The 51,048-nt window shown below is 44.4% G+C and overlaps 1 protein-coding gene across 1 annotated transcript; it reads right to left on the bottom strand.

Annotated features, from left to right (window-relative positions):
• Positions 1-17,259: 17,259 nt before the first annotated feature.
• Positions 17,260-50,843, bottom strand: kctd10 (potassium channel tetramerization domain containing 10). Its single transcript, XM_043715485.2, has 7 exons — positions 50,815-50,843; positions 38,640-38,853; positions 35,395-35,564; positions 32,417-32,503; positions 31,140-31,192; positions 27,412-27,607; positions 17,260-23,152 (listed from the first exon to the last, which is right to left on the bottom strand). The coding sequence occupies exons 1-7, from the start codon at positions 50,815-50,817 to the stop codon at positions 22,934-22,936; spliced, it is 942 nt and encodes a 313-aa protein (XP_043571420.1). The 5' UTR covers positions 50,818-50,843; the 3' UTR covers positions 17,260-22,933.
• Positions 50,844-51,048: the final 205 nt, after the last annotated feature.

Raw genomic sequence — 51,048 nt, 5'->3', positions numbered from 1 at the left:
AGAATATTGGAGAAACTTAGTAGATCTGGCAGCATCTGTGGAGAGAGAAACATTGAACAGTATAGCGGAGGAACAGGCCCTTTGGCCCATCATGTCTGTGCTGGCCATGATGCCATTCTAAACTAACCCTATATACCTGCACATGGTCCGTATCCCTCTATTCTCTGCCGGTACATGTGTCTGTCTAAATATCTCATAACATTTGCTATCCTATGTAGCTCTACTACCTCCTCTGTCAGCGCACTCCCAGCACCTAGCACCTTCTGTGTAAAAAACGTACCTTGCACATTTCTTTTAAACATTTCCCTCTCACCTATACCCCCTGGTATTTGACATGTCTGCCCTGGCAAGAAAACTCCACCTATCCAACCTACCCAAGCCTCTCATTTTCATCCAAATCATTTACATATTTTCCAAATAATAGAGGTCCCAGCACTGTTCCTTGAAGAAAGCCACTGATCCAAGACCAGTCAGAAAGCCACTGATCCAAGACACTTCCACAACTACTCTCTGTCTTCCATGACCAAGCCAATTTTATATCCAACTTGAAATGGCAGATGGAGTTTAATCTGGACAAGTGTGAAGTTATGTATCTAGAGTCATAGAGTCATAGCGATGGAAACAGCATGAAACCCGTCCATGCCGACCAGATATCCCAACCCAATCTAGTCCCATCTGCCAGCTCTCGGCCCATATCCCTCCAAACCCTTCCTATTCATATATCCATCCAAATGCCTCCTAAATGTTGCAATTGTACCAGCCTCCACCACTTCCTCTGGCATCTCATTCCATACACGTACCACACTCTGTGTGAAAAAAGTTGCCCCTTAGGTTTCTTTTATATCTTTCCCCTCTCACCCTCAACCTATTCCCTCTAGTTCTGGACTCCCCCACCGCAGGGAAAAGACTTTGTCTATTTATCCTAAACATATCCCTCATGATTTTGTAAACCTCTATAAGGTCACCCCTCAGCCTCCGATGCTTCAGGGAAAACAGCTCCAGCCTGTTCAGCCTCTCCCTATAGCTCAAATCTTCCAACCCTGGCAACATTCTTGTAAATCTTTTCTGAACCCTTTCAAGTTTCACAACATCTTTTCGATAGAAAGGAGACCAGAATTGCACGCAATATTCCAACAGTGGCCTAACCAATGTCCTGTACAGCCGCAACATGACCTCCCAACCCCTGTACTCAATACTCTGATCAATAAAGGAAAGCATACCAAACGTCTTCTTCACTGTCCTATCTACCTGCGACTCCACTTTCAAGGAGCTATGAACCTGCACTCCAAGATCTCTTTGTTCATCAACACTCCCTAGGACCTTACCATTAAGTGTATAAGTCCTGCTAAGATTTGCTTTCCCAAAATGCAGCACTTCGCATTTATCGGAATTAAACTCCACCTGCCACTTCTCAGCCCATTGGCCCATCTGGTCCAGATCCTGGTGTAATCTGAGGTAACACTCTTCACTGTCCACTACACCTCCAATTTTGGTGTCATCTAACTGTATCTCTTATGCTTGCATCCAAATCATTTATGTAAATGACAAAAAGTGGAGGACCCAGCACCAATCCTTGTTGCACTCGACTGGTCACAGGCCTCCAGTCTAATAACAACCCTCCATCACCACCCTCTGTCTTCTACCTTTGAGCCAGTTGTGTATCCAAATGGCTAGTTCTCCCTGTATTCGGTGAGATCTAACCTTGCTAATCAGCCTCCCATGGGGAATCTTGTCGAACGCCTTACTGATGTCCAAATAGATCACATCTACTGCTCTGCCCTCATCAATCCTCTTTGTTACTTCCTCAAAAAACACAATCAAGTTTGTGAGACATGATTTCCCATGCACAAAGCCATTTTGACTATCCCTAATCAGTCCTTGCCTGTCCAAGGATTCCCTCCAACAACGTGCTCACCACTGACATCAGGCTCACTGGTCTATAGTTCCCTGGCTTGTTCTTACCACCCTTCTTAAACAGTGATACCACATTAGCCAATCTCCAGTCCCTGGATACTGAAGGAGGCCTGGGAGGATATTGTTGGGATCTTGACAGAGATCTTTGTATCCTAACATTTCAAGTGTGGTGTGGGTTTTAAGGAGAGTCACTTCAGACTTGAAAGATCAACTCTGTTTTTTCTCCACAGATGCTATCATACCTGCTGGGTTTTTCTGGTGTGCTGGTTTCAGAGTTTCAGCATCGTGTAGCATTTTGCCCTTATTCTCAATTTCTAATATCCTTTGTTTGAAAAAGCTCTTCTGTATTTTATTTCTAAAGAGTCTGAGTTTAACCTGAATCCTGTCCTCCATCATCTGGACTCCAAAGGAAATAACTCCTTTCTATGTACTCCTATATACTACTTTTTTTGAAACACAAAAAAGGAGTGGCACATTGATTCAGTGGTTAGCACTGCTGCCTCACAGCAATAGGGTCCCAGGTTCGATTCCAACCTCAGGCAACTGCCTGTGTGGAGTTTGCATGTTCTCCCTGTGACTGCGTGGGTTTCCTCCCACAGTCCAAAGATGAGCGAGTCAGGTGAATTGGCCATGCTAAATTGCCCATAGCGTTAGGTGCATTGGGAAGAGGATTGGTGTGGACTGGTTGGGCCGAAGGGCCTGTTTCCACACTGTAAGGAATGTAATCTAATCAAAATTACATCACCTCTATTTGATCATTAGTGGATATAGTAAAGTTTATATAACAATATAAGACCTGTAAGCTTCTAATTTTTTTAGGGTAAAATAGACTGTATGCTGTTTTCGATGAGGAATAGTAATTCAGGAGCAGGATCAGGATAGTTGAGACTTGAGCTACCTTCAAAATAAAATGTTGGAAAGGCACATGGAAGTTAGTATAATGAAGGGTATGTGGGTTAGTCTGATCTTAGAGTTGGATAAAAGGCCAGCACAACATCGAGGGCTGAAGGGCCGGTGCTGTGCTGTATGGTTCTATGTCCCAAGTTCTTTGTCATTCTGGTGAAACTCTCCAAGGCCAACACCATCATTTGAGGTTGGTGCACAAAACTCCTGGTGTCCTGAGTGGAGGATCTGACATGTTGTACACCCAGACCAGGGTGGAACTGAGTTGTGTAATCCCCCCACCATAGTCATCATCTACTTGAGCGCCATCATTTCCGTTGTCCGAGATGGGCTGCCATCTATTGTCCACAGCCAACATCACCGAGATGGGAACCTGTTCCATGCGGGACACTCCCAGGCAAAAACAAACCTTATCACCGTAGACACCCACCACCTTCGGTTTGTAGTCGACTGCTGCACCATGGACATTCAAAGGAAGCCTAACCATGTCAGCACCTTGATTGCGATTCTTGATCTGTCCTCAAATGTCACGAAGATCAGGGGGTCCCTCCCTGTGCACCCCCGATACCCCCATACCATTCAGAGAGATGGAGAGGCCCTGGACTTGGTGTAACAGTTCCCATGTCTCAGCAGCCACCTCTTGCAAGGAGCTACCATCAATGAAGAAGTCCAGCACCGAGTCCTGCTGCACCAGCATTGCCTTTTACAACCTGTGGTAATGTGTCTTTGATGACAGCAATCTTTGGAAGTTAGCAAATCTCCAGCTGTGATCCTCAAAGCTCTTCTTGACTGGAGTGAAGCCTGGACCATCTACTGAAGTCACATTCCCACCTCTGGGTAGCTTCCACCGGAGATCACTGAATCATAGAATCATACAGTACAGAAGGAACCCTTCAGCCCCTCAAATGTATACTGTCAAGTATACACTAGGCTAGTCCTGCACTGGGCACACAGCCTTGAATGCTGTGACATTTCAATTGCTCATCCATGTAGTTTATTTTTTAAAGGTTGTGAGGTTTCCTGCCTCAACTACCTTCCCAGGTGCCAGAACCCTATCACCCTCTGGGTGAAAACCCTTTCCTCAAATCCCCTCCAAACCTTCTGTTTTTCGCTTTAAAATGATGACCCCTTATTAATGATGTTTGGACTAAGGGGAACAGCTGCTTTCTATTCACTCTGTCCGTACCCCTCATAATCTCATATCAGTGGAAATGTTCTATCCAAGACAACACCCTGGTGAATCTCCTTTGCACCCCCTCTGATGCCTACATTTAATCCTGGAGTACAAATGGGAAGACCACTGGACCAACAAGATCATCCTCCTTGAAGCTATCTCTCTCCCAGTATTGAAGTGCTGCTCCTGAGTAACTACCTCAGATGCTTGGGCCATTATGTTTGGATCTCCGAAAGCCATCACGCTTCTCCTCTCCCAGCTCTCCATTGACTAACGCTCAAACGGTAGCGAAAGGTAAAGGTATAAGCACGTGATCAAAGTCACCCAGAAGCACAGGGGTGTTGACTGTGAGGTGAAAGTTGCTGAACCTTTCTCACGACATCTCCTAATCCAACAAATGTGCAGCAGGCTTCGGGGTTCAGTGTCTCGACCGTGAAGCAGTGGTAAAGGACAGTGACGGAACCCACCCCAAGGCTGCGAATTCATTCCCACACCATAACATGGCTCCACGACAGAAAACCCATAGATTTAAAATTGGGTTCCTCCATCATCTGAAACATCATCTAGTCATCAACACCACTACTGATTTCATGATAAACCAGAAACCAAAACCAATATTGTGCAGGTAGATCCCAAGCGGGAGCTTTCGGTTTTGAGATTGATCAAAAAATCAACAGAATGCGGTCTATACAAAGCAAGGTTCAGTTTAATAAAGCAAGGTAGCCTGACGCAATTCTGTTCAGCAACACAGAGCTTCTGTGCTCCATGATGAAATTACAATTGAACAATAAGCATTTTTATATGTTTTTTGAGAGACAGCACAACCTTAATTACAACAAAAGACCAATCAACTGTAATATGGTGAGATGATTGACAACAGGTTAATCCAATGATATTTCCTAGGAAAGGGTTCTTGTTTTACATAAATCATCATCTTATGCTAGGAGTTCAAGGTTAGTTCAAATGGTCAATTAATGTGTCAGTATTCATTTTATGAAAACTCCATTGTATGCCTTATCTTCTATTTCAGCTAATTCAGCAAGGCAGCAATACAGGTTCACAAAGTCAAATCATAATTTGCATCCATTTTGTTGTGTTATTTTAAATTTAAAGCCATTTTGTTCTTAATAAAAAGCCTATATATATATTTGTTGCTTCTGACAACAGCTAGGATTAGGAATTTGAATCCTCATCTCCCCCTTTGGTCATTCTATGACCACATCATAAATGTGAAGGCATGGATTGAATTAATCCGAAAAACTGCCATACCTCCTCTTCTTCCGAAGAGGGACCAAGGGCAGGCAAACGTGCTTCCTCATCTTCATCTAAGTGGAGAAGAAGCATTTTCTGGGTAGAATCAACGTTGTCAATGGAACCTAATATCTTAGCAATAACACATTTACCAATAGCAATACTAACAAAAAGACCAACTAAAATAATTGCAGCATATATAGCCATAGTGATAGGGATGGGGAAAGGCTTACCAGAGCACAACTGGGATCAAACTGGCACACAACACCTTTACAGGGTAAAGACCATACCATTTAGACTTGTTCTGTAATTGAACTGTTCAATCTTGTTGATGTAGTTGACTATTATGACAATCATCTTGGGTAATATTCCACACATTGAAGGAATCAGTATCTTGGCATACAAGAACACCATCATGGCATAGGTGGTATACAGTCTCTTGTTGCTCAGGATCACACAGATAGATGGCCCCCTCTTGTGTACTAATGCTGGCCAAGGCGAGTCCACATATTAGAATGAAAGTGGTTCTGATCCTGGTAGTCATTTCTGTAGCAAGGGTTAGGATATCTAAAACAGAAAGAAAATTATTCAAAAGATAAACGTCATAACGCATTTGGTGGGCTGCAGTCAAATGCTGCGTTTGCAAATTCCCTGAAAGGGCAATTACTGTAGATGACAATGTCTTGTTGTAGTGTAAAATTTTCTGCAGATTGCAAACTGAGATAAATAGCAGTTAAAATCCGAGTGCAGTGGGGATGTCCCAAAGCAACAGGGTCAAGCTTAATAGAAAAATAGGCAACTGGGCGATGTCTATCTCTATGAAGTTTAGTAAGTACTGAGGAGGCACAGTCATCCAAAATGTACAGTATAATTGAAAAGGTCTGTCATAAAGAGGTCTTCCCAGAGCTGGAGTTTGTGATAAAGCTTGCTTTAGTTCATCAAAGGCTTGTTTTGCTTCTGAGGAAAGGGTAAAGGTACCCTTGTAGGAGGAATATGGAGCCAACTTCATAATGAGGAGAGCTGCGTTGGGAATCCACTGTCTGCAGAAGTTGACCATGCCCAGTCATTGGCGCATTTGCCTCATGGTAGTTGGAGCTGGGAAGTTAAAAATAGGAGTGATGTGGCTCTGTTCCAAAGAGTGTGAGTCAGCAGATATAGTAAAGCCCAGGAATTTGACTTGACGTAGTGCAATGGAGACCTTCTGTTAAGAGACTACATATCCTAAGTGCTTCAACTAATTCAGGAGAAGGACAACATCAGAGTGATTTGATTCTTCATCAGTGCTGGCTACAAGGAGATCGTCCACATATTGAACTAACGTAGATCCACTTGTTAAGGTTAAACACTTCAATTGTTTCTGTAAGATCTGAGACAGAAGTGTTGGAAAGTGAATGAAGCCCTGGGGTAGTCGAGTCCATGTTAGTTGCTGTCCATTAAAGGTGAAAACAAATAGGTACTGGCTGTTCTCATGAAGAAGCAGTGAGAAAAAGGCATGCTGAAGATTAACAACAGCAAAAGACTTAGCATCCGATGGTATTGTTGATAAAATCTGAACTGGGTTTGGAACCAAGGCATGAAGTAGCTGGACAATGGTATTAATAGCTCTTAAATTTTGCACCATCCTATATGGGTTTTATATAAGGTCAACAGCTCCTCCTTGCTGTTGTGCTGTGTGCCCTATTCATAGACCCTTGGGTTCTGTATACAGTTGATTCTGCAATAACGTATGTTCCTTCAATGCAAATTGGCTTTAATACGATTGAAGAATTTAGACAGTTATTTGTAGAACACAAACTTTCCTTACCTGTATTGGCTATAACGTGATTTCAGTTCCATTGGTTTAAATGGTGCTGCTATGATACAATTTTCTTATAATGTCGGATCGCATGGGAACAGAACTATTGTGTCATATCAAAATAGACTGTACCTTATTAACTGCACTCTCAATCTGTTTCCTTCAATGACTAATGTACATATACACACAAATCATTCTGCTCCTGTCTGCCTTTTACAGTTGTACTGTTTAGAAGACATAGAAACCTGTAAAATGGGAGCAGGAGTAGGCCATTCAGTCCAGCAAGTCTGCTTTGCTGATCAATGTGATTGTGGCTGATCCTCTATCTCAATATTAATTATCATGTCCCTGCCCACTATCCACCCCCCTCCACCAAACCCCACACCCCCCGGCACTCTCCTTGGCACCATTTGCCTCTAGAAATCTATCCCTTTCTTAAATATATTCAGTGACTTCACCTCCAGCCTACTATGGTGTAATGTTTCACAGATTACCACCCAATTCCGCTACATGTCATTCAGAAATGGTCCCTAGACCTTGTCCTGGAACCCTAATCGGGGAAATGTCAGCCCTGTGTCCAATTTGTCCAGCCCAGTCAGACGCTATCAGTTTCACTGTAATTCCCACTCACTCTCTCTTAAACTGCAATGAACACAGGCACTGTCGATCAAGGAGCATCTTTCACTGAGTTGATGGTCCTCCAGGCTCAGTCTCAGTGTGCATCCTGAGGAACAGTCTGAAGAGCATAAAGTCCTGCAGCACAGAGCTTCTCAGGACAAAGTCCCATGCCACCACAGAATTAGTCCGAGCTCAAAATTAGGAGACCAGTGATATTACCACTACACCATCAGCACTCCTACTGAAGGGAATCACTTCACGTTTCTCTGTGTCAAATATTATCTGCCACTTGTCCACTCATTTCATCTGACTGCATCTTTTGAAATGTCCTCCTTGCAGCTCACAATGCTTCCAAGTTTCATATGATCCGCAAGTGTTAAATTTATGTCCTTTGCACCAGGGTCTAGCTCATTTATATTTACATCAGGACAAGCACTGGCCCCAACAGTGATCCCTGGGGAACTCCACCATAAATTGACCTCCAGTCTGGCAAACACATTGTTAGTGTCTCTGTCGTACTGCAAGATGATGAAAGGGCAGTTTGTATCTCACTGGGAGCAGGCAGGTAGGGGAGAAGAGGGTGAAAATTAATTTCGGGAAGGAACTAGATGTTGTCAGCAGCGTCAGTTGCGATTATAATGCAGTATGACCCCTGTTCCAGGTAATCTCACTGCAAAGGCCATGTTCATTCTGTTAACAGCAGATGGACTCAGAGGGAGGGAGGGTGGTGTGAGGGTTATTTGTAGCTGGAGAAACTGAGGATAGCAGCAAGCTCCACACCAAATAAACGAACCAGCAGAAAGGTCAATCGAAGGTCTCTCAGAGTGCTGCTGTCTTCTGTTCAAGCAGGAGGCAATATAACGTCCCAACTAATCAGTTCAGAGACTTGTAAAGCAATTAGAATCATTCCAAACATGAACAGTCCACAAACAAGAGAGGTGGCCTGATGAAATTACTGTTCAAATGGTTTATATATGCCAATGAGTTTGATATGGGTTTTAATCACTCCGGCATTGGAGGCCATGCCCTCAGAATGCAAACCCGTTATCTCTGGAATCCTCCACTCCCCCCTCTCCCTTCCTTCAAACTCCTGTCCTCCAAACCCCTCTCCTCCACTCCCCTCCTTGTCCACTTTCCTCTCATCCACTCCCCCTCCTCCACTCTCCCTGTCCCTCAACCCTGTCTCCTCCACGCCCACTCTCCAACATTCTCCTTCTCCCCTCCTCTCCACCCCCCTCTCCTCCCCTTCTCCACTCTCCTCTCATCCACTCCCCCTCCACCGCTCTATCTCTCCCTCACTCCCCTCTTCACCACTTCCCTCTCCATCACTCTCCCTCTCCTCCACTCCCCTATCCTCCATTCTCCGCCACTCCCACTCCCCCTCCTCTACTCCCCTCTCCCTCACTCTGGTTCTCCACCACTCACTCTGTCATCCACTCTCCCTCTCCCTCACCCCCCCCATCTCCACTCACTCTCCTCAATGCCCCCTCCCCAATTCTCTTCTCTATCACTCCTCCCTCCCCCTCTCTCCACCCCTCCTCCATCACTCACCTCCTCATCCACTACCCCTTTCCATCACTCCTCTCCACTTCCCCTCCCCAATCTCTTCTCTATTACTCCCCCTTTTTCCACTCCCCCTCTGAGAAATTAAACAAAACTGTAGTTATCACAGTAGCATTCTAAAAGTGATCTCATGAGGAGAATATCCACCTCACAAGTGGATATTAAGGAGGATGTCGGTTTTAGGCAAAGATATTACACAGTCTTTTCGCACGTCTTCCTCATTTTCACTATCTGCTCTTTCCTCACCTATTGAAACATTAATTGTTAAGCCAAGCCATCATCTCAAACCGAACAGCTTTCTGTCCCTGGAGAAGGTGACAAGCCCAAAGTTGGTGAAGGTCACCCTCTAGAGGCTGTGGCTTCCCTAACAGTGAGGGGAGAAGACACTAAAGGAATGAACATGAGAGATTCAGCAAGATTCAGGTTGTGGTTCCAATATAACCTTCCTCAGAATAGCAAATACAGAGTCCCAATCAATATTGTGTTGAAAAATAAGGTGAATGCCTATGAAAATATATAACTATAGCAGTGCTGGAGTAAGTGCTGGTGAATAGTGAAAAATTGAGCTTTAAAGCAGGATAATGTTGCAGGATAATCTAGTTTTGATCCTTTGTTGATGCTGAGTTTCATGAGCAAAACTTGACCAAAAGCAAGAATATCGCTGCTAACCTAGATGTTCCTGAACTGGGAGAGAAACAAAGACCAAGTTCTGTTCCTAATGCTGACTACCGCTAGCCACAGGTAAGTCTCAGAATAAAGGGGCATCAGTTTAGGACTGGGTTAAGGAGGAATTTCTTCTCTCAGAGGGTTGTCAGCCTTTGGAACTCCTTGCCACAGAGAGCTGTGGGGGCAGAGACCTTCTGTATATTTAAGGCTGAGATAGAGAGTTTCTTGTTTGGTCAGGGAAGCAAGGTTTACAGGAAAAAGGGGGGAATGTGGATGTGAGGAATGTTGGATCAACCATGATCCTAATGAATAGTGGAACAGGCTCGAGGGTCTGAACAGTCTACACATGTTCCTATTTCTTATGGCCTTAGGGTTAAGGCTTTTACCAAAACCATTATAAAAACAAAGAAATGTGGATGCTGGCGATCTGAAATGAAAGCAGGTTGTGCTGTAGAAACTCAGCAGATCTGGCAGCATCTGTGGAGAGAGAAACAGTTTTTTTTTATTCATTCACAGGATGAGGGTGTCGCTGGCTACGCCAACATTTATTGCCCAGAGGGCAGTTAAGAGTCAACCACATTGCTATGGATATGGAGTCACATGTAGGCAAGACCAGGTAAGGATGGCAGCTTCCCTCCCTAAAGGAGATTAGTGAATCAGATGGGTTTTTCCGACAGTCATCAATGGATTCACAGTCATCATTAGACTTCCAACTCCAGAGTTTTTGTCATTAAATTCAAATTCCACCATCTGCCGTGGCAGGATTTGAACCCAGAACATTACCTGGGTCTTTGAACTGACAGGGAGAAAGTGAAGACTGCAGATGCTGGAGATCAGAGCTGAAAATGTGGTGCTGGAAAAGCGCAGCAGGTCAGGTAGCATCCAAGGAGCAGGAGAATCGACATTTCGGGTATAAGCCCTTCTTCATTTCTTGGAACTGACAGTCCATTGATAATATCATTAGGCCATCACCTCCTCATGTAATCCTGGACCTTGGAATGTGCCAGTCTGCAACACGTAGTCATGGTCAACTCTTGACACTGGGAAGCCAGCACGTTTCAGGTAGGCCAAGTAGTTGGGTCACTCTGGTTAAAGTAGACATACCTCACCTGTGAACACAGACTGTGCAGGTCATCATATAATTCCATCAGAGGCTAGTGTCATTGCAACTTCAGTTTGCTCCTTATCCAATTCCATATGGGGGCTGGGGTTGCTAGGTAGCAAGCTGCAGTAAGAACCATGGATAAATTATTCTCTCCTTTCCTAAAGTCAGTGCTAAAACAGGTTTCAATGATGATTTCACCCAGCTTAGCATTGGCAGAATCATACAACACAAAAAGAGACCATTCTTCCATCATATCTGTGCTAGCTTTTTGAAAGAGCAGTAAACAGTTCCACCATCTGCTCTTTCCTCTTGGCCATGCAATCTTTTCTTTCTGGGCTATGTACCTATTGATCCCATCACCACCTTAAACAATCACACTCTCTACCATCGGTTCACTGAGACTGTGCTCCACCTCATATACAAGGTGGACTTGCCAAAGTTTCTTCAACAGCAGAACCCAAATTGACATCATGAAGGACAGGAGAAGTATACACATGGAGAGAGAACCACCCCCAAGCCAGCCACCATCCTGACTTGGAAGTATATCGCCATTCCTCAGTGAGGTTGGTTTGGAGTTCTGGAACTCAGTAACAGCACCTATATTGCAAGGACTGCAGTATTCCAAGAAGGCAGCTCATCACCATCATTTCTAGAGCAATTAAGGGTAGCTAATAAACACTGGCACAGCCAGTGCAGTGCAGTTATAAAAAAAGTTGGGTAGGAAGAGGAAAATCCAAGAACTATATCTCAGCAATTATTTCATTTTGGGGAGTGAGCAGCACTAGAAAGGCACGCTTACTCCCACTGCTTGTTGCCCTAACAATCAGTTTCAGATGGGAGGGTGGAGGAGTGCTGGAATCATATCTACAGGGAGACAGGAACCAGCTCCTATTGCTCACGTTGGTGAATGAGTTGGGTTTTTGAGGACAATCTGGGATTTTCTGATGCTAATTATACAAATTAGTCAAATGCACATTTACAGATAGCCATAGAGGGATTGGAATTTACAAACGCTGCTCTACCTGTCCTGTTTCACTCAGGTTTAAAGGAGCTAAGGAGCAGAAACATCATGGGAGTATAAAACTGAACAACTCTACGTGGTATTGGTGAGACCGCACCTGGAGTACTGTGCACTGTTTTGGTCTCCTTATTTGAGGAAAGATGTAGTGTCATTGGAGACAATTCACAAGAGGTTCACTAGATTGATCCCAGAGATGAGGGGTTTGTTGTATGAAGAGAGATTAAATAGTTTAGGCTTATATGCTCTGGAATTTAGAAGAATGAGGGGAAATCAAATTGAGTTATTCAAGATGATAAAAGGTGTGGATAAGATAGACATGGAGCGGATGCTTCCTCTTCTGAGGCATTCTAGGACGAGAGGTCATAGACTTAGGGTAAGGGGAAGCAAATTTCAAACAGAGCTGAAGAGAAGCTACTTCTCCCAAAGGATTGTGTCTCAGTGGAATTCCCTACCACAAAGTGCAGTGGATGCTGGGACAGTGAGTAAATTTAAGGAGGAGTTAGATAGATTTTTATTTGATGATGGGTTGAAGGGATTAAAGAGAGAAGGCAGGGAAATGGGGTTGAGGAGCATATCAGCCATGATCGAATGGCAGAGCCGATTGGCCCAATTCTGCTCCTATGTCTCATGGACCTATGAAGAGTTAGTAAAATATTTCTGCAGCATTCAAACTCCCTCAGCACATTTCTTTTACCTGAAAAAAGTAATATTAGCTTTTCGATTTAATCAAAAAAAAAGATTTCCCAGGAAACAATTGGATATATAAAAGTTAGGCGTGCATGAGTCAGACATTAATGGTCAGCCAGTTATTAAACTCTGCGATTAAGATGCATTGGTTAAAAGAAAAGTCTGATTTGAACACCTCACTGTTTAAAATACATTCTCCTGTGACTATGACCTTACTCATCCTGTTACTCATTCCACTAATTGCCTGTGAAAACTGTTAATGCTCTGGATATCTGCAAGAAATGCCCCTACACACTCCCAACTCTCTGCTTAATCTGCTTTGGTTTAGCTGCTCCTGTGTTTTGTTAGATAATAAGAATGGATTCTCACCCAGGAACACAATAATGAACCTGTTTTCTGTTGTGCAATCATTCACACTTGATACTTGCAGTAACTTGAATGATAGTATTGCTAATTTATTGTGATTGTGCAAATATCAAATTTATCCTCTAGCTCAGTCACAGCTCCTTCCGATATTAATATCAATTACAACAGACATGGTAAAATGCATCCTCAGCTTCTCTGGTTTTATTAATTTAGCAAATTATGGAATAACGATTATTTTCTCTTCCACTTTTTCTTTTCCGGCCAAATTTCTCTTCTCTGTTTCTGTACCCAATGGTTGAGTTTGGTTCTTATGGGGATGCTGGCTATTTTTTGGTCCTTTGCCCAAGTGGTATTTCAAGGGATAGAAACCTTGGCACACAAAGTTCACCAGGTGCATTTGGGCATAGTACCAGCAAAATCCAATCTTGACCCTTCCTTTCGTCACTGGATGCCCACTTGTCTATGATTCCAGCAGGAATTACAGAAACATTGATTCTGAAAGGGTCAATGTTGAAGACTGCAATAAGCTTCACCCAATCTGATGATATCATAAAGACTTGGGCAGAGAAATGTTCATTAGGGAAGGAAATCTGCCATCCTCACCTGGTCTGGCCTACATGTGTCTCCAAACCCACAGCAATATGGTGGACGCTCAACTACCCAATTAGGGATAACCAATGACACCTTATCTCATGAGTGAATTTTTAAAAATGGAAAGACAGAACACCTTAGGATCTTGTAGATCAATCCTTGGTCTCCCAATAGTCTTTCTTCAGGAAGAAGAAGGGCTTATGCCTGAAACGTCGATTCTCCTGTTCCCTGGATGCTGCCTGACCTGCTGCGCTTTTCCAGCAACACATTTTCAGCTCTGATCTCCAGCATCTGCAGACCTCACTTTCTCCTCCCAATAGTCTTACCAACAATGTCTAACTTACTAATGCAACTTCTACCGGATTGCTATCAAGCAATAAACTACATCTCGTTTAAGACGAGAGCCTTTCTATGTTAAGACTTAGTCTTATTTTCACTCCAGCACCATGTCACCCAGTTGACCTCAGTTAAGGATGGAGGCAGCAATTATGTAAGCCACAAGCTGATGGCGGTTGGCATCACAGCAAATACAATCGATAACCAGTGGAATGATCCCCTTGCTTAATGAAATTCAATGTAAGGTTGAGGAACAGTCTCGTCCTTTGAGTAAGGCACTTCACCGCTTCTGGAGACAACATTGGGTTCAGCAAATACAGATCTCAGCCCTTGTCTCCACTTGATATCCTTCTGCTTTTATGTTCATTCTCCTTTTGCTTTCGTTGTTGGACAGCAGCTGCTTATCATTCTGCCTTTCACACCTTCTCTGAACACATAGAAACATAGAATCCCTACAGTGCAGAAAAAGGCTATTCGGCCCATCGAGTCTGCACCCACCCTCTGAATAGCATTCCCACCCAGGACAACTCCTCTATCCTATCCCCGTGACCCTGTACCTAACCAAGGCAACCCACCTAAGCTGCAGCTGCCCGGACACTATGGGTAATTTAACCTGCACACCTTTAGACTGTGGAACATTTTCCTATTTCTTATTTGTTTCACGCTAATTGGTCCTGTAGTACCAACCTGTGTGCCACTCCCCTTTCCCATCCAAAGACAGATCTTCCCCTTTCTTCTTTTCCTCCCCCTCCCCCGTCCATTTCTTTAAAACCTATTACATTTTGAACTTTTTCCAGTTCTCACAAAAGGTCATGGGCCTGAACTGTAAACACTTCCTCTCACCGTAGATGCTGCCTGAGCTGTTGAGTAGTTCCAGCATTTTCTGAGCTTTTTTTAAAAAAAACCCAGCAGATTGTTTGCCAGATCCACAAGCTCCTGCTTTTCAATGATGCCTTTCTCAGCCAAAGGTGTTCAGTTTGATTGCAGTCCTCCTGTTAGGGAGTTCCTTCTCTCAGAAGGTAGATAATCTGTGAATCTCTTTACAGCAGACAGCAGTCGAAGTTGTAAGTATATTCAAGGCTGAGTTAGATGTCTAATCAGTAAGGGAATACAGGGTTATGAAAAGTGCAAGTTAAAGATCAAATCAGCCATGATCTCAGGTGAATGCCCAGCAGACTCAATGGGCCAAATGGCCCACCTCAGCTCCTACACTGTACTCAGCAGCAACTCACCAACATACGTTTGACAGTATCATTCAAATCTGCAACCTCTAATCCTTGGAAAGATACTTGAGAACAGTTCAGTGTGCAAATCCCTTTCAAGCAACACACCATCTTGACTTGGAACTATTTTGTCGCTGGGTCAAAGCCCTGGAAATTCTTTCTTGACAGCACTGTGCTGTACCTGCCCCCAATGGACCAAAGCAATCAAAAAACACAGCATCTTGTGAGGGCAGAGAGATGGGAGATAAATGTTAGCCTAGCCAGAGACATCGATGACTGTATCGGCGCCGCCTCGTGCTCCCACGAGGAGGTTGAACAGTTCATCCACTTCACCAACACCTTCCACCCCGACCTCAAATTCACCTGGACAGTCTCAGATTCCTCCCTCCCATTCCTCGACCTTTCTATTTCTATCTCAGGCGACAGAATCAACACGGACATCTACTACAAACCGACCGACTCCCACAGCTACCTGGACTACACCTCCTCCCATCCTGCCCCCTGTAAAAATGCCATCCCATGCTCCCAATTCCTTCGACTCCGCCGCATCTGCTCCCAGGAGGACCAGTTCCAAAAACGCACAACCCAGATGGCCTCCTCCTTCAAGGACCGCAATTTCCCCCCCGACGTGGTTGACGATGCCCTCCACCGCATCTCTTCCACTTCCCGCTCCTCCGCCCTTGAACCCCGCCCCTCCAACCGCCACCAGGACAGAACCCCACTGGTCCTCACCTACCACCCCACCAATCTCCATATACAGCGCATCATCCGCCGTCATTTCCGCTACCTCCAAACGGACCCCACCACCAAGGATATATTTCCCTCCCCTCCCCTATCAGCATTCCGTAAAGACCACTCCCTCCGTGACTCCCTCGTCAGATCCACACCCCCCACCAACCCAACCTCCACTCCCGGCACCTTCCCCTGCAACCGCAGGAGGTGCAAGACTTGCGCCCACACCTCCCTCCAAGGCCCCAAAGGAAACTTCCATATCCGCCACAGATTCACCTGCACCTCCACACATATCATCTATTGCATCCTCTGCACCCGATGTGGCCTCCTCTATATTGGGGAGACAGGCCGGCTACTTGCGGAGCGTTTCAGAGAACACCTCTGGGACACCCAGACCAACCAACCCAACCACCCTGTAGCTCAACATTTCAATTCCCCCTCCCACTCCACCAAGGATATGCAGGTCTTTGGACTCCTCCATCGTCAGACCACAACAAAACGACGGTTGGAGGAAGAACGCCTCATCTTCCGGCTAGGAACGCTCCAACCACAAGGGATGAACTCGGATTTCACCAGTTTCCTCATTTCCCCTCCCCCCACCCTGTCTCAGTCAAATCCATCAAATTCAGCACCGCCTTCCTAACCTGCAATCTTCTTCCCGACCTCTTCGCCCCCACCCCAGTCTGACCTATCACCCTCACCTTAACCTCTTTCCACCTATCACATTTCCGACGCCCCTCCCCCAAGTCCCTCCTCCCTACCTTTTATCTTAGCCTGCTGGACAAACTTTCCTCATTCCTGAAGAAGGGCTTATGCCCGAAACGTCGATTCTCCTGTTCCCTGGATGCTGCCTGACCTGCTGCGCTTTTCCAGCAACACATTTCCAGCTAGCCAGAGACGGACATCCCATGAAAGAATACAGTTGAAATTAATGCAGGAAGGTTCAGGGACCATAAAAAGTAGCAAATGCCTAGATGAATTCAGCCAGGATGGAGGTGGATAATATTCAGCCATGGAAATCATGCCATTTTGTTGTTGATCTTGACTTGAGGGCAGATGTCAGTCTCAAGGCTGAAAGGGATACCATGATTTTGAAGAGATTTTCCATACAATACACTGGACAGCAATAAAGAATACTGCTGCTTCCACCTCCAAAAACGGAAGCACAAGAAAACCGTTCCCATCGTGCAGTAAGTACAGAATCTATTTTAATTGATTGGGAAGTGATATCAGAGAAAGTAGAACGTGTCAAACCAACATGCAAGCAGAGTAAACAGAAAACGTACACATCCTCATTTATAGACAGGCAAGAGATTTTTATAAATATAGTTTAAGCTTTATTTACCTTTTATTTAGCTAAATAAAGTGGCAGAGTTTTACAACTGTACAAAATACAGACTTTTTTCAACAATGCACTGATATTATAAAAATAAAGATGGATTACAACAGTATATGCTTTCATGACATTGATTCAAAGGCAGTTCAAATATGTGAATGTAACTCAAATTAAATAGGTACTCATTTTAAACAAAAAGAAAAAAAAACAGACAATTAATCGAACACAGTTGAAAACTGATTTAAAATTCTTTACAGATAGCTGTGCTGGTGAGACTGGGCTTACAAATGCAATTCTACCCTCAGATTGCTGTGATACTGCCTTGAAATCAGTTGTGTTCAAGTGATTCTTAACACACGTTTTGGTCATGACAAGGAGAGATATTAGTATTTGGGAATAAAGCATACTCCAAATGGTTCCAGATCAGATACACCACAGTTAGATGTAGAACAAAGCTCTATCAAGCTTCGAGACTTACGTCAATAGGAGTCCTGCAATATTGCGTAATGTACAGTGAAGCTCTCTTTGATCATCAGCAACGTACTGAGGTATATCTATTCACTACCCAAGGCAGTCACTCAGTAGTCTGAGTACAACCACCTATTAAAGACACATGGATCTTCCCAAACCCATTACATTTAGTACCCTGCACCCAAGACTAATTTCACAATGTTTGCTAAAATTAAACCATTAACCAAAATGATACCACTGGAACCGGAGTGAAGAATGGAATCCAGGGGGCAGGCAAAGAATGTGCTCAGAAATTCTGCATAAGCATGATTGATATCCTTCAAAATACTGCATCGTGGCAACATCTGCAGAAGATTCTTGTCTTTAGCTTTTGAAAATCTCTCAAGCATCTCTGATGAACCACTTTCCTTAGAACTTCTTCAGGGATAGATGACATTGGTACCAGGGTTATACATTGCACAGCACCCTGAACAAAGGCAGGGTCAGTGTGATAGTCACTGATAGTTTGTGACATGATGATGGCAACTCAGTCATAGATGTCAAACTGAGGAAATGAGGGTGTCCCAATGTGGAACAGAAACAAGAAATGGGTGACTTGTCATGATCACTAATGTTCAGTCTATAGGACTGGCTGCTGCCAATAATCTCAACGCAGCCCCTCACTCTTGTTTTAGGAGACTGCGTCCCTTTAGGGATTGCTGGTTAGGCCACATCTTTCCCTGAAAGTAACTGACGCCCTGGACTTGACGCCTGTATCAAAATGTCCAGCACTTCACTCCCAGTGTTTAATGTCTGTCTATATCCCCTCTCTGATACTCAGTGGCCCACTGTGTCATCATATTTTTAAGCTACTGCAACTATTTTTCCGAATAACTTGCACTGCTTGTTTTCTTCGAAACATTGCATGGCAGTGACCAAAATTTGACATTATTAATTATTTACAAACGTCAGTAGGATTGTGGTGGTTGATAATGTAGGGTCTTCTTAATCAACAGACTTTGCAAATTAAAAAATCAGATGTTACGCATAGTTACAGCTTCGCAGTAATGCTCAAACTGAGAGTCATCAGGAGCAAACTGCAAGAGCTGAAGTGAAACCTGTGCCAGAACAAACCTGACAGAGTTAAAGGATGCACTGGCTGGTCACTGGCAGCGAAATCAATTACAATCCCTCGAATATGGATGCGATATTTCAGAACATTGCACTGGCAACTAACAGCAGAGGTTTATGCAGATAGAAATAAAGAGAAGCTTCAACAAATTGATCCATATGACCTTCATCTAAGTTCTCAGATTGCAGTTTGAATTTATTTCTAAAGGCTTGGTTTAGTCCAAATCAAGATGCAAAGAGCTGCCGCAGTGGGGTTTAATAACAGAAAGGTACAGCGTTACCTGCTGAGTTGAAGCATTTCAGATGAGAATCAGACAGAAAGCTATGCTGCAATCTCTCCCCACTCCCAGAGATTTAGCTTTTAGAGCTGCCCAATTCAGTCCTTCTGAAGCAACATATTTAATTAAACACAGTAAGGATTCAGGCAGCAAAGCACCAGTGACCTACACAAGTCCTCCCACAACCCTAACATTTAAATGGTAAAGAAAAGTAGTTATCTGACAATCTGGAAATATTTTCCAATTTTCTTTTAGTAATGGGCAGTAAAATTATTTTGTCATTTTAGGTATGGGTGTTCTGACTATAGTTTTAAACTCACAAGTAAAAGCCATGGTGCAATATTTATACGACACTTCCGTTAATTTGATCATATTTACTAAGCCGACTGGCATTCCATTCCAGTTTCTAATGGCCCCGAAACAGAAAGGGAACGCAGTACACTACCTCAGGCCAACACTGAAGTGTCAACCTGGGCATGTGGTCATGGTTGACATTCATAGCATTCCCCGCGCAGATAATCCTGCACAAAAAAAGCAATTACAAGGAGTTGCGTTTAAATCTTAAAATCACTGGCAGCCAGAAGTCGATTAAGTCCACAGAAAGCACTATTATCAGGTCAGATAAAAACTGGGCATGAGGTCTGTTTTTCGTTCAATGAGAAGTCCCAATTAAGCTAACATATGGGTGCTACTTTCACTGATTAGGAACGTAATGCTCGAGGACTCAAGGAGGAGTGGGCTAGGATTGAAGCAACTGGGAAAAATCTCCTGGCTTTTTTTTAAGAAAGACACAAACACAGTGGCTATACAAACAATGAAGGATGGATGGATTGATTAACAGTCCCACATAGGTAGCTAAACTTGCTGTATTTTTAGCAATTTGTTGCCAAAGAGTTGCGTTCTGCATCTTAGGAGAAGTGAGCTAAAATGCTGGTGTTCAAGTAACAGTAAATCCCTGGCCCCAGTGATTGAGGAGAATAGGTATTATTGTTGGTAAGTACTTCCATTTTACAAACTAAACTCTATTTCATATCAAAATACTGAATCAGTGAATATGTGTAAAATCATCACTGAGTTAACTGCTTTCATTAAAAAGTATAACTTATAATACACTGCTGGATAACAATACAAGCCATTATCCCTTTGTAACTAACTACAGAGCTCATGTGAATTTAAACTCCTTTGTCCCCTCACAATGATGTTCAACAAACAGTGCAACAGATAGAAACCAGATCAGACAGTAAACCTGAAGGTTGTTCAGTTGGATTTGACAGAGTTGCACTGTGGACCAAGTTTATTCTAAAAGTCAATGTTCTTAAAAGAGGAGGTAAATTCATACTAACGTGCACATATCTCTGCCCTGATATCGCACTTTGTACAAATAAGGGTTGTGAGAGCTCTGAAGAGGAGGCATATTGGCCTAGAGATGTTAACTGTTTCTCTCTGCAGAGATGCTGCCAGACTGCCACGTTTTTCCAGCACTTTGTTTCGATTTCAGATTTCCAGCATCAGTGGGAATGTACTTTTATTTTTAATGCTCCTGAGAAACTTTGGATTCATCACCTTAAAGGACCATCAATGAGTGAACGAATGGGCATAACCTCACTGTACCTAACTCAAAAGGCTCTTTACAACAGAATCCAGGTTTGGTAATCTACAACCTATTGTTTTTCTGGGTAATTTCTTCTTGCCCCATGGTCCAAATGGTCAAAGTGTAAAACTCCACTGCTCTTTAAAAAGCCAACATGACAAGTCTGAAACCGATTTCCTTTTGCTGGTTAATTATGGTACGTGGGCAGCAGTAACAAAACAAAAGCTTTAACATTTTACAAACTGAGCTGTGGGAGCAGTGATGTGGTATGGATTCAAGAAAGGAACTTGCACACCTCAATAGTTCGCCCTCAGGTAACATTGCTGTCTTATTCATCATCTCCGGGATGAGTTCCTCTGGCCGATTCAATAGAATGCCTCTGACATGAGTAGGCACAGCATCACCCACACTAATGCATCAGCACAATGTGGGCAATACCCTCACAGCACATGACCCAACTTCAAAACTCCACACCAATAGCATCCAAATTGCAGGATGTGCTCTATATGAAAGCAGCATCACTAGCTTTAAGCAAATAACCAGATTTAAGGGTCTGGGGGAATGTGTGGTGAGGTGGGGTAGGGAGCAGCAGGGTGCTGTGAGGGAAGGGAATATTTAATCTAAGGGTCTGGGGAAGTGTGGTGAGGTGGGGTAGGGAGCAGCAGGGTGCTGTGAGGGAAGGGAATATTTAATGTAAGGGTCTGGGGAAGTGTGGTGAGGTGGGGTAGAGAGCAGCAGGGTGCAGTGAGGGAAGGGAATATTTAATGTAAGGGTCTGGGGAAGTGTGGTGAGGTGGGGTAGGGAGCAGCAGGGTGCAGTGAGGGAAGGGAATATTTAATATAAGTGCCAATGCCATAAACAACTGTTGAACTTTGGGCCAAAATATATAATCATTTAAAGAGTTACATTGTTCTGTAATCTGCTTTGATCAGGAAGAGAAACTTACTGTGTGCTTGTCAGAAATCTAACACACATTTGAAAGTAGAAATGATGTAGATAGCTGCTGTTCCACCTGATATCAGTATACAGTGAATGATGGTCACATGTTCTTCATGTCAAGACAAATCCAGACAGTCCAAGAGATTATACTGTAGAGCACAAGTACATTCTGAGCTCATGTGCGTTCTGCACATGTGATAATAATCAGCTCTTCCATCAATCACTGCTATTTAAAAACACCTCAATAAATACCTGCCTAATAATGACCAAGTGGCAGCTCAGGAGTCAAACTGACATAACACATGACAACAATCTGAAACTGGAACATGCCAGAGAGAAACAGTGGGAAGGGAGTTGAGTGCTACAAGTCAATTGAGAGTGGGCTTTGGGGAGAATATTTTTTAAAAAGTCCTCTTCGTTGATCTTCAATGAACTGAGAAAATCAATTATAGTTTCATCTATACCTTAGCAAGAAGAGCAACTGATTACAGCTCTCTGGGTTGCAAGGAAATGCAAGAACTGGGAGAAGAACCTCCCTCCTCATTAAAAATTACCATGTCAGTGTATAAAACACAAAAGGCAAGTCTACTCCATGAAAAAAATCCTCATTCTGCTTTGATAGGACGGAAGGAAATTAAACATTGCTTAGTGATATCTGTAATTTATCAACAAAAAAGAAAAGCTATTTTTATGAAGGAACAGTGCCCAAAGGTGGAAACACACAACAGGACCAGCATCTTTCTGAAGGACAGGTATCAGGATACTGTTCAGCACACAGCGAACAGTACTCCTTCCTTTCTGATGAACCTGCTGTGCCTCTCCACAATTTTCAGTCAATTGTGATCTCTGCTCCACAAGATTGGAAGAGTTACTTTTGGAAAAACAATGAAAATAAATTAACTGTTCAGTTATATTTTCTGTGAAGAGTAATAGTTGAACACATTCTGTACAATTTAAGAAGTGCATTGCCTCTTCAATAATTACAGCGCTGTGTAAGGCTAGAGTCTAACCGTGTAATCGGGATACCCAGACATTGTGCAGCGTGTCCATTCTTTAGCACTCCACGTACTGCACATCATGAGTTCTTCAGCATGGCTGAGTTTTACCAATTGACGTTAATCTATTCACTATTCTAAAACATTATAGGAACCTCATTTTGTGATAAAGTTGTCTCTTCTCTATCACTTTCTCCGGGGAAAGTAAGGAGAAAAGGGTTCGAGAGTAGGACCTATGGACAGACAGACAGACGCCGAGCAGTTCCTCTCACTGATGGAGGTGTGATCGGTCATCTGGCCGCTTGATGTGAATCCTTCGAACCCGTTCAATCCTATCCCGCTCCTCCTCTTCCTCGAGGTGATGAGATCGACCTGCCGCTCCTCCAGTCGCTTCTAACAGTGCGTTATCCGGCCCACGCCCATCCTGAGTCTCGTACAGTAAAATATTCAGGGTCTCTTCATAGATTCGAGCTTCGGGGAACTCAACCTGTGGAAGGGACAGGTCGTCAATCCACACACACACACACACCTCACAACGTTGCACATCAAAAGCAGCAAATTCTGGCAACCCAACAGTAGTGTCTCAATTCATTTTCTTCACCCAATAACAAGCAAGCATTCCTTCACTATCAGGGTGATGCCCGTCTTAGTGAAATCCCGTGCATGAATCTTCTATTCTTTTAATCAACCTGTGCAGACATGTTATGACACAGCTCTGGAACAGCTGAGATGTGAACCCAGGTTTTCTGGTTCAGAGGTAGGGACATTAACACTGCGCCTCAGCAGACCCCAAATGAATCTTCTATTGCTTAGCTCATAAGGAGCACTGTGGTATACACCGTGTAGGTCCTGATAACTGGGACCTTAAAATGAATAACAAACAAACATTAGACTTTATATTTATACAGAGCTTGGCATGAATTCCTCATGTCCCAAGATGTTTCACAGCAAATCGAGTTACTATGTAGCGTGGTCACTGCTGTAATGTAGTAATCACCAATGTGCACACGATAACGTCAGCTCTGAGATAATGGCCAGATAATCTGTTTGCAAATCTGGATGAGGGACAAACATTAACCAGGGGCACTCTCCAGCTTTTCTGCTAACAGCCCCATAGGATTTCCTCTGAACATGTCGACAGTTTCATATCACTTTCATACTTACCGCACTTCAATATAAAAAAGGACAAATGCAGTACGGTAAATGTGAAATAGAATAGAAAACATGGAGGTCAAATGGGAAGGCGAGCTGATGTCTTGGTCAGACATTTCCCTGGGAACTCTGAAGGGCCATCTCTGAGCTTCTGCCTTCAGGTGTTAATCGAGTTGCTGTGCAGTTCCAGCACTTTCTGGCTACATCACTTTTCCAGTGCAGCACAACTACAGTGAACTGAGCTTCCTGTACAATACGAGGGTGCAGTCAAACGTAAACTGTTTACTTCAAGGGATCTTGCTACCTACCCCAGTTCATGAGCTGTCTGGATCTCTCACTTACTGAATGGGTCACTGATTAATGGGACGTGTTATCATGCTGAACAGGATTTTACAATGAAACAACTTAAAAGGTATTGATTGTACAAGAATTGGTCACCTGCCAATAGAACTCCCAATAACGTTTCAGACTACAGAGCTTTAATAATGAATTAGTATAATGTAATTGTGAAGTAGCAGTCAATTGAAGGTACAAGAGAGTGTAACACCGTGATAGGTCAGGAACTCTCACGGAATTTCCTTTGTAGCTCAGCCCCTTTGTACAGCACCTGGAGGAACCCTCCTCAGATGCACGTCCCAGCAACTCATTCCCACAAAGCACAGGCAGAAGCTGAGGGGCTAAGATTATGAACCAGCCTCGATCATGGGTCACATTAGTTACACAGAATTGAAGGTTAGTATATTGTAGGAGTGGCAGGGAGAAAAGGAGGAACAAGTAGTAAATTACATTAGCAGATTTAAAAAAAATTCATCATGGGATGCAGTGTCGCTGGCTGGAGCAGTAATTATTAGACAACCCTAACTGGCCTGCCTACTGGAATTACTACTGTCCACAGGGTGTATGGATACCATTCCAATGCTCACTAAATATGTCAAATTCCCTCCTTCTACATCATCACAATTCTGTGATTCATGCTTAGTGCATGCATGTATGGAACGAGCTGCCAGAGGAAGTGGTGGACGCTAGTACAATTACAACATTTAAAAGGCATCTGGATGGGTATACGAATAGGAAGGGTTTAGAGGATTATGGGTCAAGTGCTAGCAAATGGGACTAGATTAGGTTACGATATTTGGTCAGTATGGACTAGTTAGGCTAAAGAGTCCATTTCCATGCAATATATCTCTATGACTCTTCCATGTTACATAGTATCATACTGTATTACAATGATTCACAATGGACATTGAACAGGAAGTGGAGAACTTTAAGAAGGTTACTGAGGTGGTGATGATGGTGGAACAGGTAGCAAACCACAGAGCTTGTAGAGATTTTTCAGTGTGGGACACAGTTCTGGTAGCAGCAGTGGTGGTGTGGATGGAGGTGCAGCAGACCACAGAAGAAAGAGTGAAGCTTTCATCCTCAGAGAAGACTGCAGAGGGAGGCGAGAGAAGGCCTGTGTGTGAGAGCTAATCAAGACCAGCAAGGACAGTGAGAGTGTGACAGGGAGTTTCAAATAGGAACATGGGTACCGAACATGCTGGGGAGATGAGAGATACCTTCATCTTTTAGGCATGGAACGTACAAATCAATGAATTCTGCCTGTCCACCTGAAACTGTGTTGCCCCCCTCCCCCCCCCCACTCCCAATTCATCCTGAGGTAACTATATTTAAACAGTGGTTAAAAAAATCAGCAAGCATTTTTAACAACAGCAGCCATTAACAATATACAGAGATATTATTTTCTATTGAAGATTTAAACATAGACTTAATGAAATCCTTCAGTTCAGTTGCTATCATGAGACAATGACACACCTGAGTAATTGGAAGATATTCTGGAATCTCAAGTGTTCAGATGATAGATCCATTCAAGGTTTATTGCTGCACTTTGTGTGACCCCACGTTTAATGAGATCGGTTCCTTGTAACTATACCACTACTCTCTATTTCACAAAATATCCAAAGTCATAATGACTATTTAATGACATCCTGCTTTAAGAACACAAAAAGCTAGTCTCATTCCATTGCTGACAAAGTGGGTGATAACAATGAACAACAGTCTGTGCGGACCGTGGCTGTGCCTTAGTCAGAAGCAGCACTAGCCAGCTCGGCTATGGCCGTGGATGGGAGCCCCATCGGAGTACCTCAATCTCAGCTCACTCCTCCTCAAAGCCAAACTGCCAAGTGCTGCACTGTCAGAAATTTTGACGGAGACAAAAGTCAACATCCTACTTTCCCCCTCAACTGGATTAAAAATCACCCTGTATAACTGGTGGAAGAAAAGGGGATGTTTCTCCTGTTTCAGACCAATGGTTGTCCCATCAATATCACTGAACGTGGAGCTGGCCAAGCTTGCTGCTTTACTCTCTCTGAACCTGTACAACAGAAACTGCACTGCAGAAAGGGCTGCAGCCACTGAGAAGTGCTCTGCAGTTCTGATAGACAGTACTAGCAATACAAATTCTTATTTATTCCTGGCCATTACACCATACTGTTTACCACTGAGAACAGCAATGACCTTGTTCACCCTGAATGGTTGATGGAATATTGCTCTTCAACATTCTGGAATTACTCAAATTAAAATAGAGAAAAACAATAATATAGTTTCATGATAGATCAGTTAACCAAGAGCAGTATAGGTCCATTGTTTACAGTTCTGGAAAAGTGTCATACAGCACGGAAACAGACCCTTCGTTCCAACCAGTCCATGCTGACCATAACCCAAACTAAACTATTCCCACCGGCCTGCTCCTGGCCCATATCGCTCCAAACTGTCCCTATTCATGTTCTAAATGTTGTAACTGTACTGGTATCCACCACTTCAGGAAATTCATTTCATATGCAAACCACCCTCTGTGCGAAAAACTTGTTCTCAAATCACACTGGAACTCAAAACATTAACCCTGCTGCTGACTCTCTCCACAGATGCCGTGGTTTAAGAAGGGAGCTTACCCCCCCACCTTCTCTAGGGTAGGTAGGGATGAGCAACAAATGCTGATCCAGCCAGCAAACCTATATCCAATGCATGAATTAAAAATGAGATGCTTCTAGACCTATGTTTCACCTGCACTTGCTGACTTTATTCTATTTATTTAATGCCAGTTGGGACTCAGCATAGTTATTGGAGTCAGAAGGTTAGGTGATCAAGGCCCGTTCCAGGAATACAGCAGCAAAATCAATTTTTGGGGGGGGGGGGCGGCGGCGGTGCTACATTTGTGAAGATGCCATCTTTAAGATAAAGTTTGAATGAACTATATGCCCGCTTAGGTGGATTTGAGACATCCCATGGCATGATTTCAAGTAAAAGTTGGCAAGGTATTTTGGGTGTTCTGGCCAAGGTTTATCCATTAATTAACATTGCAAATAAGTCTGGTCATTATCACACCGCTGCAAGCAGAAGCCTACTATGTGTAAGTTGGTTGCTATGGTTCCAACATTATACCGGTGTTGATTGTTGTAAGGGACTGCACTGTCTGTAAAACACCTGGAGAGGTCTGTAAAAGATGTGGTTTTAATGCCAGTTTCATAAGAACATGCACCCTGGTCACAAATATGGTGCGGCTCTATAAGATGGATCACCCTGCAAGTTAAAACCCACCTTGGTCTGTTTCTTCTCTGTTGCGTACACAATGGAGGTGCAGCAGACCTCAGCGATCTTCCGGCCCTGCCCATAGAAGGACCAGCAGCAGATTTCATCGCCAAGGACATCTTTTATGAAGAGCACTCTCCCATTAAAACGCAGCGACAACTTGTCAAACAGCTCAATGTTCTTCAGCATATTGTCATCCGAGTTGCTGAAAGTGTAAGAGACAACTTCAACTGAATGCACGGTAATTTGAAACAGATTGGTCAGTCTATCTGAATCCTGGCTTTCACCAATTGATATAAAGGTCCCAGCCCCAATAACAACGCCTCAATTCCTACAAATATTAAATCGCATCTGAATTTCAAGCCTTTGGGACAGTCACAGCTTATGAAAGGTATTAGATAAATGCTTACAGGTTAAGATTCCAAATTCGCCAATTAGTTTCTCAAATCTCTCTGCCTCCATTTCCAACTTCAGGAGGCTCCCTAAAACCTTTTGATTTTTTATTTTTGACAATGTGTCCTAATAACTTGTGTCACTTGGTGTTAAATTTTGTTTGATAAATGTTATTGTGAAATGCTGAGGCCATTGAATTATACCAAGGATGTTACTTCAATGAATTGTAGCTCATTACTGAAGCTGAGATAGAAGAATTCTGTCTCCTGCGATCTAATAGCAAGGGAGTACATGATGAACAGTAGGACCCTGGGAAGCACAGAGGATCAGGGGAATCTTGGTGTGCTTAAGGTATCAGGACAGGTGGATACATTGGTTACAAAGATACATGGCATACTGCCCTTACTGGGCAATCATAGTTTAAGAGCAGGAGGATAATGCTGGAATTGTACCATTGTTGGTTAGAATTCTGTGTGCAGTTCTAGAATCCACATTATAGGAGGGAAGTAATGGCACTGGAGAGGGTGCAGAGGAGATTTACCAGGGTGTTGCCTGGGCTAGAGAGTTTCAGTTATAAAGAGAGATTGGACTGATTGTAATTATTTTCCTTAAAGGAGATGGGGGGAGGAACACGATGGAGATGTATAACATTACTAGGGGCATGGACAGGGCTAGACAGGAAGGAACTTTTTCCCTTGGTGGAGAAATCAATGACAAGGCATGGCAGGTGGGACATGGATTTAAGGGAAGGGGTGAGAGGTTTAGAGTCCTAGAGATGTACAGCATGGAAACAGACCCTCTGGTACAATCCATCCATGCAGACCAGGTATCCCAACCCAATCTAATCCCACCTGCCAGCACCCGGCCCATATCTCTCCAAACCCTTCCTATCCATATACTTATCCAGATACCTTTTAAATGTTGTAGTTGTATCAGCCTCCACCACTTCCTCTGCTAGTTCATTCCATACACGTATCACCCTCTGCGTGAAAAAGTTGCCCCATAGGTCTCTTTTACATGTTTCGCCTCTCACCCTAAACCCATGCCCTCTTGTTCTGAACTCCCCCACCCCAGGGAAAAGACTTTGTCTATTTACCTTATTCATGCCCCTCCATGCCATGAACCAGAGTGCACGTTCTTATGAGGTTTTGTGAACCTGTATAAGGTTTAGCCTCTGATGCTCCAGGGAAAACAGCCCCAGCCTATTCAACCTCCCACTATAGCTCAAACCCTCTAACTCTGGCAACATCCTTGTAAATCTTTTCTGAAACCTTTCAAGTTTCACAACATCTTTCCGATAGGAAGGAGACCAGAATTGCACATAATATTCCAACAGTGGCCTAACCAATGTCCTGTACAGCCGCAACATGACATCCTAACTCCTGTACTCAATACTCTGACCAATAAAGGAAAGCATACCAAACACCTTCTTCACTATCCTATCTACCTGCAACTGGAAGAGCAATGAACCTGCACTCCAAGGTCTCTTTGTTCAGCAACACTCCCTAGGACCTTACCATTAAGTGGATAAGTCCTGCTAAGATTTGCGTTCCCAAAATGACAAAAAGTAGAGGACTCCGCATCGAGCCTTGTGGTACTCCACTGGTCACAGGCCTCCAGTCTAAAAACAACCCTCCACCACCACCCTCTGTCTTCTACCTTTGAGCCAGTTCTGTATCCAAATGGCTAGTTCTCCCTGAATTCCATGAGGTCTAACCTTGCTAATCGGTCTTCCATGGGGAACCTTGTCGAACGCCTTACTGAAGTACATATAGATCACATCTACCTCTCTGCCATCATCTATCCTCTTTGTTACTTCCTCAAAAAACTCAATCAAGTTTGAGAGACATGATTTTCCACGCACAAAGCCCAGGTGCATTATCCCTAATCAGTCCTTGCCTTTCCAAATACATGCAGATCCGGTCCCTCAGGATTCCCTCCAACAACTTGCCCACCACCGACGTCAGGCTCACTAGTCTATAGTTCCTTGGCTTGTCCTTACCACCTTTCTTAAACAGTGGCATCACTTTAGCCAACCTCCAGTCTTCCAGCACTTCATCTATGACTATCGATGATACAAATATCTCAGCAAGAGGCCCAGCAATCACTTCCCTAGCTTCCCACAGAGTTCTAAGGTACACCTGATCAGATCCTGGGGATTTATTTACCTTTAAGCATTTCCAGACATTCAGCACTTCCTCCTCTAATATTTACAGGAAATGTTAGAAAAAAATCTTTTCATAGGGGCGGTGGAAATCTGGAACTCACTGTCTGTAATGGTAGGAGAGGCAGAAACCCTCATAACATTGAAGGAGTATTTAAATGTATGTTTGGAATGCTAACGCATACAAAGCTATGGGCCAAGTGTTGGAAAATGCCATTAAAATTCATAGGCAGTTGTTTATGACTGCTATGGATACAATGGGCTAAAGGGCCTTTCTTGTGCTGTAGGTCTCTATTGCTATTTACATCACAGTAGATGTTTGCATTATTTTTGTATGGACTCTGTTCCTGCCTACAGAATATATACTTCCCAGCTAAATGACTTGTTCTCACTGAGCTGGTTCACTGAAGGTGTGTGAAGGAGTAACTGATTCTCCAGTACTCCCTCATTCTGTTCAGGAAACAGTGTCCAGGATTAGCAGAAAAACTGTAAGTGCAGACCAGCATCACAATGCACTCCACTGGGTACTGCTCCTGTTCTCAAAAAGGCATCGATTCCTGCTGAGACACTGCTTTAGACTTGGTCGATGATCACTGAGGGACAAGCCCTCTGGAACCCTCATCCTTCAGAGCAGGTCCCAATGGTGTCAGCCCTGCATCCCCACTTCTCTAATTCTAATCTGATGCACACCTTGTTTTCCAGGGCTGTATCACTGGCAATCCACACCCCCTCCTGCCTATGAGCCATGACCTTGAAACTGCTGGCTCTAAACGTCTGCATTTCTCTACCTCACACTCCTCCAATGAAGATGCTTCTCAAAGTCCCACCTCTTTGACCAGGCTTTCAGTCACCTGCTCCAATGCTGCCTTAGCTGGTCTGATATCAGATTTTGAAGCCTTTGGATATTTTACTTTATAGGTTCTTCATAAATTCTGCACCCCTGCCCTGTTCAGTGACTGGATAATAATCCAGGAAGATGAGCCAAGGCTGACAGTTCGCGCTCCTTATTTACAGGTTATTAAAACCAAGTACATCACCCACACTAATGCGAGACACACACACACACAGCACTGGGATCTTTTAATCTACAGCTTCATGTACCAGCCATTTGGCTGTCATAAGAGTTTTGTATTTAAAATTCTGTTAGTAATGTGGCACTGATCAGATGGTCTTTGCTTACCTGGTGTATGAGTATTTGTTGTTGCTTCTGTTGTACAACAGCTTAACTGCAGGCTACAAACAGAAAAGAATATTTGTAGTAGATATGACTTCAAGACATGAATGACAACTAGTCAATAAGAACATAGCCTTGTTCATCTGCTACACGGTTTCACACTAGTCACACTGATTAGATCAAAACAATCTCTCCCTGGTGGCGGAATGGAGTCAACAGGAAATAAACATGCGCAGTCTGAATTTAAGTCAAGGAAGTTTTTTTTTATTTGTTAATGGAATATAGGGTTGCTGCCTACAGTATTTATTGTCCTCTCCTAACTGCCTTCAAGTTAATGATGGAGGGCTACATTCCTGAGCTGCTGTCCTTGGGGTGGAGGGGCTCCCAGTGTTATGTGAGGGAGTTCCAGGATTTTCACCCAGCCACATTGAAGGAACAAGTTCCCTTTCCAAGTGAATGGCTGGAAAGGGAACTTGTAGATATTTTCTGTCCATGGCATTCCAAGTGGTAGAGGGTGTGGGTTCAGAAAGTGGTGTCACAGGAGCCTTAGGGGGTTACTGCAGTGCATGGTACAGTGCTACTCAGTGTCGATTTTAAAGGGAACAAATGGATTGCCATTAGGTGGGCTACTTTGTCCATGAAGCTGTTGAGTTTCTGAGTGCGGTTGAAACTGAATCCATTCAGACAAGTGATGTATTTCATCCCACCCCAGAAAGTGTGGGGGAATACCACACAGTATGCCAGTGACTGGCTCATATTAGCAATTCCATTCCTGTGATCGGAGTGGAAGGGGAAGCATCTTACATAGGGTTAAAGTACAAGTTTGGCTTTAGCACATCGGCAATCCAGTCTGCATAGAATTGAGCTTTGTCGTCTCATTGTCCAGGCATGACTTAAGTTGAAACTTTATTGCTGGAACAGCACAGCAGGTCAGGCAGCATCCAGGGAACAGGAGATTCGACGTTTCGGGCACAGGCCCTTCTTCAGGAATCAATCCCTGGATGCTGCCTGACCTGCTGTGCTGTTCCAGCAATAAAGTTTCAACTTTGATCTCCAGCATCTGCACCCTGGATGCTGCCTGACCTGCTGTGCTGTTCCAGCAATAAAGTTTCAACTTTGATCTCCAGCATCTGCAGACCTCACTTTCTCCAGGCATGACTTAATACCAGCATTGGATAAAGAGAACAGAAAAACAGGCCTTACATGCCTAACCTTGACCTTTCAAAGAGAAGAAGCATTTTCAGTGATAAGCTCCCAATGGCAAGCTTGCCGATTGCTCTAACCTTGTTAGAAGTTGCTATCAATCGCTGCTCCTCTTTGTTGGATGTGATCACAGGAACTTTACAGAAAGGTTCATAAGTTTCTTTCTGCTGCAAAACAAACACAGATACCTCAGAAAATCGCAAGAACTGAAAATATCTTCAAGAACTGAAAAAAAATCGTAGCAAACAGAGCATTTTTTTAAGATCAAAATTATGCAAAGATGCAGCAATCAAATTCAATTGTGTGTGAAGTACTTTGGTGAGATGAAGCTAATCAAAGCAAAGCATCAGAATTCTGGTCACCTTGTACTTTGTGGTCTGGAATCAGTCTTCCTTTTGTATCTGTGGGAAGGTGCCTCAGGGTGATTCTTTGTTTGAGAAATGCTGCATCAATATAATGATTCATTGACTGCTGGCCTACAACATCTGGATACATTGACTACTGGATTCACTACTGTTGCAAGATTATCTTCTGTTTCTCCTCTAAATATCTGAACTCCTCTAAGTAGGATATTCTGCCCATTTCTTTGTCCAAGAATATAAAATCCAATTCACTGGAATATCGAATGTTTAAGGGGCTACATTATGGAGAACCAACCTGAGTTGTAATGTCTTGAATTAAAGATAGTTGGTAAAAGAACAAGATGGGGTATGAGGCAAATTTCTTAGTGCAGCCTGTTGGCATGGTTTGGGTATGCACTGCCAAAAAGGATGGTGGAAGCAGATTCAGAAGTAATGTCCAAAAGGGAACTAGATAATATCTTATAAGGGAATGTTTGCATGGCTGTGGCTGAATTGCAGCAATTGGACATGCTGGTAAAGAGCTGGAGCAGATACAATGGGCTGAGGCACCCTCATTCCATTGAGAGATTCTAATCACTGTTCCTGGCAACCTCACCCAGTTCTTATTGGTGTAAAGAAATTCTTTCTCCTGATCCTGCATCAGTATTCTGTGGTCCTCGTGCCCAGACATTACCAAAAGTGCTTTATTTTATTTTAATTTGCTTCCTTTGCCGTACATACTTCTATCAGGTCCCCTCTGAAGCTTCCCTTTCTGTGTCTGAGAAGCCCTTGCTTATCACATTGTAGGCTACAGCTTCTCTTCTGAGATCAATCTTACTGAACTGTGCAGCACTGCCTTCAATTCCTGAAAATCCCCTAGTTACATAGTCAGTAGTATTGCTGTGCAATATAGTGTGCATAGAGTCTGTTATGAAGTTGAAGGCGTATACTGCACCTTTAATAGATAGTGAATGCTGTTTTGCACTGAGAGCTTACAAGCACCAGGCACAGGACTAACTAGCAGTCTCAGAGTGTACTGGAAAATTGAAAATGTGTAACATTTGGCTATGAAGTAAATACCCGAGTTGATTGCTGTTTTGACAACAATTCAAATTTAACCAGTTTAAATTATGCCCTAGGATACTAAAACGCAATCAAGTTTGAATTTATTGTTTTTACCAACAACGAACCAGAGACAATTCGATGTAAGGCGTATGAAAAAGGCTGGCAGTTTGAATGTCAGACAGAGTAACTGCCATTGAGCGAGCAACTGCCATTTGAAACTCTCTATCAAAAGGTACATTTTCACATGAAACATCTTCACAGTAAAAAGACGATGACCCAGAGGGATCTTCAGCTGGAAGCAGAAAGACACCGGATGCGACAGCTATTGTATGGTTTTGAAATTAAGTTGATGTGTTTTATTGGAGCAGTATATTGTTATAGAGTTGGAGGCAGATAATAAGCAGTTAAGAGAATGGGGGGGCTTACGAGTTGTGAATGGTTATTGTTTAATGTTCACCTTTAGAGTTAAAGGATAAATTCATATTATTTTCTTTAAATATTGGAAGTTGGAAGTTCTCATCACTCATATTTTAAGAGATTATGAGGCGAGATGAGCTTTTCTGGGTGTTTGGTTTAATTAACAGAGGGGTTCATCACCGTGTCGTAACAACTCCCAGAAACATTCAGGGAACGTGGAGTGAATCCTGCTGCAGAAACTCATGGCAGTGGCTGTCTTAGCTAAAACGTGGAGTTGGATAAGGAATTAGCTAAAATACTGGGCAATAGTTAGGGAATAGTACTGGCTGAGGTGACATACTGAATGGTGTGTCCCATTATGTAAGGAATTTAGATTCAGAAATGTAAAGGAAATTTGTTGCATGATAATGGGGCTAAATGGCCACCTCTCTTTTTGCCGAGGTTTCTGCAGCTTACACTGCCCCTTAGTAATCTGGAATTTGAATGCAGCTGAAGAGAGAGAGGGAGGCATGTGAAGTTTTCCACCTTGCATTCATCTGGACAAACACAAGAATACCACCTTTCAAACAATCACATCAATTTACCAATAGTCTGAAGCATATTGTTTGTTGTTGCATTTTCTATGGCAACACATCAGCCAATTGGAGTCAAATTATCAAACAATCAGCACCATTTTTTGTATCAATTATTGCCATTGTTTGAAATTTGCTATTCTTGCATTTGTCTTGATGAGTGCAAAATGAAAGGCCTTGGCAAACTCTTTCTCTTGTCAGCAATATTCAGGTTTGTGTAGTATTAATTTTCATTAGTTGCAAACCAACACAACTTCAAATTTTGTCAATTTCCCAATCTACTTAGTAGGATTTACCATAATTCCCATGTCAAGGTTGATCAGTATTTCATCTCCATTCACCACATTGTTGCTCCATGACTCTTGTTGCTATTCTATTAAACTTTATCAGTCATTGCTGAATGATCCAGCTTTAATTTTAAGATTTGATATCTGTTCTGGTGATCCTCAGAGGAGATGGCTTATTCTATTGAATCCCTCTTTAAGAGATTTCCAGTAGATCATTGCTCAAGCTCCTAACCTCACCCTGATAGACTGCTATTGGAAATGGTTCTCCTTACTTACTGGACCAAGCTCCTTCAGCTTTGAGGAGACTAGCTGATCTAATGGGAAGACTGGAGACCGAATCGGCTGAACATAGTGTGCACCATGATGATGGTTTTACCTGAAGAGCAGCTTGACACTCCTCCACCAGCCCCTGCACCAAGTAGTACTTCGCTTCAGCTAGCAACTCCTCAATTTCACGGTTAGTCTCTGGCAGGGGCACAGCACCATCACGCAGGTAGTTCAGAACTGCACCAAAGTGCTTCCCGCAGCGGTCAATTAGGATCCAGCCTGCAAAACAGAAGATGCCTCGGTTCTTATCTCTACTTCTCAATCACTTAAACACTTTGCTGCTTCACCACTCCAAAACCATGTGGACAATCATCTCCCACCCTGTGCAGGTGAAAGGAGGGGGTGATTGGGAGAACTATTCGCATTCGTTCCTTGTGGAACCAGATTCCCCAGTCGCTTACCCTAGTGATACAGGCTGCACTGAGCAGCTCACTCACGAGTCGGCTGGCAATTGAACCAAGGAAGGGACAGTGAAAAATAAATCAGGGAAAATAGAAAATATCAGAATGTTCAGCCGGTCAGGAAGCATCTGGGGATTGGAACACTGAGTTAATGTTTTAGGACCACAATCTGTCCTTGCCTGCCACCTGAGTTGTATTAGCACCAACGCTCCTCCGGGTGGTGCAACTGCCTCATTACAGTGGGCTGTACTCACCACTGCCCTCAGGTGGAAGCTAGAGGTACAGCAAACCAAGCACTGAATGGGAATGATGGAAAATTAGTCCCATTTTTAAAAAAAGACTTGTGTATTTATGTAATGTATTCCATGGTCACTGAAGGTCTCAAACTATTTCAAAGCCAATGAGGCATCTCCAAAATGTGGCTGCGGTTGAAATGTAGGAATCTGGGTCGCACAGCAAGCTCCCACCAGGTAAAAGTAAAACATAAAATAGGTATAATCTTACCAGACAATAGGGATGACTGGTGATGGTTTAATGGGAGGTTCACCATGCCTCAGGTGAGGAGAGAGGTCGAGGAGGAGATTCCTTCATGGTAAGCTCAGTGCAGGAACTTAACGCACGCTCCATCATAAAATGACAACCAGCCAACTGTGCTAACTGAAAGGAAGGGCTGAGGAAGGGCTTGTGCCCGAAACGTCGATTCTCCTGTTCCCTGGATGCTGCCTAACCTGCTGCGCTTTTCCAGCAACACATTTTCAGCTCTGTGCTAATTGAAACCCAGGTGATGTGATAATGACATGTTGTTGACTAAGGGTCACAAATTTGCCAGGGGACCATGGACAACATCTCTGCTGTTTCCTGCAACAGCATCATGGGATTTTTCACACCCACTTGAGCAGGGGGGTTAAATGTCTCACCCAAATGGCAGTACCCCCTCTCAGCACAGCACTCCCTCAGTACTGCATAGGACTACCTGCCCTGATTTCTGTGTCCAGACGCTGAGTTGGGACCTGATCGCAGAGCCATACGACTCAGAGGCAAAAGTTCCACCAATTTTGTGCTGATAAAATGATAAACAGCAAATCACAAGACTGCAAAATAAAGACTAAAATGTTACAGTTTTTTTCCTCACTGTAAATGCAGAGTGCTGTGTTAATGACTAGGCCACTGGGTAGGAACCCTCCTGCTCTTCTTGGTTGTGCTCCACTGAAAGTTTCCACAGCCATTTTAGACAGTACATACACACCTCCAATCCACCGTCTCCAGAATTACTACTAGCTAGTCAGTGTGTTACAGCACCCTGAAAAGGGCTGATGCTATTTTCTTTCTCAAACATTTGAGGCATGCAGCTCTGTGGATCTGCTATTCTCCGTCACAGGGAGGAGAGATCAAGTTGCTCATATAAACCACATAGGGCTGGGATCCAAGGAATTTACTGCAGAAATGCAAAGGGAACCCTGGACAAATAAGGCAAGATTCCCATCATTTCAAACTGTTACGAACTACTACACAGGGACACTATACCTCAGACACAGTTGAGTAACAGAGAAAACGCGAAAAATCAACAAGTGGAAACTACCTTGTAAACAGTGGTACCCACGCCACCCTCTTTTTTCTTTAATTTTCCCTCATTCTCTCTTCCCTCATCTCTTTCCCATACCCTCCAAACATCCGTGCACTTCTTCTGCCTTCCCATCTCTCCTTCTCCCCTCATGCTCCCCATTTCCCCTTCCCCCTCTTCTTCCCTCCCATCCCTCCTTCCCCTCTTCTTCCCTCCCATCCCTCCTTCCCCTCTCCTGTCCACTCTCCCTCTTTCCTATCCATCCTCTTCCTCCCTCCCTCTCTTTCCCCACCCCTGTCAAAATGATCAGCAGGTGTGAAAACTGTTGACTGATCCTGAGGCAATCCCACTCCGAGTGCAAACAGTGAACAAAAAAGGAAGCACTACATGGAACATTGCAAACATCACGATTCTTGGCAACTACACGGGGTGAAAATCTATTCAGGGAATTACTCAGTGATATTACAAGGATTACGATGCAAACTGTAATTTTTTCTTTAGTTGGAACATGCCGTGGTGACATTTCAGCCGTGAGAAAGCTCTACAGAGTGAATGCAGCTTAACAGAGCATTGACATGCTGTTGCTGTCATCACAGCGCTACACGATAGGATTGCAGCCAGTTCACAAGGCCAGCTGACAGCCACTGTACAGGAACCTGATAGGGCAGCATCAAATTACACAGCACAACAGGCTTGGGGGTGGCAATGGCATTCTGCTGCCCTTATCTCCCAGTGTCTGACACTGAACAAAAATACCTCACATCCCTTTCCAGTATCCTGTAACTGATTCAAATAGCTACTTCCAGAACAGAATTTAATTGCAAAGAAACAGGCCATTAAGCCCTCAACTGTTTTATTCTGCCTTCTGATCTTCAATGAATCTTTTCAATTTGGTCTCTTCTCCTCATTCTCCCTTGTTTCTATGGGGACATTTACACAAGCATACACTGAATTATTGTCACATGTATTCAAATAAGTGCAGTGAAAAGTGTGCAAGTCACCATGGTGCCACCTTACATACAAGGTGCCATGTACAGATTTTTCAATACAAGTTCATAGGGGGAAAAAATTAGAACAATAAAGAAATAAAAAGTTCAGCATTGCATCACAACCACTCCCTACAATATCCAGTCCCACTTTCTCACTGAATAAAGATAATTCTCCTGAATTCCTCGTGGGATTTGTGAAATACTGTCTTATTCTAGTGGTCCCCAGTTTTAATCTACGTAACATCTACTCCTTCCACCCCTTTCTTTATCTGAAGACCTTCACCAGCCATCTCTCTCCGCGTGGACAGATCCAGCCCATTAGTAGTAGTTCGGCTTAAATTACCTTCGCTGTCCGTCAACACCTCCATCCGGCCACTGAACATAGCCTTCAGCATGGTGTCCTGTTTGGTCAGGGTCTGCATGGTCGTGTAGTAGAGAGCTCCTCCCACATTCAGCTTGACATACTTGGAGCTTGGGCTCGCCCCTTTGAAGGAAGTGGTGCGGGTTGATGCTGCGGGCACTGGATTCACCGCGCTTTCTCCGGACATTCTCTCTTCCTGTGTGGACACAGCATTGCATAGTTAGAGAAAGGGAAAGGCCTGCATTTATAGCCAGCACATTTCATAACCTCGGGACAACTCCCACGTGTTGTACTACCAACAACCTGCAATCACTATTGCAATGTAGGAAACAGGGCAGATAATGTGTGCGCAGCAAGCTCTCACTAACAGCAGCGGGACCAGGACCTTACTGTCTTCTTTTGTAATGTTGATTGAAGAGTAAATATTAGCAAGGTTATCACTTCCTTGTTCCTTTTTTTTTGAAAGGTAGAACAATGAAATTGCTTCCTGTCCATTTGAGGAGACAGATAGTCTCTCAGTTTAATGTCCAATTTTGAAGATGGCAGCTCAGACAATGCAGCTCTCCCTCTGCCTGCACTGAGTGTGTCAGGCCAGATGCCAGTGCTCAAGACTCTAGAGTGGGATTTGAATCCACAATCTCTTGACGTTGAGGAGAGAGTACAGGCTGCTGAGCCAAGGCTGACACTGGCTCTCAGTATTCACATGGCCACATCCCTCAACCTTACCGTCAAAGGAAATCTGAACTGAGGGAACTGGGGCTGTGAAACACAGGTCAGAAAAGCCTGTGTAGGCGCTCAGTAAAAAATCGGATTTATAAAGCACCTGCACTGGATGGAGTAGAAATGCCCAGTCGTGCTTCACAGGAATTTAATCAGAACGAAGATGTCTCTGAGCCAATCAAGTGGATGTTAGGACAGGTAGCCAGATGAATAGCTTCAATGGTGGGTTATGAGTAGGAGGAGGGAACCCCAAAGTTACATGCCCTGACAACTGAAGCCATCACCACCAGCAATGGAGCAAAGGAAGGAAAGGAAGGTCGTCTTTGGAAACAGCCAAAAGTAAAATAATGCACAACACTCAATCACTTGACAGGATCCAACCTGAGACAGCTAGCTCTGACTAAAAGGATGACTGCAAACTTGAGGAGATACCTGTGGGATTCAGTGAGGGGGAAAACCAACCACTAGTGTGGTTAAAGCCCAGTTAACAGCAATGCCTGAGGAGGGAGTAAGAAACAGAGGGGAGGGGCAGTTTGGCCATACTGATTCTGGGAGCAGCAATAGAAATACTGAACTGGCTTAAGAAAACACTCACTCTGAGCTGCCAGTTGTCACTGCTTTCCTGACACAGCCATCACCAACAGGAATCTCTGTTTGCTTTTCCAGTCTCCACCTCCAACCTCATCACCAACATATCAACATGCACTAATTGACCAAGACATATTTAAATCATTGTCACATTCTCCCTGAACAGTGAGCCAATCTGATAACGGCACATCACACCCCATGAACAGAAATGGACAGTGAAGACTATCTTTTAAACTGAACTCACCAAATTCCGGAACTGGTCTAAGTCGGTGCCTGATCAGATACAGGGCCTTTAATAAGGTGAGTGGAGTAAAGCAGCAGCGGCTCCTAACCCACTGATCAAACCCCGGGCACTTTCTTGGTGTTTCGATTAAACACTTGGCTCATGCCAGTGCAAGATGCAGTCTGCCTCAGGGAAATGTGGGCAGTGAAGTCTGTGTTTGTTCCCAAAGTTGCAGCACAATGGAAAACAGGGAGGTGTCAGGAAGCAGTTAGTTCATTCAAACCAGACACTTCCTACCGTAAAGGCAGCTGCACAAAACAACAGAGCATAGTGCTCTGGATACCCTGAGATCTTGAATAATGCTCGATAAATACTAGTCCTTTCTGTCACATGGACCAAACCAGTATTCCTGAACACTGCCCCTATCATCCAGTACTTCAAACACAGCCACAGGTCCCACATACTGGCCCCTCAGCCCACCAGCATAACCTCAAGCCCTGGATTACACACTTTGAAGAACAGAGCAAATGTCACCCTGTCCAAAGTCTCTTCCTCAACATCAGTGGGAAAAATAACAGGTCAATGTCACGTTTCCATAGGGTCTTGCTCTGTACAAACTGCCCACATTCCAACAGTGACTGAAAAAAATGTAATGGATAGCTGTGAACCCCATTGAGGTATATTCTGAGGATAGAAAAGGTGCCATATAAATCTACATCCCTTAATTCCTTGCACCATGAACTTGGTACTCGATTCCTTGGCAAGGACTAGTTTGAACACTGGAAAAACCTTCAGCAAATACAAGGTTCTCATTTATACAATTCCCTCAGCAACACCCACCAGGGGAGAACTGCAGAGAACCCACCTGCTCCCAGGGCTGTGTCACTACAACCAAGATCATGAACTCAGCACCAAACTAGGCCAGGGAAGGAACCAGGAACATCTGCTTCCACAGCTTTACTGCTGCACAGACCACCCCTGACCCACTTTCATTCCTCACCGCTCACACCCAACCCCAAAAAAAATCATAAAACAGACGGATGAAGTTGGCCAGTCAGCCCTTTAAGCCTGTTCCATCATTAAGCAAACTCATCGCTGCTGTGTTCATGGTCTGAACTCCACTTTCCTGCTTGTCTCCCATAACTTTAACCGATGAAGGGTCGGTCTAACTCAGCCTTGAGTATATCCATGGAGCCGGCCATCACTGCTCTCGATGGAAGAGAATTCCAAATACCAGTGAGCCCATAATGGAAGCAGCTCCTCATCTGTGCCTTAGATGGAGACTCCTTAATTTGAAATATTGCACCGAGTTCTGGATTCCCCATGTCAGGAACCATGGCTGGGTATCCTGTCAAATACCCAGCCATCCAGAATCTGACACATTTCAATCAGATGATTTCTCATTCTCGTAAATTCCAATCAAAGCAGTCCAATCTACCTATGGTCCAATCTCATTATTCCAGATATCAGCCTACTGAACTTCTCTGACCTGCTTCTAACAGCAGGAAGGTACTAAAGCCATGCACAGTACGCTAAGTGTAGTCTCATCAATGTCCTGGATAACTGCAACAAGACTTTCCTACTTCTCCATCCCCTTGCAGTAAAGACTAACATTCTCCTCGGCTTCCTAATCACGGACTGTGCAACTCACCAAAACCAACCTACATTTTGACAGCAAACCTTACAAATTGTTATCCTCTCACTAATTTTTTTTCAAGTTGGCAGGCCTCAGAGGTACGTGTGCAGAGAGTTCTGAAGCCAGAAGCCAATGTGTTGGCACAGAACTTCAAAGTGGCTGTGTGGTTTGGAGGGAATGCTGGCTAGGAGAGTCAAGGAACACAGTGATAATAACAGTGCATTGTCGTCTAAGTGTGGCAGGGAAAACGTGAAGCAACACACTAGTGAGTGTGAACTATAACTTGGACTTCAAAACATTACCTGTCTGAGTAATGCTTGGCAGCGTTACATTATGGCACCTCATTGCTCTGCATTCCAGTTGTTTCTTTTTTTATGACTTAACCAACTAATACTCCCAACTTCTGCCTTGGCACCTTCTAGCCCAGACAAATATGTTAACTATTTTTACTTGCCATACATGAACGTTATTTATCTATGTTGGAATGTCACTCCACACAGACCTACCCAAGCACAAAAGGTGGCAGCACTTTTTTTTGTAAACTCAGTCAAGCCTTAATGATTAACAGGTTTTTTTCTAATGTGCCCAGGGATGTGGATACCACTGGTTAGGTCAGCATTTGCTGCCCGCCCTTAATTTTCCTTGACATTGTCGTCATTGTCTGTCTTCTTGAGCCACTGCAGTCATTAGGGGTGTTGGGTCATCCACAACACGGTTAGGAATGGAATTCCAGCATTGTGACGTAGCACTGGTGATACAGTTCAACTCGGGACCACGAGGGGCACAGGCAGGAATCTGCAGCTAGTACCAGGTGTCTCCTGTCCCCATCCTCTGAGGTGGTACAGATCGTGGGTTTGGAACATTTCTTGATGAGCTGCTGCAGCACATCATGTGCACAGTACACACTGTGCCAACTGTGCACCAGTGGCCAAGGGGATGAATGCTGAAGGTGGTGGATAGGATACCAAACAAATGGATTGCTCCTGGTGCCATGTTTGAGTGTTGTTGGAGCGGCACTCTTTCGGAGAACTGGGGAGTATTTCATCACACTCCTAACATGCGCCTTGAAGGTGATGGACAGGCTCTGGGTTCACAGACGATGAGTTCTTCACCACAGAATTTCTAGCCTTTAATCTGTTCCTGAAGCCATAGTATTTATATGGCTGCCCAAGTTCATGTTCTGGTCAATGGTAACTTCCAGGATATTGACAGCAGGAGATTCAGCATTGCTATCCCATTGGAAGTCCAAGAGAAATATTTATTCTTCATTAAAGATGGCCATTGTCTGGCACCTGTGATGTTGTCCAGTGCTTGTTGCATTTGGACATGGGCTGGTTCAGTATTGGAGGCGTTGTGACTGGTGAACATTGCATAATCAGTCCACATGCCCTTTTCTGACCTTCTAATGGAGGGAAGGTCAACTGATGAAGCAGCAAAAATGGCAGGGCCCAGGAGACCATCCTGAGAAGCAACTGCAGAGATGTCTTGGTATGGCGATAATTGACCTTCAACAATCAGAATAATCTTTCTTTGTGTTGGGTACAGCTCTAAGCAGTAGAAAGTGAGGACTACAGATGGTGGAGGTCAGAGTCAAAGAGTGTGGTGCTGGAAAAGCACATACAGGCATGCAACATCCAAGGAGCAGAAGAGTCAACATTTCGGATATAAGCCCTTCATCAGGCCAAGGTCATGCAAACCCTGGCCTCCTCCACCGCCAAACCCTAACCACTTGACGCCTGGAGGAAAAACGCCTCAGCATCCGCCTTCAGATCCTCCAACCACACGGGATCAATGTTGACTTCACCAGTTTCTTCATTTCCCCTCCCCCCTCCACCTTATCCAAGATCCAACTCAGCATTGCCCTTTTGACCTGTCCATCTTCCTTCCCACCTATCTGCTCCTCCTTCCTCTCTGACCTATCACCTTCACTGACCTATCGCATTCCTAGCTACCTTCCCCCCAACCCCACCCATTTATCTCTCAGCCCCTTTGGGCCACAAGCCTTATTCCTGTGAAGGGCTTACACTCGAAACGTCGATCCTCCTGCTCCTCAGATGCTGCCTGACCGGCTGTGCTTTTCCAGCATCACACTCTTTGACAACTCCAACCAGTGAAGAGCTTTTCCACGGATTCCTTTTGTATTCCATTTTGCTGAAGTCCTTCATGCCATGTTCAGTCAAACATTGCCTTGATGTCAGGCCAGTCATTCTCACCTCATCCCTGGAGCTCTGCTCTTTTGGCCACGTTGGGACTGATGCCAAGATGAGGTCAGGGGCACAGTGACCCCAGTAGAACCCAAACAAAGCATCAATGTGCGGGTTATTATTCGATAGTGACACCTTCTGTTACCTTACCGATGGTTGAGAGTAAGGGCTGGTAACTCAGCATTTGGATTCTCCTCCTTCTTCCTTACAGGACACCTGACATTGTTGGGTAGATGCCAGAGCTGAAACTGTTCTGGAACAGCATGGTTAGAGGCTGTGCCAAGCTCTGGAACGCTGTCTTCAGCACTATGCTGGGAATGGAGTCAGGGCCAGTAGCTTTTGCAGTACCCAATGCCTGCAACTGTTTCTTAACATCACGTGGAGAGAGTCAATTTGGATGAAGACGGGCATCTGAGATCCTGGTGACCCCAGAATGGTTCACCCCTGCCTGATGCCAGATGCAATTGCCTCAGCCTCAGTCTTCTCCCCTGATGGGCTGGGATGCCCTATTAGTATGGAAGGGATATTTGTCAAGTCCCCTACTCCTCCTATTAGTTGTTTAATTGAACATCTGCATTCCCAGTTTAGATCTAATAGCTATCGGATTGTTTAGCTCTGTCTATAACGTGCTGCTGTCAGTGTCTGGCACACAGGTAGTCCTGGCTTCATCAGGTTGAATCCTCATTTTTAGGTCTGCCTGGTGTTAAACCTGCTATGCCCTCCTGCATTCTTCATGACCATCCATTCACTTGATGGTAACAGCCGAGTGGAGGATACGTTGGTGCAGCTTGTGGCTGAATGCGGTTCTGCTGCTGATTGCCCTTAGAACTTAGTGGAGGCCGTTGGTGAGGTGCGAGGTCTGTTTGACATCTATCCCATTTAGCACAGTAACAGTGTGCAACAACACGGTGGATGGGATGCTCAACGTGAAAGCAGGACTTTATATTCCCAAGGACTGTGAAGTGGTCACTCCTACTCTCTCTGTCATGGACGGATGCATCTGCGGCAGGCAGATTGCTGGGAATGAAGAATGGAGATCTAATTTGGCAGCTATGTCTTTTAGCTTGCTCTGTTGTGAGGGTCAAAGTGCAAGTGAGCAGACGTAGTCAGGGAGACCAGTCTGGGGCACAGACAGGCGTTTCTGTGGCTGCAAGATAGACTCCAGGATGGTGTGTTACCTCCCTGGGGTCAGGGTCAAGGCGTCTCTGAGCAGGCACAGGACATACTAAAAAGGAGGGTGAACAGTCAGAGGTTGTGGTCAACTAATGACAAGGGAGTTAGGTAGAAAGTTTTTAAAAAAAAAGAGCTCTCGGGTTATAATCTCAGGATTACTCCCCATGCCATGTGCTTGTAAGGCCAGAAATTAGAAGGCAGTACAGTCCAAAACATGGCAAATGAACTGGTGTAGGAGGAAGGGATTCAAATATTTGGAATATTAGATATGTTCCAGGACAGGTGGAACCAGTACAAGCAGGTCAGGCTGCACCTGCATCCTTGTGGGGAGGTTTGCCAGTGGCACTCGGGAGGATTTAAATTGGTGTGGGGGAAGTGGGAACCAGAGCAGCAGGTCAGGATGGGAGGTTAATAGGATGACAAGCAGGATCAGTTTAACGGACAAGGCAGGACTATAAAAAGATGAATCAGTCAGGGAGGAGAAATAATAAGATGATACTGAAGGACAGGATAGAGTGTACGTCCAAAATTAGAGTTCTTTATACAAATGTACAATGTGTACAGAGCAAACTAAATGAATTGGCAGCACAGACTGAAATTGGAAACAATGATAATAGTAGCCATTGAGGAGACATGGCTGCAGAATGGTCAGGACTAGGAACTAAATATATCAGGTGTACAAGGTTTACAGGAGGGTTCAAGAAATTGGTAAAGTGGGTGAAATAGCATTACTGATTAGAAACAGAATCACTTCGATTGTGAAAGAGGATGTAATGAGGGGAAGGTACCCAGAGAAGACCTTGTGTGTGGAACTGAATAACCGTAAAGGAACAACAGCCATCATATATAGACCACTTAGTAGCAGCTCAGAACTGTTAGACTGTATAAATGCTGAAATTAGACCACAATGTAGCAAAGGCATAAGAGTATTAATGGGGGATTTAATCTTAACATAGACAGCCAAAAAGGTTCTGAATTTCTGAGGCGTGTCTGGGATAGTTTCCTACAGCAATATTTCTTGGATAAGGGAACAAGTAATACTGGACCTAGTAATGAGCAGCAAGTCTGATTTAATTAGTAACCTAGCTGTTTATGAACATCTGTCAAGTAACATAATCGCGTGTTATGCAGCATTTATAACAGACAAACAAAGATCAGACTAGAGTTTTGGATTTAAACAAGGCAGAGGGATGAGGATGAGGCAGAGACCGCCCGCAGTTAATTGGGAAGCTCTGCTAATAGGTAAAATAACTGAGGAACTATGGAAGGCGTTTAAAGAAACATTTAATGCTATTCAGAAAGTCTGTGCCTACAAGAAGGAAAAGCTCCACCTCCCATGGACATCTGAGGAAGTAAGGGACAGCACAAAATTAAAACAAAGGGCTTACAAGAACAGAAAGAACAGCACCGATCCCACAGAATGTGACAAAGACTCCCAGAGGGCCACAAAGCAGCTTAAAAGGATTATGAAAGGAAACTTGCAAAGTACATAAAAGACAATAAGGAGAGATGTTATAGTTACATAAAGGGAAAGCAGCTGGTTAAGAGTACTATTGGCCTACTGAGGGTTGAGAGTGGGGAGACTGTCACTGACCATGGGGAAATGATAGACATGCTGAATGATTATTTTGCTTCAGTATTCACAGCAGCAAAAGATGGGAGGTTGCTGGAAGTCCCAAAGAAATTAACAGAGGATCAGGGACAGCGTAAAAATAAAATCAGCTTAAATAATCATTAATTCCATGAATTGCCCCATTATTGAAGAGCGACAAATCCCCAGGACCTGATGATTTCCATCCACGGGTGTTAAAGGAGGTCAGATAGCACACTGCTGATGCCCTAACCACAGTCTTTCAAAGTTCCTATATTGAGGTGTTGTACGTCTGGATTGGAAATTCACTCATGTCACTTGCTCTTTAAGAAAGGTGAATTATAGACCAGTTAGCCTAACAATAGGGGTGGGGAAATTGTTGGAGTCTATACATCAAGGTTAGGGTAATTGACCATCCCAAAACATTTCAGTTAATCAGGGAGAGTCAACATAGATTCATGAAGGATAAGTCAATGCCTGACAAACCTCAGATTTTTCAAGAAGTGACAAAGGTGGGTGAACAAAGGTGAGTCGTTGGATGCTGCTTATGTGGATTTCCACAAAACCTCTGATAAAACTTCCCTCTACAGTAAATAATTAGCTAAGATGGAAGCGTACAGAATTGAAGGTAAATTACTGACATGGATAGGAAACTGGATGAGTGGAATGAACAGAGTTGGAATAATGGCTCAGGACTCAAATGGCAGGATATGACGAGTGGTGCCCTACAGGGATTGGTGTTGGGGCTTCAGTTATTCACAATGTTCACTAACAACTTGGACAAGGGCATAAAAAAGTCAAATATCCAAATTTGGTGACAATACAAAAATTGGGCAGCATGTAGACAAGTTGATAACAACATAAAATTACTTCAGATTATTGATAGATTAGGTGAATGGGCAGATGGATTGTAATATAAGTATGTGTGAGGTTCTCCATTTTGGACCATAGAAGAATAGATCCCCTACCCTATTATTCTACACTTCCCCAACTAATGCACCTAACCTCCACACCCTGTACACTATGGGCAATTTAGCGTGGCCAATTCACCTAACCTGCACATCTTTGGACTGTGGGAGGAAACCGGAGCACCCGGAGGAAACCTACACAGACGCGGTGCGAATGTGCAAACTCTACACATCCAAGGCAGGAATCGAACCCAGGTCCCTGGCACTGTGAGGCAGCAATGCCAATCACTGAACCACCGTGCCATAGTCAAGACAGTTAATGGAATACTAGTTTAACATAGAATTATGCCATAGATCAGCCAGGATCTTCCTGAACACAGAGCAGGCTCCAGGGACTGAATAGCCATCTCCCGTTTACATGGTTTTCCTACCACTCAACCAGCTTGGTCAGTAGTGGTGCTGATGGACATTGAAGTCCCTCACCTATAGTACATTCAGTGCCTTTGCCAACCCTTAGTGTTTCTTTCACGTGGTGTTCAATTTGGAGGAGACCGATTCATCAGACAAGGTTGAGGGGGGTGGGGTAGGTGGTGAACAATACACAGTTTTGACACAATGTCATGAGACTTCATGGAGCCTGGAGTCAATACCAATGATTGGGACTCCAGGGGCAAATTTCTCTCAAGTGTATATGACTGCCACCAGACTTGGGCCTGGAGTTACAGATAGATTACAAGAAGGTAAACCTTCCCTAAAGTATGTTAGTGAATGATTTTTTTTAAAACAGCAATTGACAATGGTCTTAAGTTGACCATATTTAAATTCCATTAGCTGTGATTTGAATTTGTCTCCAGGGCATTAGCCTGGGCTTCTGATTACGAGACCAGTGACATTACAATTGTGTCATTTTGCACATCGATGTAAAGCATATAAAGTAAATATGGGATCTGGACCCCCACATCCCTTAAAAGAGCCACAAGACAAAATCGTGGTTTCATTACAGTCTGTCATGACAACATGAGCTCACTACAACAGCCAATCAGCTTGTTCCAGCTCTTTCCCTATTGCCCTACCAATGGTTGTGCTTCAGCCAGCCCCGACCACACTCACAGGGAGCTCATTCCAGATCCAAATCACATGTCGCCTGGCTCATCGCAGATTGAACTTTTGGTTGGCAGAGAGTTTAGAAAGTTCCACCATAATTCAGGTGAAGAAACATTTCCCAATGTTAACACTGAAAAGTCTGGCTCTCAACATCGGACTCTTGTTCCAACTCGACCTGCAGAAATCGGTTCTTTTGATCTACTCTAACATTTAGAAACAATATAGGGTCTACATGCAGGTACTATAACTCTCCAATGTTTAAAACAGTCGAGAGCTGTGTATTTAAGAATTGATTTGATCCTAGTTTGGATATACAACAATAATATTTGAGAACAGATGATAAAGACAGGTATGAGGAACAAAGCCAACTCTCTTCCTCTCAGTTGCAACACTCATGCTGACTCTCCCTGTTTCTCTTCTCCCCATTTTGTTCTTCTCTTCCCAAGCTGCACCACTCCTGTCTTTTCCCAATCTTCTTTCCCATCACCTTCCCGATCTCTCTCCTCTCCCTCACTTTCTCCACCCTCCATCCTCTTTCTGCCCACTGTCCTCCTACCCCAACCTCACTCTCTCCAGTTTCCCCTTCCCTCTCCACACTACCTTCTGCTCCTTCCCTCCCTGACTACCTCCCTCTCCCACCCCCCTCGCTTTCTGCCACTACCCCCATCGCTCGCTCTCCTTCGTCCCCTCTGTCCCAACCACTACACCTCATATCTGCCCCCAGCCCATCTATCCAGCCCACTGTCTCTTTTCCCTCTCCCTCCCTTGGCAACACTCAAGTTCTGAAGAACTTCAGAACCTCAACCTGAGTTACAAATCTTCTTAAAACTTGCTAAGACACTCAAGAAGCTTGACACGACTCAACACAAAGCAACCCACGTGACTGGCACCACATCCACAAGCATCCATTCCTTTCACCACCGACGCTCTGTAGCAGTAGTGCCTACTATATACAAGATACACTGCGCAAATCCAACAAAGATTCTCAGACAGCACCTTCTAAACCCACAGCCACTTCCATCTAGAGGGACAAGGACAGCGGATGTATGGGAACACCACGACTTACAAGTTCTGTTTCAGGCCACTCACCATCCTGACTTGGAAATATATCATCATTCCTTCACTATCACTGGATCAAAATCCTGGAATTCCCTCCCTAATGGTATTGTAGGTAAACCCACAGCAGATGGACTGCAGTGGATCAAGAAGGCAGCTCACCACCACCTCCTCATGGGCAACCCCTTCCCCCAGACACAGGGTCTCTCCTCATCAACTCCCACCGGACAAAGGGTCACTCCGCCCACAACCCTAGGCCCAGGGTCTCGCCCAACACCGCCCAGGGTCTCTACCCCAAGGCCCAGGGTCTCTACCCCAAGGCCCAGGGTCTCTACCCCAAGGCCCAGGGTCTCTACCCCAAGGCCCAGGGTCTCTACCCCAAGGCCCAGGGTCTCTACCCCAAGGCCCAGGGTCTCTACCCCAAGGCCCAGGGGCAGTCCCACTCAACAGTCAACATCCCCCAAGCCCAGAGTCCTCCTCCCCTCACACCCACGGTCTACCGCCCCCCCCAACACCCAGGCTCCTCCTCCTCCTCTACTCCCCTCCCCCCAGGCCCTGGGTCGGACTCCCTTCCCCTCCCCCCAGGCCCTGGGTCGGACTCCCTTTCCCTCCCCCCAGGTCCTGGGTCGGACTCCCTTCCCCTCCCCCCAGGCCCTGGGTCGGACTCCCCCCAGGCCCTGGGTCGGACTCCCTCCCCCCTCCCCCCAGGCCCTGGGTCGGACTCCCTCCCCCCTCCCCCCAGGCCCTGGGTCGGACTCCCTCCCCCCAGGCCCTGGGTCGGACTCCCTCCCCCCCCCTGCCTCACGAACGACATCAAAACTCCCCCACAATTTAAAAAAAAAACGGTCCGGGCCCGCGCCGCCTCTCTGACGCGGGAAAACACACGCTCGCACCTTTCGAACGGAGACCAATCCCTGATTAAAGCAACAAACTTCGGGAAGTTTCCACACTCACCATCAATCCCGCCGCCGCCGCCGGCCCCCCGCGAGACCTACTTCCGGTCTCTCAGACCACTTCCGCCCTGCACGACGCCTCCTTGTCGTCACCTCCGCCCCCACAAAGCGCCCGCCATGTTACACACTTCCGCCCCTCTCTGTGTCACATCAAACCCTGCTCCCTTCAGTGAAAACAACAAATGCTGGAGATCCCAGTGACTCAGGCAGCATCCATAGAGAAAGAGAGAGAAAG

Source organism: Chiloscyllium plagiosum, unplaced genomic scaffold, assembly GCF_037043375.1.
Source record: "Chiloscyllium plagiosum isolate Xiang-an unplaced genomic scaffold, Cpla_swu_hap1 HiC_scaffold_24, whole genome shotgun sequence".
In the NCBI taxonomy this organism is placed as follows: Eukaryota; Metazoa; Chordata; class Chondrichthyes; order Orectolobiformes; family Hemiscylliidae; genus Chiloscyllium; species Chiloscyllium plagiosum.
This window is presented reverse-complemented; position numbering and strand designations above follow the sequence as displayed.

Excerpts from the sequence above, each read along its gene's own strand:
- kctd10 (XM_043715485.2), bottom strand. Across the intron at positions 35,565-38,639 it reads GGTGTTGACGGACAGCGAAG|GCTGGATCCTAATTGACCGC; the intron begins GTAATTTAAGCC and ends TCTGTTTTGCAG. Across the intron at positions 27,608-31,139 it reads AACAAATACTCATACACCAG|CAACTCGGATGACAATATGC; the intron begins GTAAGCAAAGAC and ends TTACACTTTCAG.